The sequence below is a fragment of the Triticum aestivum genome, chromosome 1B (assembly GCF_018294505.1).
Source record: "Triticum aestivum cultivar Chinese Spring chromosome 1B, IWGSC CS RefSeq v2.1, whole genome shotgun sequence".
In the NCBI taxonomy this organism is placed as follows: domain Eukaryota; kingdom Viridiplantae; phylum Streptophyta; class Magnoliopsida; order Poales; family Poaceae; genus Triticum; species Triticum aestivum.
This window is the reverse complement of record NC_057795.1, coordinates 179,197,684-179,269,772: the sequence shown is the minus strand read 5'-3', so window position 1 is coordinate 179,269,772 and position 72,089 is coordinate 179,197,684.

Genomic DNA, 72,089 nt, shown 5'->3' with positions numbered 1-72,089 from the left:
AATGTTTCCCCCCTGACTGCTGGGACCCACCAGCTACATCTTCGCACGCAAGGAAGTGTGTCCGGGCAAAAAAATGATTCGCCCCCCTGACTGCTGGGACCCACCAGCTACATCTTCGCACGCAAGGAAGTGCGTGACAGTCGGGACCCACCTGGTCGAAGCGTACGTAGCATTGTCATTCTGGTCACGAACGTGTACGTACATACTGGTCGCTGTAGAGGCGCGCACGTGTCGTAGTAGAGGCGCGCACGTAGCGTGTACACGTACGTACAGCGGCCAGTGTGCAAGAAAGAAAATACGGCCACGTACGTACATATGGGAGGGGTCTCGAACGCCTACTCGCGCATACGTACGGCTAGGGCTCGTGTACATGGCTGGGTCGAAACAAAGAAACAGTGTCGTCATCGTGTTCATGGGGAGCCAACCAGCTGGGTCAGAACAAAATGTGTCGTCGTGTTTATCGGGAGGGCTTGGAAGGAACAGGCGATGGAAACGAGGCCTGACGTACCGCACAACGGAGGAAACGGCCTTGTGTTCGACCGGCCACGTTCGGAACGGGATCCTGTTCATCGGGAGGAGTTTGGCATACCGCAAAACAGAGGAAACGGACTTGTGTTGGACTTCCTACAGTCGAAACAGGGTCCTGTTGATCGGGAGGGGTGTGGTGTATCGCAAAACGGACGAAACGGACTTGTGTTGGAGCGCTACGGTCGAAACGGGGGTCCTGTTCATCGGGAGGGGTGTGGCGTACCGCAAAACGGGACTCCACGAGATACTGTTCACCTCCACCGTCGACCTCCTCCAGCCTCCACGGGCTACTGTTCATCCACCGTCGACCTCCTCCAGCCTCCACATGCGACTGTTCATCCACTGGCTCATGTTCATCCAGCCTCCACCGCGCGCTACTCCACCGGCTACTGTTCAACCACCCCTCTCCACGGGCTCCTGTTCAACCACCCCTCCACGGGCTACTGTTCATTCACCCCTCCACCTTCTACTGTTCATCCAGCCCTCCACGGGGTCATCCTATTCATCAAGCCCTCCACGGGGTCCTGTTCATCCAGCCCCAACCGGCTCGATCGATAGGGGTCCTGTTCATCCAGAGGCAACGCCACGGGGTCCTGTTCATCCACCCCCACCGCTCATTGTTCATCCAACCCCTCCCACCCCCACCCCCCACAATGCTCACTGTTCATCCAGAGGCAGCATCGATCAGCTTCAGTTAGCAGCAGTAGCGAAGGAATCGCTCGATCCGGTTCAGTTAATAGCCATCGATCGATCGCTCAGGTTCAGTAACGCGTAGCCTGCAGTGCAATCGCTCGGGGTCAGTATAGGCGAACGCCTCGCTCGGGTTCAGTTAGAGCCCAACGCCTCACACACACGCGCATACGTGTACGAGAGAAACGTGCATCGCTCGGCCCCCAACCACCCACCGTAACTGGGAACTCCCCGAAATTTTCCTCGCCCTTGCTTCTACCATGATTTTTTCCGTCATGGACGGCCCAAAGAATGTCATGCAGCTGTGTCTCCGGCCCGCCCAGGACGAAAATCCCATTTTCTGTCATGATTTTTTGTCATAGAAATAGGAGCCCACCACATCTATGATGATACTGGGTTTTGTCACAATTATCGTCATAGAAGTGTCATAAGTATGACAGAAAAAAATTCGTTCAGCCCAAAATGTCACGGATGTGTCTTTTTTTTGTAGTGTAGGAAGTGAAGAGATGACCGATAGATTCATCATCAAGAAGATCCTAAGAGCCTTGGATGGAAAATATGATACCGTGTGCACATTGATCCAAATGATGCCCAATTACAAAGATCTCAAGCCTACGGAAGTCATTGGAAGAATTGTTGCTCATGAGATGTCACTCAAGGATAAGGATGAGCTTCACAACAAGTCAAGTTGTGCTTACAAAGCCTCAGGTGATGCTCCTACATCATCAAGTGAGAAACAAACCTTCAATGAGGAATTGAGCTTAATGGTGAAGAATTTCAACATGTTCTACAAGAGTAGAGGCAAGGAAAGAAGTTCCTAGTCAAGGTCCTACAATGACAAAAGATCTTCGAGTCGTGAATGTAATTGCTACAATTGTGGAAGACCCGGACACTATTCCAATGAGTGTACGACTCCCTACAAAAGAAGAGAAGATTCTCCCAAAAGAAGAAGTAGAAGAGATGAATCACCACCAAGAGATAGAAGGAGTAGAGATGATCGTTATGAATGAAGAGCCTCTCGGAGAAGCAAGGATTTGGAAAGGAAGGACAAATCATCAAAGTGCTACACAAAACTAAGACATCAAGCTCATGTTGGTGAATGGGTATCCGACTCCGACTCTGACCATCACTCTGAAAGAAGTTATCACTCTGACTCTGAATATACTCAAGATGAAGGTGTTGCCGGTCTAGCACTTGTGTCAACCAACTCCTATGACATATTTGAATCACCAAATGAAGGAATTGGAAGATGCTTCATGGATAAAGGCCCAAAGGTATCACACCCCGAGTATGTTGATTTCAATAGTGATGAAGATGACTTGCTAGAAGATGATGATTTACTTGTTGATAACTCTAGTTATGAGAACTATGATGAACTTGTTATTAATCATGCTAATCAAGATAAAACGAATGATGATGATAAGAAGGAGATTGAGCATCTAACTAAAGAACTAAACACTCTTAAGTTAGCTCATGAAACTACCTTGGAAGATCATCGAGAACTTTTAAAGACTCATGAGAAGCTACGCTTTGAAAAGCTCAACCTTCAGCAAGAGCATGGGTTCTTAAAAGCAATCAATGATGATCTTCGCAAGAAAAGCTCTTCTTACATTGCCAAGCATTTACTCTTCTCTACTTACATGCCACAAGTTAAACCTAGCAACAAGAACAAGAAAGATTCTTCTTCTAGTAGTAACAATAATCATGCTAAATCCAATATTGTTGCTTCTAGTAGTTATCTTGATTCCACTAATGAGTCTCTTAGCCAAGTCACACTTGAGCAAGAAAATAGCTTATCGGGGGGGGGGGGGAATTATAGAGAAAGGTGTTTACAAGAGCCTTGCCGGAAGTAAGCAATTTGAGGAAATTGTACGCAAGTAAGGAAGGCGCCAGAAGAGTCAAGGTGTTGGTTTTGAACGAAAGTTCAATGCCAATGGAGTTGAGTGGGAAGAAGATCAATACTCCAAGACGAAGTTTGTTCCTCAACAAGAGAAGTATGATCCTCCTTCCTTCCAAGGGACACAAGCTCAAGATGATCTTCCACCACAAGACCACAAGCAAAAAGGCAAGGATAAGCTTCAAGAGGAGGTTGATGCATTTGAAGAAGCTCCCAAGGCCTTGGCCAAGTGGGTTCCCAAGACTACATCAAGTTCTACTTCATCAAGTACGACTACAACTCCAAATGCGCCATCACCTTCAGCTCAGCAGACCAGCTCAAGTGCGCGGTGACTGTCACCCTCCCGATGCTCTGTTCACCCATCATCAGCAATGTTCAAGTCACCAAGACCCTCATCGACGGTGGCGCAGGACTCAATGTCCTGTCCGTCGAGACGTTCGATAGCCTCCAAGTGCCTTACAATCAGCTACAGCCTACCAAGCCCTTCTCAGGAGTGACTGATGGCTCCACCACCCCGATAGGGCAGATCCGCCTTCCGGTCAACTTCGGCCAGCGCGACAACTACCGCACCGAGCTCATCGACTTCGATGTCGCCCACATTCGCCTGCCATACAATGCCATCCTCGGGTACCCAGCCTTGGCCAAGTTCATGGCGGTGACTCACCACGGCTACAACATTCTCAAGATGCCCGGTGATGTCTACTACACAACCTTCTTCTTGTAGACGTTGTTGGGCCTGCAAGTGCACAGGTTTGTAGGACAGTAGCAAATTTCCCTCAAGTGGATGACCTAAGGTTTATCAACCCGTAGGAGACGTAGGATGAAGATGGTCTCTCTCAAACAACCCTGCAACCAAATAACAAAAAGTCTCTTGTGTCCCCAACCTACCCAATACAATGGTAAATTGTATAGGTGCACTAGTTCGGCGAAGAGATGGTGATACAAGTGCAAAATAGATAGTAGATATAGGTTTTTGTAATCTGAAATAATAAAAACAGCAAGGTAGCGAGCGGTAAAAGTGAGCGTAAACGGTATTGCAATGATAGGAAACAAGGCCTAGGGTTCATACTTTCACTAGTGTAAGTTCTCTCAACAAAAATAACATAGATAGAACATATGACAAGCCCTCAACATGCAACAAAGAGTCACTCCGAAGCTACTAATAGCGGAGAACAAACGTAGAGATTATGGTCGGGTACGAAACCACCACAAAGCTATTCTTTCGGATCGATCTATAAAAGAGTTCGTACTAGAATAACACCTTAAGATACAAATCAACCAAAACCCTAATGTCACCTAGATACTCCATTGTCACCTCAAGTATCCGTGGGCATGATTATACGATATGCATCACACAATCTCAGATTCATCCAACCAACATAAAAGTACTTCAAAGAGTGCCCCAAAGTTTCTACCGGAGAGTCAAGAACGTATGCCAACCCCTATGCATAGGTTCCCAAGTGTCACGAAACCCGCAAGTTGATCACCAAAACATACATCAAGTGGATCAATAGAATAACCCATTGTCACCACGGTTATCCCACGCAAGACATACATCAAGTGTTCATAAAAGACTCAATCCGATAAGATAACTTCAAAGGGGAAACTCAATTCATCACAAGAGAGTAGAGGGGGAGAAACATCATAAGAACCAACTACAATAGCAAAGCTCGGGATACATCAAGATCGTGCCATAGAGGAACACGAGAGAGAACATGAGAGAGAGATCAAAACACATAGCTACTGGTACATACCCTCAGCCCCGAGGGTGAACTACTCCCTCCTCGTCATGGATAGCGTCGGGATGATGAAGATGGCCTCCGGTGATGGGATCCCCCTCCGGCAGGGTGCCGGAACTGGGTCCCGATTGGATTTCGGTGGCTACAGAGGCTTGCGGCGGCGGAACTCCCGATCTATCTTCTGTTCTAGAAGTTTTAGGGTACGTAGGTATATATGGGTGCAGGGGGTACGTCGGTGGACCTCCGGGGTGCTCACGAGGTAGGGGGGCACGCCCAGGGGGAGGGGCGCGCCCCCCACCCTCGTGGGCAGCCCGGGAATCCCCTGACGTGCACTCCAAGCCCAACAGATTGGTTTCCTTCAGAAATTAACTTCTCCAGTTGATTTCGTTCCACTTTGACTCCGTCTAATATTCCTTTTCCTCGAAACACTGAAATAGGCATAAAACAACAAATCTGGGCTGGGCCTCCGGTTAATAGGTTAGTCCCAAAAATAATATAAAAGTGGATAATAAAGCCCAATATTGCCTAAAAAAGTAAATAAAGTAGCATGGAGCAATCAAAAATTATAGATACGTTGGAGACGTATCACCCGGGAGCAGCGGCGTCATCACGATTGCTTGTGAATAAAATGATGCGGCGTGCTCACTCGAGCGTGCTTACCAAGCTACGGCGGTCGAGGATCCAGACAATGAAGGCACCATATACCCTCCTGAGGCCGTCCCCAAGAAGAAGAAGCAGCTACAGCGCCAAGGGCCTCAGGAGAGTGGCGTTACCACCTCAGGACCTTCGCCCATGGATGGGGCGCCTCCCTCATTTGCATAGGAAGGCGCGCCCGAAGCCTTCCTCAGGCTGGGCTCGGGGGCTCTCTCCTGTAGGGCCTCAGACCTAGCCAACATCACGAGGGAGGCGCTCGGGCACCATGTGGAGGCGTGCTTCGCCGCACATTTCCCTCAAGCGGGCACGAGGCGTGAGGTGCCTTGTGCACAGGAGTTCATCACCAAGACCACCTAGGAGCTTCAAACACCAAGGGCCATGCGCGGCGACCGCCGCCCACCTGGTGCAGCTCCACATCCAGGCGAGGATGGTGGTTTGCGCGTCTGCGTCGACATCCCAGGGCTCAATAGGGCCGCATCTCAGGAGCGTTACTGGCCATCACGTGCCGGTTGGTGTGAGGGCCCCCCTCATAGCTACGTTCGCATGCCTTACGGCCTACCGAGCGTGGGTGTCACCTAACAACGGCCCATGCAGGGCGCCTGGGTGGCTTGCGAGGCCAGACAGCAGGCGGTCCTAGGGGAGGAGGAGCCAGAACCTCCAGGATCTCCTGGGAACCAGCCGCTGGACGACATCTAAGGAGCAACTTCATCAGCACGTATCTTCAGCTCCTTCGACATCTCTTCAGCGACTATGATAGGTGATTGTTTCCAATTTGTTCAGCTGGGAGCGCCCCTTGGGCTGCATTATTCCCAGGTCGCACGAGCTTGTCCCTGCGACATGTATCCTTTTGCGTCTTTAACTTTCTCTGCTGGGGGGCGCCCCTCGGGCTGCATCATCCCTAGGCCGCTTGGGTCCGACCCAGTGGCACGTATCGTTCTTGCATTTACCTAAGCTAGTTCGCTTCCCATGCATAAGCTATCTATGGTTATCACCTGTTTGCTTGTCACCCATCATGACCGCCCGCGTCACTGGTCTGCCCCGTGCTCCTCCCGCAATGGGAGCTACTCACACTGGCACAACGCTTGTGCTCAGGTTCGTCCTTGCAACACCGACAAATCTGAGCTGTCGAGCTCTGACTCGCGGCACGCCTCGTGCACGTCACCTCACCACGCCCTCAGTGCCTTCATCTTCTTGTAGAGTGACTAGCAACAGACCGGCAATCGTAGTGGCAATCTGCATCCCTCCTCGTGCTAACCTGCAGGAACCTCCTGAGGGCAACAGCGGGCGGTACCGTGGGCTCCCTCGTCTCCCATGCGATTCTCTTGTGCGTTAAAAGGGGGGCCCTGAGCATCGTGACTCAGGGTCTCTTACTAGCTTTTCAGCCCTCACCCCCTGGCCTTGACCACGGCATCGCGACCTGGCATACCAGCGGTGGCTGAGCTTGCTCGAGGGCCGGGACCTGAGGACGTAGAGCACCTAGAAGAGCATGGAGAAGTGAGGAAGGCTCACACGGGCCCAGCCTATCCACACTACGGCCGTCAACGCACGAGTCTGGCACAGCGCAAGGAACCGACTCCGGACCGCCAAGATAAGTTTCACACCGGGATCAACCGAGCGCTACGGCATAGGAATCTCACTTGTCGTAGCCTTGTTGTGGCGACGTCGTCTCCCTTTCCTACCTCTTGGTGGCTGCTTGCGTGCTAAAGGGGACTTCTTGAGCATGGCCCCTCAGGAGCTCTTACTGGACCTCGGGCCGCTCACCTCCTGGCCTTGACTACGGCATCGCGACCTGGCATACCAGCGACCGCTGGAGCCTGCCTGAGGACCGGGACCTGTCAGCGTAGAGCACCAAGCTGCCACGGGATTGGAAAGGGGAGACCGAGCCGAAATAGGACATGCGCTTGTAAATTTTCATAATAAGGATGATATCAACAAAAGACATTGCAGACCCTTTACACGCCCCCGCGGGGTCCATCTCGATTCCTCGCAGAGAACAAAAGAAGGGATTTTCTAGGAGCCTAGTCTACACGTGCCAGCACGGTCGACGCCATCATCAACAGTGGGCCATGAGGGCCGGCGCCAACCCCACCCAGATCAGTGACGGCGACGGCCAGGCGTCGCGGCCTTGCTTCGGGCACGGCAAGAGCTCGGGGCACGTAGGTGCTGTCGCCCGTCTCTGGGGTCACGTAGGGCTCAGGAGAGTCGCTGGACTCCCAAGCATCGCTACCACTTCTGGAGGAGCTGCTGGGAAGCCAACGGCATGCTCAGCGAGGTCCGTTGCGCCATCCCGACGGCCCCTCCTGGACAACACTCCAGGAGGCAGCCTTCCTCGTCGAAGACTTTGAAGAGCATCGTGGAGGCGCCATCGTACTCAAAATGGATGGCGAGGGAGCCTTCCGCACGGCAGACTCGAGCAACCTCGCCCCAGCCACGGGTCATGAAGATCTTGCTTGGGGAGACGGCTTCAACCTCCACTCCAGTTGTCGGGGCATCGCCATCAGCGTGCTACAGCCAAAGCTCAAGGGGGCCCCTCGGCGGAGAAGGACTGCGGAAGGCGAATCCAAGTGCGCGGAGGCATCACCACCCACATCACGAGCTCGCGCGAGGAGTCCGCGACGTGGGCTCCTGGGGTGACGACGTGCGTCGCCACGGCGTGGCAACCACGGCCATGGCGTGGGTGGTGCTGCTCGCCACCTCTCCCTCCGGAGCCCTCGGCTTGGGCGTACAGGGGCAGCGGATATCCGGGAGGTGGCCGCTCGCACCAAGGCCTCGACACCTCCGGTCTCACGACTACGTCGCGGCGGTGGGCCAGCCTCTTCTTCGGCAGAAGCGGACCGGGGTTGTCGCGTGAGGTTTTTCCCTTCTCTGCGGCCGAGAACCTCCGTATCGGCGCCATGAGTGTTGCTACTACCAATGAAGCAAGGGAGAAGAAGCGAGGGGAGCAAGAGGAGATGAGCGACGGGGGTTCCGCCCCCCTTCCTCATTTATAGTGGGATAAGGCCAACCGGCAATCCCCACGATCACAGGTAATGATAATTTTTCTCTGCATGCAGCAGGGACTCGTCAAGTCGGGCAGTTGCCGAGGCAGCATGGGGAAGCGGAGACGCCCACGTCCAATCAGTCGCCACGCGTCAAGCGAGGCGCAGGCTATTGGGGCCCGCGGTGCTCCGCACTTGCCCCTTGGCTTCGCCTCGAGGCCAAGTCCGAGCGCGCCTTGGGCCCGAGGGCTACTGCAGGTGTTCTAGGAACGGGGGTCCCAGACTTGCCTACCTGTGGCCCATGGCGTGGCTCCACCAGCGGCCCTGTATGGCCCATCTTCACCAGCAACACTCAAGACCCTCGCGAGGGGCCAAGCCTCGCGAGGCGGACGATGCAAGACGTCCTCGAGGGCGGCCTCACCAGGCTGGCTCGCGAGGGCGGAGAGATCAAGGCAAGGGACACCTCGCAAGGTTCCTGTGATGCAAGGCATGACAATCAAGGCCAGGTGGGCGCCAGGAGGGCGCCAGCGCGCACAATGTCCTCGTTTCCTCTTTGGTGCTAAAGAGGCAAGTGCAGGCGAGGAGTCCCGAGGCATCAAGCAAAGGTTTCCATATCGGTGCAACGAGACCAAGACCCGCATGACGGTAGGACGGAGGTCACCTGGAGCCCAAGACGGCGTCACCACCAGAGCCTTTGGCAGGCGAAGACTACTTTTGTTAGGATAGCTTGTACTAGTTGTTCCCCTTCAAACTTGGCCGTTGTGGGATCCCTTCCCGCTCACTATTTGGGAAGAGGACCAAGGCCTCTATAAATAGGACTAGCGACCACCGTAGAAGGGGACATCGGGGAGAGGATCCATTCCAGCCTCACATTCGCAAGTTCATCGAGCACAAGAACACCTCTCCTTAGGGGGCAGTTCTTCTGATGTACTAGTTCTTGCTTAGCCCAAGAGTCCATCCACCACCACACACTGGAGTAGGGTATTACACCACATCGGTGGCCCGAACCAGTATAAATCTCATGTCCCTTTGTTCCTCGAGTTTGTCGAGTTAGGCCTTGAGATCAGGGCGAGCGAGCTAGTGAGGGAGAGAGAGATCTTTGTGCACACCCCAGTGTTCAAACCTCAAGGATCTTGCCGGAACCCGTAATCCGACAGACCCGTAGATCTGTGGTCAACTACTCACATGCATCATTGGAAGGGCAGCAAGGATGACGTAGAAGCCCTCCGTGATCGATTCCTTCTCCGACAGAGTACCGAAAAAGGCCTCCAGATGGGATCGCAGAAGAACAGAAACTTCCGGCGGAGGAAAAAGTGTTTTTGGGTGGTTCTCTGTGGGTTTTCCAATATTAGAGAATTAATATAGTTGGAATTAGGTCAGACGGAGCCACGAGTGGCCAACGAGCCATCATGGTGCCCCCCGGGGCGAGCCCTGTTGCCTTGACGTGTCCTCGCTTACCGTCAGGTCACCTCCCAAAGCTTCTAGGGTCTCTTTTGTTTGAAAAACTCATAAAACAGTTTCATAGTGTTTGGACTCCATTTGGTACTAATTTTCTGGAAAACAAAAAATAGGCAAAAAAACAGCAACTGGCACTAAGCACTAGGTTAGTAGGTTAGTCCCAAAAAATGATATAAAATAGCATATAAATGCATATAAAACATCCAAGATTGATACTATAGTAGCATGGAACAAAAAAAATTATAGATACGTTGGAGACATATCAAGCATGCCTACGCTTAACTTCTGCTCGTCCTCAAGTAGGTTGATACGTCTCCGTCGTATCTACTTTTCCAAACAATTTTGCCCTTGTTTTGGACTCTAACTTGCATGATTTGAATGAAACTAACCTGGACTGACGTTGTTTTCAGCAGAACTGCCATGGTGTTATTTTTGTGCAGAAATAAAAGTTCTCGGAATGACCTGAAAATCCACGGAGCAACTTTTCAGAATTAATAAAAAATACTGGCGAAAGAAATAGCGTCAGGGGGCCCACACCCTGTCCACAAGGGTGGGGGCGCGCCCCCTCCCCCTGGGCGCTCCCCCTGCCTTGTGGGCCCCCTGGGCGTCCACCGACCTCAACTCCAACTCCATATATATTTGCTTTCATGGAGAAAAAATCAGAGAGAAAGTTTCATCGCGTTTTACGATACGGAGCTGCCGCCAAGCCCTAATCTCTCTCGGGAGGGCTAATTTGTAGTCCGTTCGGGGCTCCGGAGAGGGGGATTCGTTGTCGTCGTCATTATCAACCATCCTCCATCACCAATTTCATGATGCTCACCGACGTGCATGAGTAATTCCATCATAGGCTTGCTGCACGGTAATGGGTTGGATGAGATTTACCATGTAATCAAGTTAGTTTTGTTAGGTTTTGATCCCTATTATCCACTATGTTCTGAGATTGATGTTGCTATGACTTTGCTATGCTTAATGCATGTCACTAGGGCCCGAGTGCCATGATTTCAGATCTAAACCTATTATGTTTTCATGAATATATGTGAGTTCTTGATCCTATCTTGCAAGTATATAGTCACCTATTATGTGTTATGATCCGAGAACCCCGAAGTGACAATAATCGGGATACTTCTCGATGATGACCGTAATTTGAGGAGTTCATGTATTCACTATGTGTTAATGCTTAGGTCAAGTACTCTATTAAAAGGAGGCCTTAATATCCCTTAGTTTCCATTAGGACCCCGCTGCCACGGGAGGGTAGGACAAAAGATGTCATGCAAGTTCTTTTCCATAAGCATGTATGACTATATTCGGAATACATGCCTACATTACATTGATGAACTGGAGCTAGTTCTGTGTCACCCTATGTTATAACTATTACATGAGGAATCGCATCCGACATAATTAGCCATCATTGATCCATTGCCTACGAGCTTTTCACATAATGTGCTTTGCTTATTTACTTTTCCGTTGCTGCTGTTACAATTACTACAAAACTGCTACTGTTACTTTTGCCACTGTTACCATTACTTCCATACTACTTTGCTACTAAATACTTTGCTGCAGATATTAAGTTATCCAGGTGTGGTTGAATTGACAACTCAATTGCTAATACTTGAGAATATTCTTTGGCTCCCCTTGTGTCGAATCAATAAATTTGGGTTGAATACTCTACCCTCGAAAACTGTTGCAATCCCCTATACTTGTTGGTTATCAAGACTATTTTCTGGTGCCGTTGCCGGGGAGCATAGCTCTATTCTTTGAGTCACTTGGGATTTATAACTACTGGTCACTATGAGGAACTTGAAAGACGAAAGAACTAAGATTTTTCCCTCAACTACGAGGGGAGGTAAGGAACTGCCATCTAGCTCTGCACTAGATTCTCCTTCTGTTATGAGTAAGCTTGCGACACCTAAACCTGCTTCTGCTATTAATTCTGATATGTTGCATGTTATTGATGATGCCACTTCTGCTATGCATGATACTTATGATGAAACTACTTCTGTGCTTGATACTACGGTGCCATTAGGTGAATTTCTTGATGAACAACTTGCTATGGTTAGAGAGAATGAAATTATTGAAACTGATATTATTGAAGATAATGATGATGAAGGTTCTCCCCCTAAGTATGAATTGCCTATTGTTCATGAGGGTTATGTTATGGATGAAGAAACTGCTAGAGATTTTCTTGCTTGCAATGATAGATCTGATATTAAGAAGTTATTAGCTAAACTGAAACAGAAAACTTTGAATGCTAGAATGAAATATGACCCTGCTTTTGCTACTTCACCTATCTTTGTTACTGATAAGGATTATGAATTCTCTGTCGATCCTGAGATAATTACTTTGGTTGAATCTGATCCTTTTTATGGCAATGAATCTGAAACTGTTGTGGCACATCTAACTAAGTTAAATGATATAGCCACCCTGTTCACTAATGATGAGAAATCTCGCTACTACTATATCCTTAAGATATTTCCATTCTCATTAAAGGGTGATGCTAAAACTTGGTTTAATTCTCTTGATCCTGGTTGTGTGCGTAGTCCCAGGATATGATTTATTACTTCTCTGCTAAATATTTCTCTGCTCATAAGAAACAAGCTGCCTTAAGGGAAATATATAATTTTGTGGAAATTGAAGAAGAGAGTCTCCAACAAGCTTGGGGGAGGCTTCTCCAATTACTTAATGCTTTGCCTGATCATCCTCTTAAGAAAAATGAAATACTTGATATCTTTTATAATGGACTAACCGATGCTTCCAAGGACCACTTGGATAGTTGTGTTGGTTGTGTTTTCAGGGAAAGAACAGTCGATCAAGCTGAATTACTATTGAATAATATGTTGACTAATGAAAATAATTGGACTCTTCCTGAGCCAATTCCTAAGCTAACTCCTGAGCCAACTCCTAAACCAACTCCGAAGAAGAGGGGTGTTCTATTTCTCAGTCCTGAAGATATGTAAGAGGCAAAGGAATCTATGAAAGAAAAAGGTATTAAAGCTGAAGATGTTAAGAATTTACCTCCTATTAAAGAAATACATGGTATTAATTTACCAGCTATTGAAGAAACACATGGTCTTGATATACTGACACGGGTAGTAAAGGTAAATTCTCTCTATAGATATGATAAAGTTGAAATCCCGTCTACTAAGTTTCCTAACCATTGTTTGGATGAATTTGATGACTTTATGGCTAGACAAAGAAAATTTCAATCCTTATGTTGGTAGAGAATTAAAGAGTAATTATTACATGATTGGACGCTTGAGTGATTATATGGCTAGAGTTAAAGGTGAACTTAAACTCATTAGTAAATATGCTTCTATGGTTACCAGTCAAGCAGAACAAGTAGTTAAAGCTCAAAGTGATTTGCTCGTTGAATTAAATAATAAACATGATTTTGCTGTTAGAGTGGCTACTAGAACGGGTAAAATGACTCAAGAACCTTTGTATCCTGAAGGCCACCCTAAGAGAATTGAGCAAGATTCCCAGAGAAATAATTTGGATGCACCTAGTCCTTCTAAAAAGAAGAAAAAGAAAAATGATAGGACTTTGCATGCTTCTAGTGAACCTGTTGTAGACACACCTGAGAATCCCAATGATATTTCTATTTCTGATGCTAAAACACAATCTGGTGATGAACATGAACCTAGTAATAATGTTAATGATAATGTTCATGTTGATGCTCAACCTAGCAATGATAATGATGTAGAGATTGAACCAGCTATTGATCTTGATAACCCACAATCAAAGAATCAACGTTATGATAAGAGAGACTTTGTTGCTAGGAAGCACGGTAAAGAAAGAGAACCATGGGTTCAGAAACCCATGCCTTTTCCTACTAAGCCATCCAAGAAAAAGGATGATGAGGATTTTGAGCGCTTTGCTGAAATGATTAGACCTATGTTCTTACGTATGCGCTTAACTGGTATGCTTAAAGTGAACCCTTATGCTAAGTACATGAAAGATATTATTACAAACAAAAAAAGATACTGGAAGCGGAAATTTCCACCATGCTTGCTAATTACACTTTTAAAGGTGGAATACCTAAGAAACTTGGAGATCTAGGAGTACCAACTATACCATGCTCCATTAAAAGAAACTATGTTAAAACTGCTTTATGCGATCTTGGAGCCGGTGTTAGTGTTATGCCTCTCTCTTTATATCGTAGACTTGAATTAAATAAGTAGACACCTGCTGAGATATGTTTGCAAATGGCCGATAAATCAACTGCTATACCTGTCAGTATTTGTGAGGATGCGCCTGTTGTTGTTGCAAACATCACTATCTTAACGGACTTTGTTATTCTTGATATTCCCGAGGATGATAGTATGTCGTTTATCCTTGGTAGACCCTTTTTGAATAGTGCAGGGGTTGTTATTGATTGCAACAAAGGCAATGTCACTTTTCATGTTAATGGTAATGAGCATACGATACACTTTTCGTGGAAACAACCTCAAGTTCAAAGCATCAATTCTATTGGACAAATTCCAACTATCATTATTGGAGGTTTTGAATTTCCTCTTCCTACTGTCAAGAAGAAATATGATAGTCTTATTATTGGGGATGTGTATATCCCCGTTGAGGTAACCTAGTGTTATTCTAAATTTCTCCGGTTCCATGTTATTCGGAATGAGTTTGTTAACAAGACTTGATCAACCTTGTTAGTGGATTCCTTTTGATGAGCATGAGATGGATGAAACTAGAAGGCACAACTTATGTACCCTCCGTTTACTTTCTATTATTTAGATTAAATAAAGTAAAAATAGTATTTTATGTCTGTTTTCTGAATTATCCATGCAATAAAAAAAATACCCAAAAATAAAAGTTCTCCAAATGCCCTGCCAATTTAGTATGATTTTTTCTGGAATATTTGATAATATTTGGCACTGAGAACACATCAGGGGGAGCTGGCACCTGGCCACGAGGGTCCAGGGCGCGCCCACCCCTATAGGGCGCGCCTCCCTGCCTCGTGGGCCCACGATGGCCCCCCTCCACTTATTCCTGCACCCACACACTCCATCTTCCTCCCAAAAAAATCACCATCCAGCTCAAGCATGAGTTCTAGCTCATTTTGCTGCGATTTTCAATCTCCTTGCTCAAAGCTCCATTCATAAAACTGCTTTGGGGGATTTTCCTTGGTATGTGACTCCTCCAATGGTCCAATTAGATTTTGTTCTAGTGCTTTATTCATTGCAAATTTTGGCTACCTACGTGACCCTGTTCTTGAGCTTGCATGTCAAATTTATGAGGTCCCAAGTAATTCTAATGCATGATATAGGCTCTAGGCACATGTGGGAGTAGTTGCTATCAATCTTGTTTAGTTTGGTTCACTTTTATTTTGAGTTACTAAAAATTTCAGAATTTTTTAGAGGAAGAAATATGTCTAGGAAAATTTACCAAGGTGGTTCTTCAATAAAGAAAGGACCCAGGCTCGCAATGCGTGAGCTGGACGATGAACCACCAAGGGAAGCTGACGTGCGGCCTTGTGAATGGCCGTTAGAAGAGTTTATGGTTAATGCTGGCATGAAGGATGAATTTGATGCATATGTGCGTAATGCCGATCTTGATGACTTCATGCAAGATAAGTGTCCTCAGTACTACTATTTGACTGATTCATTCGTGAGAAGGTTTAAATTTACATCCTCGCATAATTCTCAAACTGTCCTGTTTGATATTTATGATAAATCATATACCATGGACCTAGAAGATTTCACTACTGCTTGTAAACTCCCTCAGTGGGGAAGTGTTAATGGACCCCGTAAATCTGAATATAAAGACTTTCCTGCTAGTATCACTGTGGGAGAATCTAGAGAAATAGCACAAGCTACCATAGGGAGCATTCGTCAGAAGAGTTTATGGTTAATGCTGGCATGAAGGATGAATTTGATGCATATGTGCGTAATGCCGATCTTGATGACTTCATGCAAGATAAGTGTCCTCAGTACTACTATTTGACTGATTCATTCGTGAGAAGGTTTAGATTTACATCCTTGCATAATTCTCAAACTGTCCTGTTTGATATTTATGCTAAATCATATACCATGGACCTAGAAGATTTCACTACTGCTTGTAAACTCCCTCAGTGGGGAAGTGTTAATGGACCCCGTAAATCTGAATATAAAGACTTTCCTGCTAGTATCACCGTGGGAGAATCTAGAGAAACAGCACAAGCTACCATAGGGAGCATTCATTTTCCTGGTATACATTATTTTGCTCTCTTCATTGGTAGATGCATTAACGGTAAAGATGAAGCATGTCACATGTGTGTTCCTGATCTTTGTGTTCTCAAGAGTGCTGTATTAGGTGATAAACAATACAACTTGGGGGCAATTGTTGCACGTAGATTGCATAATAATGGTTTAGTTGGAGATTTGTTTGGAGGGATTTATGTGACCCGTGTGGCTAATTATCTTTGGATACCTCCACATGAAGATGATAGGGAGTTGCCTCCCGCTTATTTAGATTATAATGCTATGGTCAGTCATCATTTTCTTGAGAGGAATGAGCAACAGTATCAACTAATCTTTGACAGACGTCGCGCTGTCCATGATACTCTCCCTCCTCCTGCCCTTTTTGATTATCAGGCAAAAAGAAGATATGTTATAACCAGGGAGGAGGCAACCGAGTACGAGAGGAGAACGGAGGCAGCTCGCCGCCATGCTGCAGCCCAGGAGGCATTGGCTGCTGCATCTCAGTACGACCCCAGTTACAACTTCGGATATCAGCCAAGCTACCCATGGCCATAGACCAACTTAGGCCAAAAGCCTAAGCCTGGGGGAGTATGTATTTCTCACCGACATTACATTCATGTTCACACACTTATTCTAGTCGTCGGTGTTCATACTTTTTCATTGTATTATCTATGCTAGTTTAATTTCTTTTTGTAGCTTTCTTCTTGTGTGTTTGATAAACCTTAAGAAAAACCAAAAAATTAGTTATTTTAATTTCCATGCTTGTAGTAGTAATTAAATGAAAACCCCAAAAGATTTCTCATTCTTCTTTTTCTTGTTGGGAGCTTTCCCATGTAAATAGTTTTATTTCTTTTCTTTCCTTTGGGGGTCGAGAGAAGACCATAATGAAAATGTTTAGTGGCTCTCATATGCATGATTGTTTATTTAACCAAGAGCCCATATTACCTTGTCTTCTCCCTTGAATTGAATGCTTGCAGATTCTAGCTTAGTCCAATGCTCGTGCACTATTATTATTATACACACCATTCGGTCGTGTAAGTGAAAGGCAATAATGATGATATATGATGGACTGATTGAGATGAGAGAAGCTGTTATGAACTCGACCTCTCTTGTTTTTGTAAATATGATTAGTTCATCATTCCTGATTCAGCCTATTATGAATAACCATGTTTGCAATGACAATTAGAGATTCTAGTTGCTTATGCCATGCTTAATTAGCTAGGAGTTTATAATGGTTTACCTTGTGTGCCAACATGCTATTAAAATGGTTGTGATATGGTGTGATAGGGTGGTATCCTCCTTTGAATGATTCGAGTGACTCGACTTGGCACATGTTCACACATGTAGTTGAAACAAAATCAACATAGCCTTCATGATATTTATGTTCATGGTGGATTATATCCTACTCATGCTTGCACCTAGTGTTGATTAATTTTAATGCATGTTCATGACTGTTGTCGCTCTCTCAGTTGGTCGCTTCCTAGTCTTTTCCTAACCTTCACTTGTACTAAGCGGGAATACTGCTTGTGCATCCGAACTCCATAAACCTCAAAGTTATTCCATATGAGTCCACCATACCTTCCTATATATGGTATTTACCTGCCGTTCCAAGTAAATTTGTATGTGCCAAACTCCAAACCTTCAAGTGAAATTCTGTTTCGTATGCTCGAGTAGCTCATGTATCAACTAGGGCTATCTGTATCTTCCATGCTAGGTGGGTTATTCTCAAGAGGAGTGGACTCCGCTCCTCATTCACGAGAAAATGGCTGGTAACCGAGATGCCCAGTCCTATGATCAAAAGATCAAATCAAATCAAAATAATTAAACAAAACTCCCCCAGGATTGTTGCTAGTTGGAGGCACTCATTGTTTTGGGCAAGCCATGGATTGATGCTTGTTGGTGGTGGGGGAGTATAAACTTCACCATTCTGTTTGGGAACCGCCTATAATGTGTGTAGCATAGAAGATATCGAGATATCAGGGTTGTTATGTTGACAGTGAAACTATACCGCTCAAAATGTTATTCATCTCTATTTCAAAACCGAGCTCTGGCACCTCTGCAAAACCCTGCTTCCCTCTGCGAAGGGCCTATCTATTTACTTTTATGTTGAGTCATCACCCTCTCATTAAAAAGCACCCGCTGGAGAGCACCGCTGTCATTTGCATGCATTACTATTAGTTTATATTGGGTATGACTATGACTGGATCTCTTTTACCATGAATTACAATGTTTAGTCAGTCCTTGATCTTTAAAGGTGCTCTGCATTTATGTTTTGCAGTCTCAGAAAGGGCTAGCGAGATACCATCTTGTTATATCATATTGTGATTGTTTTCAGAAAGTGTTATCATCCGAGATTTATTATTATTGTTCGCTAGTTGATTATGCCATTGACATGAGTAAACATGAGACCTAAGTGTTATTGTGAATATGGTTAGTTCATAATATTTGCTCAAAACTTGAATGCTGGCTTTACATATTTACAACAACAAGAGCAAACAAAGTTTGTAAAAGTTTCTGTTTATCACTTTCAGTTTGTCAACTGAATTGCTTGAGGACAAGCAAATGTTTAAGCTTGGGGGAGTTGATACATCTCCGTTGTATCTACTTTTCCAAACACTTTTGCCCTTGTTTTGGACTCTAACTTGCATAATTTGAATGGAACTAACCCGGACTCACGCTGTTCTCAGCAGAACTTCCATGGTGTTATTTTTCTGCAGAAATAAAAGTTCTCGGAATGACCTGAAAATCAATGCAGCAACTTTTCAGAATTAATAAAAAATGCTGGCGAAAGAAATAGCGCCAGGGGGCCCACACCCTATCCATGAGGGTGGGGGGCGCACCCCCTCCCCCTGGGCGCGCCCCCTACCTCGTGGCCCCCCTGGACGTCCACCGAACTCAACTCCAACTCCATATATTTGCTTTCATGAAGAGAAAAATCAGAGAGAAAGTTTCATCGCGTTTTACGATACGGAGCCGCCGCCAAGCCCTAATATCTCTCGGGAGGGCTGATCTGGAGTCCGTTTGGGGCTCCGGAGAGGGGGATTCGTCGTTGTCATCATCATCAACCATCCTCCATCTCCAATTTCCTGATGCCCACCGCCGTGCGTGAGTAATTCCATCGTAGGCTTGCTGGACGGTGATGGGTTGGATGAGATTTACCATGTAATCAAGTTAGTTTTGTTAGGGTTTGATCCCTAGTATCCACTATGTTCTGAGATTGATGTTGCTATGACATTGCTATGCTTAATGCTTGTAACTAGGGCCCGAGTGCCATGATTTCAGATTTGAACCTATTATGTTTTCATGAATATATGTGAGTTCTTGATCCTATCTTGCAAGTCTATAGTCACCTATTATGTGTTATGACAGACAACCCCGAAGTGAAAATAATTAGGATACTTCTTGGTGATGACCGTAGTTTGAGGAGTTCATGTATTCAGTATGTGTTAATGCTTTGGTCCGGTACTCTACTAAAAGGAGGCCTTAATATCCCTTAGTTTCCACTAGGATCCCGCTGCCACGGGAGGGTAGGACAAAAGATGTCATGCAAGTTCTTTTCCATAGGCATGTATGACTATATTCGGAATACATGCCTACATTACATTAATGAACTGGAGGTAGTTATGTGTCACCCTATGTTATAACTATTACTTGAGGAATCGCATCCAACATAATTATCCATCACTGATCCATTGCCTACGAGCTTTTCACATATTGTGCTTTGCTTATTTACTTTATCGTTGCTGCTGTTACAATTACTACAAAACTGCTACTGTTACTTTTCCCACTGTTACCGTTACTTCCATACTACTTTGCTACTAAATACTTTGCTGCAGATACTAAGTTATCCAGGTGTGGTTGAATTGACAACTCAACTGCTAATACTTGAGAATATTCTTTGGCTCCCCTTGTGTCGAATCAATAAATTTGGGTTGAATACTCTACCCTCGAAAACTGTTGCGATCCCCTATACTTGTGGGTTATCATAGGTAAATGATAAAATCAAAATTATTGATGCGGAATGCTACCTAACATGTTCACCATGTAATCTTTCTTTTAGGGAACATTAAGATCTAAATGATTCAAAGCAATAGTCTATAATTTGATATAAAGACATCTATACTCAGGCATACCAACAAACAGTCATGCCTTTCAAAATAAATATGCTAAAGAATGCTATCCCTACAAAATCATATAATCTAGTCATGCTCCATCTTCTTAACACAAACTATTAATCATGTACACCCCCGATGAAAAGCCGGGAAATTGGTTCATACTTTTAAACACGCTTTAGCTTTTCCAACTCCCACGCAATACATGAGCGCGAGCCATGGACATAGCACTATGGGTGGAATAGAATGCAGTGATAGAGATCAATAAGGGGAAGTCAAAAAGAAAGATAGTCTCACATCGGCGGGGCTAATCAATGGGCTATGGGGATGCCCGTCAATTGATGTCTATGCGAGGAGTAGGGATTGCCATACAACGAATGCACTAAGAGCTATAAGTGTGTGAAATCTCAACATGAAAAGTAAGTGGGTGTGCATCCAACTTTCTTGCTCATAAAGACCTTGGGTATTTGAGGAAGCCCATAATCGGAATATACAAGCGAAGTTCTATAATGAAAAATTCCCACTAGTATATGAAAGTGACAACATAGGAGACTCTCTATATGGAAAACATGGTGCTACTTTGAAGCACAAGTGTGGAAAATGATAGTAACATTGCCTCTTCTCTCTTTTTCTCTCATTTTTTGTTGGGTCTTTTTGACCTCTCTTTTTTCTTTATTTTTTATTTTTCGTCCGGTTCCTTGTCCCGACTTGTGTGGAAATCATTCCCATCATCCTTTCCTCCCTGGGACAATGCTCTAATAATGATCTTCACACTTTTATTTACTTACAACTCGATACTAGAGCAATATGCTCTATATGAATGTCTCTGGCAGTATACCAGGATGTGCAATGCTAGCGTAGTATGATAATGATGAACGGTGGTTGAGTCACAAACATTATGTCAACTATATGATCATGCAAAGCAATATGACAATGAAGGTGTATGTCGTAATAACGGAATGGTGGAAGTTGCATGACAATATATCTCGGAATGGCTATGGAAATGCCATGATAGGTACGTATGGTGGCTATTTTGAGGAATATATAAGGAGGCTTATGTGTGATAGAGCGTATCATATCACGGGGTTTGGATGCATCGGCAAAGTTTGCACTGACTCATGAGGTAAGAAAGGGCAGTGCACGGTACTAAAGAGGCTAGCAGATGGCAGAAAGGTCAGAGTGTGTATAATCCATGGACTCACATTAGTAATAAAGAACTCACATATTTATTGAGAAAGCCTATTTTCCCTTGAAGCAAAGTACTACTACACATGCCCTTAGGGGGATAGATTGGTAGGAAAAGACCATCGCTCGTCCCTGACCGCCACTCATAAGGAAGACACTCAATCATAAATCATGCTCCAATTTCATAGCATAACTAGAGACTATACGTGCATGCTTTGGAAATCACAAACCTTAACATCCATATTCTTACTAAACCACAATCCTTCACTAGTACCACCACATATTACCATGTCAATATCACAAAACTATTGAAAGGAATCTAACTTATCATATTCAGTGATCTACGGGAAAGTTTTCATTATATCCCTCTTGAATACATATCGTATTAGAACCAATTTCATAACACGTGCATATTCCCATTACTATTTGTTAGATTCTCAAAAAGATATAAGTGAAGAATGAGAGTGCAACTATTTATTTAAAATATAACCATCGTCGTGCTATAAAAGAAATAAGTGAAGCACTAGACCAACTGCCTAGCTCAAATATATAAGTGAAGCAGATAGAGTATTCTAACAAATCGCGAATAAATGTGTGTCCCTCTCAAAAGGTGTGTGCAGCAAACAATGATTGTGACAAACCAAAAAGCAAACAAAGCAAAGACTACCGTAATACCATATGCTCCAAGCAAAACTCATATCATGTGATGAATATAGCTCCAAGTTGTATACCGATGGATTGTAGATGAAAGAGGGGATGCCATCCGAGGCATCCCCAAGCTTAGATGCTTGGGTCTCCTTGAATATTACCTTGGGGTTCCTTGGACATACCAAAGCTTAGGGCCTTGCCGCTCCTTTATTCCTTCATCCATTGTGATCTCACCCAAAACTTGAAAACTTCGGCACACAAAACTCAACAAAAACCTCATGAGATCTATTAGTATAATAAGCAAATCATAAACTTTAGGTACTGTTATGAACCCATTCATATTTTATTATTGCATAGCTACTGTATTCTAACTTCGCCATGACATATATCACCCGATATAATCCATAGCATCATTAAAACAAGCAAACTATGCAACAAAAACAGAATATATCTAAAACAGAATAGTCTATAATGATATGAACAAACAGTATACTTCTGTAACTCCAAAAAATCTGAAAAATAAGGACAATATGAGAAATTTGTATATCAATAATCTGTAAAATGTTCAAAATTTTATCATGTTCCAGTAACTCATAGAAATTCCAACACTTGGCGCAAAAGTTTCTGTTCTTCACATAATCAAGTCAACTATCAATCAAATCATCCCAAAGGATTTACTTGGCACAAAAACTAATTAAAACATAGAAACACAATCATAATAGTAGCATAATTGTGTGAACACTCAAAAACTAAAAAAGAAAACAAGAAAAATAAGATAACTATTGGGTTGCCAACAAGCGCTATTGTACGCCCCTAGCTAGGCGTAATGCATAGTTTCAAGTATTGTCATCCTTAGTTTTTATCCCATAGGTGGCCCTCATAATTAATTCATATGGTGGCTTAATTCGCTTTCTAGGGAAGTGTTCCATTCCTTTCTTTAATGGAAATTGGAACCTCATTTTTCCTTCTTTCATATCAATAATAGCTCCTATGGTTCGTAGGAAAGGCCTGCCAAGTATTATAGGCCAAGACAGATTACATTCAATATCAAGCACAATGAAATCCATGGCCACATAATTTCTATTAGCAAGAATAAGCACATCATTTATTCTACCCAATAGTTTCTTAATGGTTGAATCCGCTAAGTTCAAATTAAGGGAACATTCATCCATATCAACAAGGCCTAGCGCATCAAATAAAGATTTTGGTATAGTAGAAATGCTAGCACCTAAATCACATACAACATTACATTCATAATCTTTAATCTTTAATTTAATAGTAGGTTCCCATTCATCATGTAATTTTCTTGGTATTGAAACCTCCAACTCTAGCGTTTCTTCATAAGCTTTCATCATTGCTTCCACAATATGTTTAGTAAAATCTTTAATTTGTTCATAGGCATTGGGTGAATTTATCATGGATCGAAACAACGAAATACATTCAATTAAAGTCCTTGCAGTCCAAAGTAATGGGCACATCACTAGTTAAAGCTTTGACCTCTTCAAACCCAGTTTTATTATTTTTATCATTAAGATCATGACACTCCGAACAATTGGATGCCTTATAGCTAAAGTTGACTCATCTCTAGTCACTTTCTCATCAAGTTTTATATTACTGAACAAAGATCAATGGGTGAGATAGCAATCATTTTAATATCTTCATCATGATTACGGTAAAACCGAGTGGAATTGTCTTTTCTAGGAATTCTCCCTTAGCTCTCAACCTAGCGGTTCTCTCTTTACTCTCATTAATGGAGACATAGATAGCTTTAATAGACTCATTAATATCATGCTTAGGTGGAAATTTTTTAGATTTAAGAGTTTCCACATCGTGAATAATTCAATACATGTTTCTAGCCATATCATCAACTTTATTTAATTTTTCTTCTACCATGGCACCAAAATCTTTTGAGAAATAATGAATTATTTAATAATGCTCTAGAAATATGTAGGTATCCTATTATTATTATAAGAATTTTCATAGGAATTACCATAATTATTAGAGGAATTTCCGGGATACGCTTTGGGATATAGAGCGCCGCAAGATTGAACCCATCACGAAGCACCTCTCCCACTAAAGATAAATCAATCTATTGGAGAGAAATACAAAGCTATAACAATCACGCATAATAAAGTTTAGAAAATACACTATTACTTCTCATAAATATTCAGACCATAAACCCACAATTCATCGGATCCCAACAAACACACCACAAAAGAAGATTGCATTGGATAGAACTCCAAGAACATCGAGGAGAACATTGTATTGAAGATTAAAGAGAGAGAAGAAGCCATCTGGCTACTAGATATGGACCCATAGATCTGTGGTGAACTACTCACGCATCATCGGAAGGCAGCAAGGATGCTATGGAAGCCCTCTGTACTCGATCCCCCCTCCGGCAGAGTATCGGAAAAGGCCTCCAGCTGGGATCGCGAAAGCACATAAACTTGTGGCGGTGGAAAAAGTGTTTTTGGGTGGCCCTCTGTTGGTTTCCCAATATTAGATAATTTATAGAGTTGGAATTAGGTCAGGCGGAGCCACGAGGAGCCCACAAGGCATCAGAGCGCCCCGTGCTACTTGTGTGTTGCGTTGGGATTTCCTCAAAGAGGAGAGGATGAAGCATTACAGTAGAGATAAGTATTTCCCTCAGTTAAGGACCAAGGTTATTAATCCAGTAGGAGAACCACACAAAACCTTGTTAACAGCACTTGCACACACAAAAAAGCAAATATTTGCACCCAACGCAAATAAGGGGGTTGTCAGTCCCCTCAGCAGTTATTTGCTAGGATCAAATCTCGTAATGGTAGGAAAATAAATAAATTCCAAAATAAAATGGTTATAAATAAAATTGCATCAAGGTATTTGTGGATTTTATATATGATAAAAATAGACCCAAGGGCCATTGTTTTTACTAGTGACATCTCTCTCGAGCGCATAAAGTATGGTGTGTGAACAAATTACTGTTGGGCAATTGATAGAAAAGCGCATAATTATGGCGATATTCAAGGCAATGATCATGTATATAGGCATCACGTCCGAGACAAGTAGACTGACTCCTGCCTACATCTAATGGCATTACTCACCCATTGATCTCTATCCAGCATGCATCTAGGGTATTAAGTTAATGACAATAGAGTAACACCTTAAGCAAGATGACATTATGTAGACAAAGTAAACCCAATCAACATGAATAAACCCTAGCTTTTTATCCTTAATGGCAAAAATATAAATATGTGTCATGTCCTTTTCTGTCACTAGGATTGAGCACAGTGATACGTCTCCAATGTATCTATATTTTATGAAGTATACATGCCATGTTTATTATAGTTTTGTATGATTTTGGTGCACTTTTATATGATTTTTATGGACTACATATTGACCTAGTGCCCAGTGCCAGTTATTGTTTTCTACTTGTTTTTGGTTTTCCGGAAAATCCATATCAAATGAAGTCCAAATGCAGCGTAATTTTTTGATGATTTTTTGGAACAAAAGAGACCCACGAAGCTTCGTGAGAGGGCCAGAAGAGCCACATGGTGGCCACTACCCATCGGGGTACTCCAGGGGCCAAAGGGGTGGGCTGGTGGGCAGTGGGCACCTCGTGGCCCATATTCACGTGATTCCAATGCCAAAAATTCTTATAAATACATAAACCCCCAAAAATAACCCTAGAACTTTGACTCCGCCGCCGCAAGCTTCTGTACCTCGAAGATCCAATCTAGAGCCCTTTTCCGGCACTCTGCCGGAGGGGCAAATCATCACCGGAGGCCATCTTCATCATCCCGGCGGTCTCCATATCGATAAGGGATTAGTTCACCCTCGGGGCAGAGAGTTTGTACTAGTAGCTATGTGTTTGATCTCTCTCTCTCTCTCTCTCTCTCTCTCTCTCGTGTTCTTGATTTGGCACGATCTTATTGCATCGCGAGCTTTGTTAATATAGTTGGATCATATGGTGTTTCTCCCTCTCTATCTTGTTGCGATGAATTGAGTTTTTACCTTTGAGGTTTCACATTTATCGGACTAAATACTTTCATGGATTTGAGAACACTTGATATATGTCTTGCATATGAATACGCGTGGTGACAATGGGGTATTAAATTGATTCCCTTGATGTATGTTTTGGCACTCAACTCACGGATTTCCGAGGTGACATTGGGGTAATCATGCATAGGGGTTGATGCACGTTGTCGTCCTTGTTTCTCCGGTAGAAATCTTGGGGCACTCTTTGAGGTTCATTATGTTGCATTGAACATTATGAATCTGAAGTTGTTTGATGCATATCGTATAATCAATGAATGCATACTTGTGGTGACGTTGGAGTATCTTGGTGACATTAGAGTTGGGTTGATGTGTATCATATGGTGCTATTTTAGTACGAACTCTTGGGCTGTTTGTGACACTTATAGGAATCGCTCGATAGATCGATCGAAAAGGTTAACTTTGAGGTGTTTTCTTACCCTACAAAAAATTTCGTCTTATGTTCTCTGCTAGATAAGAACTTTGGAGTGATTCTTTATTGCACAATGAGGGATCGCCATATGATCTAATTATGTTAGCACTGTTGGGAGATTGCACTAGTGAAAGTATGAACCCTAGGCCCTATTTTCAAGCAACGCAATTCCATTTGTGCCCACTTTTGTTACTTGCTACCTTGCTGTTTTTTATTGTTCCTATTACAAAAATCAATATCTACTATTATTACTAAACTTGTATCACCATCTCTTAGCCGAACTAGTGCACCTATACAATTTACCATTGTATTTGGTGTGTTGGGGACACAAGAGACTCTTTGTTATTTGGTTGCAATGTTTTTTGAGAGAGACCATCTTCATACTACGCCTCCCATGGATTGATAAACCTTAGGTCATCCACTTGAGGGAAAATTGCTACTGTCCTACAAAACTCCGCGCTTGGAGGCCCAACATGAGTCTACAAGAATAAGGTTGCGTAGTAGACTTCAGGCTCTTTTCTGGCTCTGTTGCCGGGGAGGTGAGTGCTTGAAGGTATATCTTTAGATGTTGCAATTGAATCTTTTAATTTCTTGTTTATCACTAGTTTTGTTTATAAAAGAAAACTAAAAATGGAATTGAGGTTGCCTCATATTATTCATCTTTATCATGTCTTTCTTGAAAATGATGGATTAGAAAATTGTGCTCAATTGATAGAAGAAGAATTAAATAGAAAGTTTGGCATAAAATATTGGAATGATGAGCATGATTGCAATGTTGTTAGTACGAATTATATGAATATCCAAAATACTAACGATGATTGCATTAGTCATGATAAAAATAATTGTTATAAGCATGTCAATTTTTGTGGAGTGCATAAAGTTTGTGAAGACGTGCCTTATAGGGATGATATATTTTGTAAGAAGCATAAACATGATAGAACCAATTTTTTGCTCCAACTGATAGATGAATTTGCTAGAAAATTATGTTCTCTTTGTCCTATTACTTGTGAAATTTGCAATAAAGTTGGTCGCCTTAATTTCAAATGCATGTTTTTTCATAATTGAATCGTGTCCAAATATAGCAATGACTTGATCACCCTTGAACTTTGTAATGAACTTTGTTTATTTTTGGGGTGGGAAGAATTGTCACATAAAAATAGTTGGTTTGAAGCATTCATATTCACAGACCATGCTGAAACTATTTTGAAAGAAATCTATATGTTTTGTATGGTAAATTGCAATGAAAATGCTTATATTGCCAACTATAGAAATATGGGAATACCAATAGTGTATAAAAGGAATACTAATGAAAGGGTAAAGATTTCCACTTTCCCTCCTATTGTCTATCATGATGAAATAGGTGATGCTGAGGAGCTCCCTATTCAACCAATCTCATCAATAAGAAGCTCAAAAAAATTGATTAGACCCACACATGATGTGGTGAAGAAGAAGAAAAGAAGAACATGTAGATGTAAAAGGTATCCCTCCCAAATTATGTTGCTCCTATTATTGTTATGCCTCATGAGAATGAATCAAAAATAATTGTGGAAGATGATGCACTTTATGATGATATTGCTTCTTTGTCTTATGGCACAATGTCTGAAGGAACTATTGAGCATGACTTTTTTATGTCAACTACTAGTTGTGATAATTATGATTGGGAAAATATTGATACTTCTTATAATCTTGAAAATCTTTTTGGCACCAACTTAGGAAATAATGATGATAGTAATTGTTATACTATGGAAAGCCACGAGCTTGGGGATGCTTTTTGTATGAGAATGGCATGTTTGAGAATTTATTTGCTGCAATTAATGTTTGTCCCAAGCTTGGGGATGTTATGCTTCATGAAGATGATCTTTTTATCCCCCCTACTTTGAATGGTAAAATTTGTTATGATGATTGCAATATTTATGAACGTGGATTTGGTAGAGTGTCAACTTTAGATAATAATTATCCCACTATTTTGGAGGGTGTTTGATACGTCTCCAACGTATCTATAATTTTTGATTGTTCTATGCTATTATATTACCCGTTTTGGATGTTTATGGGCTTTACTTTACACTTTTATATCATTTTTGGGACTAACCAACTAACCAGAGGCCCAACCTGAATTGCCGTTTTTTTTGCCTATTTCAGTGTTTCGAAGAAAAGGAATATCAAACGGAGTCCAAATGGGATGAAACCTTCGGGAGCGATCTTTTCGGAACAAATGCAAACCTGGAGACTTGGAGTGGATGTCAAGCAACAACCGAGGCGGCCACGAGGGTGCCCGGCGCGCCCACACCCTTGTGGGCCCCTTGAGCGTCCACCGACCTACTTCTTCCTCCTATATATACTCCCGTACCCTGAAACCTTCAGAACAGACCAAGAAAACCTAATTCCACTGCCTCAACCTTCTGTATCCGTGAGATCGCATCTCAGAGCCTTCGCCGGCGCTCCGCTGGAGGGGGAATCGGCCACGGAGGGCCTCTACATCATCTCCAAGGCCTCTCCTATGAGTTGTGAGTAGTTTACCACAGACCTTCGGGTCCATAGTTATTAGCTAGATGGCTTCTTCTCTCTCTTTGATTCACAATACAAAGTTCTCCTTGATCTTCTTGGAGATCTATTCGATGTAACTCTTTTTGTGGTGTGTTTGTCGAGATCCGATGAATTGTGGGTTTATGATCAAGTTTATGTATGAGAAATATTTGAATGTCCTCTGAATTCTTTTATGTGTGATTAAGTTATCTTTGCAAGTCTTTTCGAATTATTAGTTTGGTTTGGCCTACTAGATTGATCTTTCTTGCAATGGGAGAAGTGCTTAGCTTTGGGTTCAATCTTGCGGTGTCCTTTCCTAGTGATAGCAGGGGCAGCAATGCACGTATTGCATTGTTGCCATCGAGGATAAAAAGATGGGGTTTATATCATATTGCATGAGTTTATCCCTCTACATCATGTCATCTTTCTTAATGTGTTACTCTGTTCTTTATGAACTTAGTACTCTAGATGCACGCAAGAGTCGGTCTACTTATCACAGACGTGATGCCTATATACATGATCATGCCTAGATAATCTCATAACTATGCGCTTTTCTATCAATTTCTCGACAGTAATTTGTTCACCGACCATAATACTTATGCTATCTTCAGAGAATCCACTAGTGAAACCTATGGCCCCCGGGTCTATCTTTTATCATATAAGTTTTCATCTATCTTTTATTTGCATCTTTTACTTTTCTATCTATATCATAAAAATACCAAAAATATTTATCTTATCATATTATCTCTATCAGATCTGACTTTCGCAAGCGGTCGTGAAGGGATTGACAACCCCTTTATTGCGTTGGTTGCGAGGTTCTTGTTTGTTTGTGTAGGTGAGTGGGACTTTTGAGGAGCCTCCTACTGGATTGATACCTTGGTTCTCAAAAACTGAGGGAAATACTTACACTACTTTGCTGCATCACCCTTTCCTCTTCAAGGAAAACCAATGCAAGCTCAAGATGTAGCAAGAAGGATTTCTGGCGCCGTTGCCGGGGAGGTCTTCGCTCAAGTGAAGACATACCAAGCACCCATCACAAACTCATCTCCCTCGCATTACATTATTTGCCATTTGCCTCTCGTTTTCCTCTCCCCCACTTCACCCATGCCGTTTTATTCGCCATCTCTTTCCCAATCTCCTCTCTCCCTCGCTTGCCTTTTTGTTTGCTTGTGTGTTGGATTGCTTGCCGCGATAGCGCAAGATAATACCAAATTGTATGAATTTTCCTATACCAATAATAATGATTTCCTTAGCACTCCGATTGCTCCTCTTAATGATGTTGAATCTTGTGAAATCAATGCTGCTTTGCTGAATCTTGTTATGAAAGATCAATTCTCCGGCCTTCCTAGTGAAGATGCCGCTACCCATCTAAACAACTTTGTTGATTTGTGTGATATGCAAAATAAGAAAGATACAGATAACGATATTGTTAAATTGAATTTATTTCCATTTTCACTTAGAGATCATGCTAAAACTTGGTTTTCGTCTTTGCCTAAGAATAGCATTGATTCATGGAATAAGTGCAAAGATGCTTTTATCTCTAAGTCTTTTCCTCCCACTAAGATCATCTCTCTTAGGAACGATATTATGAATTTTAAACAACTTGATCATGAGCATGTTGCCCAATCTTGGGAAAGAATGAAATTAATGATTCGCAATTGCCCTACTCATGGTTTGAACTTTTGGATGATCATACAAATTTTTTATACCGGATTGAATTTTTCTTCTAGAAATCTTTTATAATCGGCCGTGGGAGGCACTTTTATAGAAATCACCTTAGGAGAAGCTACTAAACTCCTTGATAACATTATCCCTAATTATTCTCAATGGCACTACTTAGATCTATCCTCGCTTTTATGCCTAGCTAGGGGTGTTAAATGATAGCGCTTGTTGGGGGGCAACCCAATTTTATTTTTGTTTCCTGCTTTTTTGCTCTGTTTAGTAATAAATTTTTCATCTAGCTTCTGTTTAGATGTGTTTTCATGTTTTAATTAGTGTTGTGCCAAGTAGAACCTATAGGACAACCTACGATGATAGTTAATTTGATTCTGCTGAAAAACAGAAACTTTTGCACGCACGAAAATAATTTTAGTAATTCACAGAAACGTTATTTTGCATTGATTCTTTTTCTGTGGATCAATAGATAAATTTCCCAGGACTTCCTATTTGGTAGGATTTTTAGAGTTCCAGAAGAATTCGAGAGTTACCGATTTCTACAGATTGTTCTGTTTTTGACAGATTCTGTTTTTCTTGTGTTGTTTGCTTATTTTGATGCATCTATGGCTAGTATCAAGGGGTATGAACCATAGAGAAGCTGGAATACAGTAGGTTTAACACCAATATAAATAAAGAATGAGTTCATTACAGTACCTTATGTGGTGGTTTTTCTTTCTTGCACTAACGGAGCTTATGAGATTTCCTGTTGAGTTTTGTGTTGTGAAGTTTTCAAGTTTTGGGTAAAGATTTGATGGACCATGGAATGAGGAGTGGCAAGAGCCTAAGCTTGGAGATGCCTGTGGAACCCCAAGATATTCAAGGATAACCAAAAGCCTAAGCTTGGGGATGCCCCAGAAGGCATCCCCTCTTTCGTCTTCATCTATCGGTAACTTTATTTGGAGCTATATTTTTATTCGCCACATGATATGTGTTTTGCTTGGAGCGTCTTGTATGATATTAGTATTTGCTTTTTAGATTACTACAATCATCCTTGATGTACACACCTTTTGGGAGAAACCCATATGATTTACAATTTATTAGAATACTCTATGTGCTTCACTTATATCTTTTGAGCTAGATAGTTTTGCTCTAGTGCTTCACTTATATCTTTTAGAGCATGGCGGTGGCTTAATTTTGTAGAAATTGTTGATCTCTCATGCTTCACTTATATTATTTTGAGAGTCTTTTAGAACAGGATGGTATTTGCTATGGTTATAAAATTGGTCCTAGAATGATGGGCATCCAAGTTGGGTATAATAAAAACTATAATAGAAAGTGAATTGGATGCTATGATCAATTTGATACTTGATAATTGTTTTCAGATATGAGGATGGTGATATTAGAGTCATGCTAGTTGGGTAATTGTGAATTTAAAGAATGCTTGTGTTAAATTTTGTGATTCCCGTAGCATGCATGTATGGTGAACCATTTTGTGATGAATTTGGACCACAATTTTATTTATTTATTGTCTTCCTTATGATTGGCGGTCGGGGATGAGTGATGGTATTTTCCTACCAATCTATCCCCCTAGGAGCATGCGTGTAGTGCTTTGTTTTCAAATGCTTGTAGATTTTTTCAATAATTATATGAGTTCTTTCTAACTAATGTTGAGTCCATGGATTATACGCACTCTCATCCTTCCACCATTGCTAGCATCTCTTGTGCCGCGCAACTTTCGCCGGTACCATACACCCACCATATACCTTCCTCAAAACAGGCACCATACCTACCTATTATGGCATTTCCATAGCCATTCCGAGATATATTGCCATGCAACTTTCCACCGTTCCGTTTATTATGACACGCATCATCATTGTCATATTGCTCTTGCATGATCATGTAGTTGACATCGTATTTGTGGCAAAGCCACCTTCATAATTCCATACATGTCACTCTTGATTCATTGCATATCCCGGTACACCGCCGAAGGCATTCATATAGAGTCATATTTTGTTCTAAGTATCGAGTTGTAATCTTGAGATGTAAGTAAATAAAAGTGTGATGATCTTCATTATTAGAGCATTGTCCCAAGTGAGGAAAGGACGATGGAGACTATGATTACCCCACAGGTCGGTATGAGACTTCGGACTTAAAAAAAAAGAAAGGCCAAATAAAAAAAGGCTAAATAAAAAATAAAAAATGAGAGAAAAAGAGAGAAGGGTGTCGGGGGGATGAACCCCGCGTAGGCAACAGAATCTGGATCCTTTTCAAAAACAACGGGGCCGGCATCGCCCCTCAAACCGGCGTGCGCTTGGATGGGTCGCTCGACCCGGCCAAGCCCCGCAACCCGGCCGATCTCTCCGACCCGGCAAGACGCGTCGATTCGGCCTCAACAACTAGCACAAGACAGCCGAACCCGGCACAACCAAAGCTTCCTCGACCAGCCAGCTCCTCTCGTGGCGTGCTCCGCAATCCAGCCACGGGCCAACTCCCGTCCCATCCAGGCCGTACGATGGGACAAGTCTTCAATCATCGATGACCAAGGCAATAGTGCCCCGCCCACGCCACTGGTCAGCCGGAGCGTGGCAATAGTGCCCCTCACCTACCCGCTGACCAGGGCTGGCGTGGCTACAGTGCCCCCGTCCTCACCGCTGACGACAACAAGCGGCGACCTAACGGGGAGCCACTGTACACGAATCGACTCGGCCACACCCTGACGATCGACAAGACGGCGCACAGTCCCCCTAGGCACGCGAGGCCTGCACCTAGGAGAAGCTGGCGAACCGCAGGCCCTCAGGGGGTCCCAGCCCGGGTCCCTGGACGCTGACAACCCGGACCCACCGACTTGTAACATTACCATTGTACCCTTGGGGGGTTGGTCTATAAAACCCCCAGGAGCCCCCACGTGAGGGGGATTGAGAGGAAAAAGCCGGCAAGCGTAGAACTAGCCACCGAGAGAGCAACACCAGAGAGAAGGAGCAGCCTAAGCCTTGGCCAGCTTCCTTCCTCCCCCATACAGCTCTAGGAGCAACATTGTACTATCAAGCCTCAAACTACACTGAGCAGGACTAGGGGTGTTATCTCTCCGGAGAGCCCCGAACCTGGGTATGTCGGGCGTCCCGCGCCCGCTCATACCAACCTCGCCTCTGGAGCCCACCAGCACCCTCGAGCCTCCTCCTCTCTTTAGCCATCCCTTGGCATCTGCCGTGCGCCCACCACGACAATTGGAGCCTACCGTGGGGCAGCTCGAGGAGCTGGCCGGGAGCATGCTTCAGACGGGGCCCTTCTCCTACTCCGACGAGTCCATCGCGCTGGCGGACGACATCGTCGACGCGCTCACTGCCTCCTTCATCGCGATGCGCATCTCCGATGCGTTCACGGCCGACGAGTACCCCAGCGAGTTGCTCAGCTACTCTGACTCCCCCCTCTCCCTCGGCGGCGGCATTTCCACCGGGGCGATGGACGTCCATGTGGAGGTCTTCGTCACCGGCGATGGTGCCTCCTCCTCGTCGAGCAAGACAAGGAAGGCTGCCGAAGCCAGGTCCGCAGCAGAACGGACCAAGCCATCTGATCTATTGCGCATCACGATGCAGAGCCTCTGCATCCCCATCGGCACCGACGTCGTCGCCACCAACATCGCTGAGGCCCGAACCCAGCTCGAGGAAAGGCGCCAGCAGATGCTGGACCTGTCCGAGACGCTCGCCACCACCCAGCGTCACCTGGATGCCGCTCAGCTAGAGCGCAATGCTGCCTACAGATTCACGCCCGCCGCGGCCGAGCCAAGCCGGGTCGCTGATGTGCATGCCCGGGGAGGAGCGATCGGCCGGGCTCTCGGCACCGTCCCGATCGTCTACGAGGCCCCATCGAAGAACATGCACGCTGCCCAGGCAGCCGCAGTCGGCCTGGACCAGCTCGCGGGTGAGGAGCTGAAGGAGCGCATCGGGCAGATGTGCGAACTCCTCAACGCGGCCAACGCCCAACAGGACCGCCTCAACCAGCTCGCCAAGCCGGCGGGATCCACCTCCGCCCGCCATGGCGGACCCGGTGAACTTCTGCACACAGCTTCCTCGCCACCCGGCGAGGCGCACTCCGGCTGAGCCCGGACTCGGCGTGACCCGGCCGCCCAGTCGTCGGCGGATTGGGCGACGAGCCTGCCCCAGAGATCCAGCACGGACCCAGCCAGCATGGCCGGTGTCCGACTCCAACCGACCCGGCCCCCTGTGGCCTGGCCGCCAGTCGACTCGGCCCGCGCGTGATCGACGGCGCCGATGCTTGCCACCGCCTCATTCAGCTCGCTCGCTCCCTCGAGGTGGAGGAGAGTGGCGCTATCGGGCCGGCATGCTTCGGCCCACGCACCCGGGAAGAGCCCTTTCTCAACGGGTTCATGCTCCCCCGCGACACCCCCAAGTACAACGGGACCGTGAAGCCAGAACACTGGCTCATCGACTACACCACGGCCATTGGCATCACCGGTGCCGATCGTCGTCTCGCCGTGTGCTACGCACCGCTCATGCTCCAGGGGTCGGCCCGCACGTGGTTGCACAGTCTGCCAATGGGCAGCATCAACACGTGGGTTGATTTTGAGCAAGCCTTCATCCGCAACTTCACGGGGACCTACAAGCGACCCGGCAGCCCTAGCAAACTCGCCATATGCGTTCAAGGGCCTACGGAGACCGGTCGCGAGTACCTCGCATGCTGGACCGAGCTCCGGAACACCTGTGAGGGCGTTCATGAAGTCCAGGCGATCCAGTACTTCGTCAGCGGGTGCCGAGACGACACCCTCCTCAAGCACAAGCTCTTACGCTCCGAGCCGGCCACCATGGCCGCGCTCATGGTGACGGCGGACAAATACGCCAATGCCGACTCCGCCATGAAGATCCAGGTGGCGCTGGATGAAGCCGGCAAGGCAAAGCCGGTTCCCCCTCCGAAGTTGGCCAGCGAAAGCAGCCGACAGCAGCATCACCAGAACAACAAGCGCAAGGCCGACCAGCCGGCATAGCGCCACGACAACCGACTCGTCGCGGCCACCGAGCCCGCGGCGGACCGGCGGCAAAGCGTTGGCAGACCGGCAAGATGGCGTGGCAACCCGCCATGAGTTTCGAAGAGATGCTCGCCGCCTCCTGCAAGCACCATAGCGGCGCAAGACCCTCCACGCACACGCTTCGGTAGTGTGCCATCACCAAGCGCATCATGAGGGGCGACGTCCCGCCTCTTCCGGCTCCGGCTCCAGGCACGGGACAGCCGCCTCCAGCTGGTGGCGTGATGTGCGACGACGCCTACCCGGACCAGAACGCGGCCTACGTCACCTTCACCACCTCGGCGATGACAAGCGCAGCGAGTGCCTCCTTCGGCAGGAGGTGAACACCGTCGTCCCGGCCAAGCCGGAGTTCATGCACTGGTCGGATCGCCCGATCACCTGGACCCGGGAGGATCACCCGGCGGTCATGCCGAGTCCGGGTGGTTACGCCATCATCCTCAGCCCCACCATCGTCGCGTGGCGCACGTGCAAGTTCTCTCGAGTCCTCATCGACGGCGGCAGCAGCATCAACATCCTCTACCGCGACACGATGACCAAGCTCGGCCTCAAGGCCGAGGACCTGGAGCCGACCCGGACGATCTTCCACGGCATCATGCCCGGCCTCTCCTGCTCTCCCATTGGCCTAGTCCAGCATGATGTTCTGTTCGGTGACAGCAGCCACTTCCGACGTGAACCAATCTGGTTTGAGGTGGTGGACCTGTCCAACGCGTACCAAGTTCATGGCGGTTCCCCATTATGCGTATCTGAAGATGAAGATGTCGGGTCCCAAGGGCCTCATCACCATCACCGGTGATTACCGCAAGTCCCTGGAGTGTGCCCAAGACAGCGCCAAGTTGGTCGAGGCGCTGGTCATTGCCGAGGAGCGGTGCTAGCTCGACCGGATCGTCGACCTGGCAGGCGAGGCCTCCGTTGCGTCGATCCCGACCAAGGACCCGGCCGACGAGCACGCCTTCAAACCCTCCAAGGAGACCAAGAAAGTGAAGTTGAACGTGGAAGACCCCAGCTGCAGCAAGTACGTTGTCGTAGGCGCCCGCCTCGACAGCAAATAGGAAGGCGAGCTCGTTGACTTCCTCCGTGAGAATCGGGATATCTTTGCATGGACCCCCAAGGACATGCCGGGTATCCCGAGGAAGTACGCCGAGCACAAACTTCACGTCCGCAAGGATGCCAAGCCTGTCCGTCAGCCCCTACGACGTTTTTCTGAAGAGAAGAGAAGAACCATTGGTAAAGAGGTCACCAAGCTTTTGGCGGCCGGCTTCATAATGGAAGTGTTTCACCCCGAGTGGATGGCCAATCCAGTCCTCGTCCTAAAGAAGAACAAGACCTGGTGCATGTGTATTGACTACACCAGCCTCAACAAGGCCTGTCCCAAGGATCCGTTCGCTCTCCCGCGGATCGACCAAGTCATCAACTCGACCGCCGGGTGCGAGCTCCTGTCCTTCCTGGACGCTTACTCCGGCAACCACCAGATCAAGCTGGATTTTGCCGACGCCCTGAATGCGTCCTTCATCACGCCCTTTGGGATGTATTGCTACATCACCATGTTGTCTGTCTTGAAGAACGCTGGCGACACCTTCTAGCGCTGCATGCAGAAATGCCTGCTGCCGCAACTCGGCCGCAATATCCATGTTTACGTGGACGACATCATGGTAAAGACCAAGCAGCACCTCAAGCTCCTCGATGACTTGAAGGGGACATTCGCCAACCTCCGTGAATACAAGGTCAAGCTTAACCCGGAAAAGTGCATCTTCGGCGTCCCGGCTGGAAAGCTACTCGACTTCCTCGTCTCGGAACGCGGCATTGATGTGAACCCGGAGAAGATCAAGGCCATCGAGCGCATGTGCAAGCCAGCTCGGCTGCGCGATGTCCAGAAGTTCACCGGATGCTTGGCCTCGGTCAGCCGGTTTCTAAGCCGGCTGGGCGAGAGGGCACTACCATGTACCAGCTAATGAAGAAGATGAACCCGTTCGAATGGAATGACAAGGCAGACGAGGCCTTCCAAGACCTCAAGCACATGCTCTCCACCGCACCAGTCCTAGCCGCGCCGACCGACAAGGAGCCGATGTTGCTCTACATAGTCGCGACCTTGCGGGCGGTCAACACAGTGCTGGTGGTCGAGCGACCAGAGAAGGGCAAAGCCCAAGCCGTCTAGTGCCCAGTCTACTACCCGAGCGAGGTGCTCTCCATCTCCAAGCAGAACTACCCGCACTACCAGAAGATGTGTTACGGCGTGTACTTTACCGCCAAGAAGCTGAAGCAGTACTTCCAAGAGCACGTCGTCACCGTGGTCAGCACGGCGCCTATCGGAGAAATCATCGGGTGCCGGGATGCCTCTGGCCGGGTCGCCAAGTGGGTGATTCAGCTAGCCGGCCACACCATCCTCTACGAGCCCCGCACCATGATCAAGTCTCAAGCCTTGGCTGACTTCCTCGTCGACTGGACCGAGACCCAGTACTTGTCGCCGCCTCCCGACTTGATGCATTGGCGCATGCATTTCAACGGATCCAAGATGCGACTCGGCCTGGGGGCCGGCATCATATTGTCGTTCCCGAAGGGCGACCGGCTCCGCTACGCGCTCCAGATCCACTTCGCCGCCTCCAACAACGTCGCCGAGTACGAAGCCCTTGTGCACGGCCTCTGGCTCGCCAAGGAATTGGGCATCTGACGCATCCTGTGCTACGGCGACTCGGACGTGGTGGTGCAGCAGTGCTCCGGCGAGTGGGACACCCGCTCCAACATGGAAAGATACCGCTTCCTCGTCCAGAAGCTGTCTGGATCCTTCGAGGGCTGCGAGTTCCTCCATGTCCCGTGTGCGGAGAATGAAGCAGCCGACACGCTCGCCAAGATCGCCTCGACCCGACAGTCCATCCCGTCCAGCGTCTCCCTCGAGCACCTGCGCAAGCCGCCCGTCAAGCCACCACCGGACTCCGAGTCCTTCCACGTTCCAGACGACTCGGCCGCACCTCAACCCGGCCCGGGGGCTGCTCAGATCGACCCCGCCACCATCATCCCGGACCCGGCCGTCGCCATCCCCGACCCGGGGGCTGCCGACTCGGGACCCACCCTGGTGGCCGTCTTCGCCGTGGTTACGGCTCCGTCTTGGCCCCTCCCAATATCAGAGTTCCTGGAGAACGGGGTTGTCCCCATGGACGAGACCGAAGCCCGGCAAGTGCAACACCGGGCGTCTGCCTACAGCATCATCAACAACGAGCTCGTCAAGCGCAGCTCCACCGGCGTGTTCCAGCGCTGCGTTGAGCTGGAACAGGGCATCGACATCCTCCTCGACATACACCAGGGCGAGTGCGGGTACCAGGTCGCGTCGCGATCCCTGGTGGCCAAGGCGTTCCGCCATGGTTTCTACTGGCCCACGGCCGTGCAAGATGCTGAGTCGCTCGTTCTCAAGTGTGAGGGGTGCCAGCGCTTCAGCAAACGCAGCCACCAGCCGGTGTTAGCACTCCGCACCATTCTGATCGCCTGGCCCTTCGCGGTCTGGGTCTCGACATGGTGGGACCCTTCAAAACCGGTCGAGGTGGCATGACGCACCTACTAGTGGCAGTGGACAAGTTCACCAAGTGGATTGAGGCACGTCCAATCAAGAAACTGGACGGGCCAAGCCGTTCGGTTCATCAAGGAAATAACGGTGCGCTACGGCATGCCAAACAGCATCATCACGGACAACGGCACCAACTTCGCCAAGGGCGCGCTCGAGCAATACTGCTCCGTCTCTGTCATCCGCCTCGACCTGGCCTCCGTTGCACATCCGCAGTCCAATGGGCAGGTCGAGCGGTCCAACGGACTCATCCTGTCTGGCGTCAAGCCATGACTCGTCGAGCCACTCATCCGCTCACCCGGCAGCTGGCTCGACGAGTTGCCGACCGTTCTTTGGAGTCTCCGCATGATGCCAAATCGGTCGATCGGGTTCACCACGTTCTTCCTCGTCTATGGAGCCGAAGCCGTCATCTCAACCGACGTCGAGTTCGACTCGCCGCGCATCGTGATGTACACCGAAGTCGAAGCCAGAGAAGCCCGCAAAGATGGCATCGACCTGCTCGAAGAAGCACACCTCCTAGCGCTCAGCTGTTCGGCCATCTACCAGCAAGGCATGAGGCACTACCACAGCATGAAGATCAAGCCCCTCGCATTCCGCGAGGGCGACCTCGTCCTCCGACTCATCCAAGAGCAGGCAGGCCAGCACAAGCTGTCCCTTCCATGGGAAGGCCCATTCATCACGAGCAGGGCCTTGCGCGATCGCAACGCCTACTACCTCATCGACGCACGCAAGTCAAAGAAGCGCAAGAAAACACTGCCGGCGAAGAAACGACCTAGCCGTGGAACGAGGAACTCCTCCGCCCGTTTTACAATTAGCCGCATGAGTGTATGTATCGTCGTCTTTTGTAAACGCATGAAACTATGGGGTTCCCGAATGAGACTCGGGGCCTGCCTTTTGCCGACCAATTTATTATGTCCCTACTTTCTTGCATCACTATGCCACTGAACCCGGTTACCGGTCCGACCCGCTCGACCCGGGGGCTCGGGGGCTGGCCGGCTCGATCGTCACCCCGCCGCCTTACTGGGTGAGTCCTGATACAGTTAGGATGCCGCGGTCCCCCACTTCTCCCTAAAGCCACAGATCCAGCTTTGGCTGTCGGCTGGCAAGCACAACGGGCCAGAGCTCCTTCACGCTTCATACACCAGGTCAAAGGCTGCCGGGTCGATCAACCCGGCCCGCCGCTCAGAAAATAAGCAGCAGCACGACCGGCTGCTCGCCAACCGGCTTCACCGAATTGCCGCCAGCCGACCTAGTGTGTGTTTCGCTCGCGCTCAACATTTTGAAGGGCCCAAGTCCCGCGTGCTCCTCTCAAAGAACCGAACTCCTTGTCACAAACCGGAGCCTCGGTCGTCTGACTCGCGGGGGGGGGGGAGGTTTGAGAAAGGAAAAGCGCAGGAAATCGGTCCAGAAAATGGAAGGCAAAAGCAAAAACACTCACGACATTTACACGCAAATATTTAAAAGGCCCGCGGCCTGAGTTCACTACACCCTACAACCCCCAGTGGGTGGGTGGACCTGCTACTTAAAAATTCTACTAAGTATATCTCAGGCATCTCCAGCGCCGCGCCGCGACGTCGACGGCTCTCCCCTGGCGGCCTCCGAATCTGGTGAGGCACCGGTGTTCTCCTCGGCACCCTCATCGCGGTAGACGCACGTCTACTCGGAGCTCCCCTCCGGATCATGGAGAAGTAGGCCGTAGTCGTCGCCATCCACGACCCTGTCGTCTTTCGTCTGCTCCGGGTGGAACTCGTCGTGAAAGGCGAACTCAGCAATTTGCTGGCCCGGGAGGCAATCCGGCCGGCTTGCTCCTGCAACAGCCGCTCCGAGCCGGCCCGCTGGCCCATCAGCGCGTCCAACTGCAGGTCCGGATGCCAAGATAGCGCGAACCGAAGCGCCATCTCAGCGCCGGCACGAGCGGCGGAGACATGCCACTCGTGAAGCTGGTCCGGCCCCATCTCCAACCAACGCGCCAGGCGCGTGAAGCTCCTCGGCTCGACGGAGTCCGGCCAAAGGGTCGCCATCATCACGGTGCCGGCCTGGGACAACCGCCCCATCTGCATCCCCAAGACCCGCAGGCGGGCCTCAGCGGCGGCGATGATCTCTGGGAAGGTCCACGCCACCCGCGGGTCCCTTCCGGATCCAACGACTTCGGTCGGGTCGCGCTGAAAGCGGATGACTTCCTCCGCCAGCCGTTGCATCTCCGGGAAGGCTCCTGCCACAGAAGGTGAAGCATATCAGAAGAAGGACAACAGGGATGAAAGGCTGGATCCCGACCCGGCAAAGTACAAGAAAAGCACTTATAGAAGAAGGACTCTTCCAGGTGCTGCGCTTCGAGGAACGTACTACGCCGCTCCCATTCAATGGCGCGGGCGCGCTCCTAGAGCGCCATCTCCAGATCGGCCGCCTTGGCAAGGGCCTCCTTCAACTCAGCGTCCTTGTCGTCGACCGCCTTCTCGACCGCCTCATGACGACGGGCCTCGTCCTGCCGGGCCCCCTGAGCCGTGGTGACCTGCCCCCGCAGGTGATCCACCTCGGCTGGAGCCGGCCCTTGTCGTTGACCAGCTGGTTGCGCTGCTGGTCCGCCTCAACTAGGGCCTGCAGCACCTCCACCACCTTGGCGGCTTCCGCCTTAAGAAGCTCCACCTCGGCCGTGAGGCGGCTCTTGTGACCTGCCAGCTGCTCATGCAGCTTATTGGCCTCGTCGAGAGACTGTCGAGCCGCGGCCGCCTCCGCCCTTGCCTACGCCGCCTCGACGCCAAGACGGCCGGTGTTGACAACAAGCCAGTCATAGTGATGACCGGCCCAGAGCAGACGAGTCCACCAGGACAGCACCTCGGCTACGAAAAAGAAGGATTCAGCGAACGAGAAAGCAAGAGTTAAGATTTGGCCCAACTGTTACATAGTTGGCCCGAATCTCGGGGGCTACATTCAGTGGGTGCGCTAGCGCGCGCCCACTAGAAAAGAGCACGAAGATAACTGCGGCGACACGAAGCTCCTCCTCCTTGGTGGCGACCTGCTCCTTGAGCTCCCGGTACTTGCCTAGGAGACGGTTGAAGGCGTCGACCGGGTAGGCGTCGAGTTGCTGAAGAAGGCAGAAATCAAAACAAGGATAACGCTCTAAATATTCGACCCAACTACTACGTAGTTGGCCCAAACCTCGGGGGCTACACCCATTGGGTGCGCTGGCGCGCCCCCACAAATAAGAAATTGCGAAAAAGAAAATGCTTACCAGAACGGCGCGCTCCAGGTCACGCGTACGCTCCACCTCGGCCTGGGTCTCAGGCCCGAAGACCACGGCGCCCCCGCTCCGCGCCGGCTGCGATGCAGCGGCCCGGCGTCCTTCCTGCCGAGGCACCAAGCCATGCTCCCCACTAGTGGCTCCCGACGCAGCCAGTACCTCCTCCGACGCCCTCTCCAGCGCCGTCGTCGACCCGGACGCCGGGACGCCCTGCATCGCCGCCTCCGGTCCGGACGCCGGGACGGCCTGCTGCGCCACCACCGGCCCAGCTGCCGGGGTGGCCTCCGGCACCGCCCCCCGCGGTGCCTTCTCCAACACCGGCGGTGCCTCCGGCACCGCCGCTCGCAGCGCCTCCTCCAAGACGGCGCCGCCTCCACCAACATCAGCCCCCGCTCGCTCGACAATGTCGACCCGCGGTGGGGTATCATCCTCCACCTCCACGACCTCCTGGTCGAGGATCACCACCTCAGCCCGGCCTTCACAAACACGCTCCCTCGCCGACGACGGCTCGAAGACCGTCACCGCCACCACCGTGCCCTCCGGCATCTCGCGCCAGGCCGGCTCCGCGCTGGCTTGCGCCCATGCTGCCGCCGCGTCGGTCCAAGCCCGGACCGACGCCGCCTCCAGCTCCGCCTCGGCCATGTTCCTGTCTCGTCAGGCCAAGCCCTCGGTGTCATTCAGGTCCAGGCTGAGGTCTGAGTCGGCCCGTCCCGCTGCCTCGACCTGGTCGACGAGGTCGGACCGGCTCCTGCGGAACGTGGTCCCTTCGGCGTCCGTGGCATCCGCCGCCACCCTTGCCAGTGTGATTAGCGACCTGAAGAAGAAGACAGAATGAGAAAAAAGAAACAAGGCTAGCTCGACAATGCGGATGCGTACGGGAGATGAAACTTACCACGACAGAACCAGAACCGGTGTTGGACTCCCATGCCCGGCGCCGCGCTACGTCTTGGTCGGCCTCCCGGGCGCCGCAGTGCGTTGGTTGCAAAGAGCAGGGCAAGAGCAAATGGTCAGGAGGGCGCGTGCGAGAATGATGTCCGTCGCCCCCTGCACCCTGCTTTATAACCCTCGGTTTTAATGTTGGGGAGTGGGATCGTCTGCACGCGCCCGTTCTACTACCCCCGCAATAAGTGTGCACGCACACACGTAGTAACTGCCCGAGGAAGAGCAACCGGCCCCCGGACGCAGCAATAAATCCATGCGCATGGGCCAAGGGCGCGCAGCGGGGGGCCCCAGCCCGTCGCCTAGTCCCGTCACACACGTGGCCTGTCAGGCCCCTCCGACTTCCGGGCACCACGTGGCGCCCGCGCGAAGCCTGAGGGATTGCCCCAAGATTCGACGGACTCCTCGGTTCCCGCCATGGCCGGGATGCCGCGATCCGGTTTCCGAGAAAACGGGCACACAGTGGGTGTTGCCGGACCCGGTGCCCGCGGAATCCGCCTTGCTTAAAGGGGAAAACTGCAAAGGCCCACTCATCCAAAGACGGTGGACCTTCACAGCTTCAGGGACTACTGTCGGGGGGATGAACTCTGGGCAGGCAACGGAACCCGGATCCTTTTCAAAAATAATGGGGCCGGCATCGCCCCTCAAACCGCCATGCGCTTGGCCGGGTCGCTCGACCCGGCCAAGCCCCGCAACCTGGCCGATCTCTCCGACCCGGCAAGACGCGTCGACTCGGCCTCAAAAACTAGCGCAAGACAGCCGAACCTGGCACAACCAAAGCTTCCTCGACAAGCCAGCTCCTCCCGTGGCTTGGTCCGCAATCCAGCCACGGGTCAGCTCCCATCCCATCCAGGCTGTACGATGGGACGAGTCTTCAATCATCGACGACCAAGGAAACAGTGCCCCGCCCATGCCACTGGTCAGCCGGAGCGTGGCAATAGTGCCCCTCACCTACCCGTTGACCAGAGCTGGCGTGGCTACAGTGCTCCCGCCCTCGCCGCTAACGACAGCAAGCCGCGACCTGACAGAGAGCCAATGTACACGTCTCGACTCGGCCACACCTTGATGATCGACAAGACGGCGCACAGTCCCCCTAGGCACGCGGGGCCCACACCTAGGGGAACCCGGCAAACCACAGGCCCTCAACAGGTCCCAGCCCGGGTCCCCGGACACCGACAACCTGGACCCACTGACTTGTAACATTACCATTGTAACCCTAGGGGGTTGGTCTATAAAAACCCCCAGGAGCCCCCATGTGAGGGGGATCGAGAGGAAAAAGCCGGCAAGCATAGAACTAGCCACCGAGACAGCAACACCAGAGAGAAGGAGTGGCCTAAGCCTTGGCTAGCTTCCTTCCTCCCCCATACAGCTCTAGGAGCAACATTGTACTATCAAGCCTCAAACTACACTCAGCAGGACTAGGGATGTTATCTCTCCGGAGAGCCCCGAACCTGGGTATGTCCGACGTCCCGCGTGCTCTCATACCAACCTCGCCTCTAGAGCCCACCAGTGCCCTCGTGCCTCCTCCTATCTTTAGCCATCCCTTGGCATCTGTCGTGCACCCACCACGACAAAGGGACAATGCTACTATCCTTTTTACCACACTTGTGCTTCAAAGTAGTACCATGATCTTCATGATAGAGAGTCTCCTATGTTGTCACTTTCATATACTAGTGGGATTTTTTATTATAGAACTTGGCTTGTATATTCCAATGATGGGCTTCCTCAAAATTCCCTAGGACTTCGTGAGCAAGCAAGTTGGATGCACACCCACTCAGTTTCTTTTGTTTAGCTTTCATACATTTATAGCTCTAGTGCATCCGTTGCATGGCAATCCCTACTCACTCATATTGATATCTATTAATGGGCATCTCCATAGCCTATTGATATGCCTAGTTGATGTGAGACTATCTTCTCCTTTTTGTCTTCTCCACAACCACCATTCTATTCCACATATAGTGCTATGTCCATGGCTCACGCTCATGTATTGTGTGAAAATTGAAAAAGTTTGAGATTACTAAAGTTTGAAACAATTGCTTGGCTTGTCATCGGGGTTGTGCATAATTAAATACTTTGTGTGATGAAGATAGAGCAACAGCAAGACTATATGATTTTGTAGGGATAACTTTCTTTAGCCATGTTATTTTGAGAAGACATGACTGCTTAGTTAGTGTGCTTGAAGTATTACTATTTCTTATGTCAATATGAACTTTTATTTTGAATCATTTGGATCTGAACATTCATGTCACAATAAAGAAAATTACATTGAGAATTACGCTAGGTAGCATTCCACATCAAAAATTCTGTTTTTATCATTTACCTACTCGAGGACGATCAGGAGTTAAGCTTGGGGATACTTGATACGTCTCCAACGTATCTTTAATTTTTGATTCTTCCATGCTATTATATTACCCGTTTTGGATGTTTATGGGCTTTAGTTTACACTTTTATATCATTTTTGGGACTAACCTACTAACCGAAAGCCCAGCCTGAATTGCTGTTTTTTTGCCTATTTCAGTGTTTCGAAGAAAAGGAATATCAAACGGAGTCCAAACGGGATGAAACCTTCGGGAGCAATCTTTTCGGAACAGATGCAAACCTAGAGACTTGGAGTGGACGTCAAGCAACAACCGAGGCATCCACGAGGGTGCCCGGCGTGCCTCCCACCCTCGTGGGCCCCTCGAGCGTCCACCGACCTACTTCTTCCTCCTATATATACTCCCGTACCCTAAAACCTTCAGAACAGACCACGAAAACCTAATTCCACCACCGCAACCTTCTGTATCCATGAGATACCATCTTGGAGCCTTCGTCGGCGCTCCGCCGGAGGGGGAATCGACCACGAAGGGCCTCTACATCATCTCCAAGGCCTCTCCTATGAGTTGTGAGTAGTTTACCACAGACATTTGGGTCCATAGTTATTAGCTAGATGGATTCTTCTCTCTCTTTGATTCTCAATACAAAGTTCTCCTCGATTTTCTTGGAAATCTATTCGATGTAACTCTTTTTGCGGTGTGTCTGTCGAGATCCGATGAATTGTGGGTTTATGATCAAGTTTATCTATGAGAAATATTTGAATCTCCTCTAAATTGATCTTTGCAATTCTCTTTGAATTATCAGTTTGGTTTGGCCTACTAGATTGATCTTTCTTGCAATGGGAGAAGTGCTTAGCTTTGGGTTCAATCTTGTAGTGTCCTTTCCCAGTGACAGCAGGGGCAACAAGGCACGTATTGTATTGTTTCCATCAAGGATAAAAAGATGGGGTTTATATCATATTGCACGAGTTTATCCCTCTACATCATGTCATCTTTCTTAATGCGTTACTCTGTTCTTTATGAACTTAATACTCTAGATCCAGGTAGAAGTTGGTCGATGTGTGGAGTAATAGTAGTAGATGCAGGTAGGAGTCGGTCTACTTATCACAGACATGATGCCTATATACATGATCATGCCTAGATAATCTCATAACTATGCGCTGTTCTATAAATTGCTCGACAGTAATTTGTTCACCCACCGTAATACTTATGTTATCTTGAGAGAAGCCACTAGTGAAGCCTATGGCCCCTGGGTCTATCTTTTATCATATAAGTTTTCATCTATCTTTTATTTGCATCTTTTACTTTTCCATCTATATCATAAAAATACCAAAAATATCTATCTTATCATATTATCTCTATCAGATCTGACTTTTGCAAGTGGCCGTGAAGGGATTGACAACCCCTTTATTGCGTTGGTTGCAAGGTTCTTGTTTGTTTGTGTAGGTGCGTGGGACTTTTGAGGAGCCTCCTACTGGATTGATAGCTTGGTTCTCAAAAACTGAGGGAAATACTTACGCTACTTTGCTGCATCACCCTTTCCTCTTCAAGGAAAACTAACGCAAGCTCAAGACGTAGCAGTGTTGAATCTTATTATAATGATAAAAGTGGATTTGGAGAGGTCATGACTTTATTTACTAATGATTCCACTATTCCGAAAGAGATTCAATTGACTATGATGAGAACAAAGTTGCTACTTATGATGATTATTGTGATGATACTTATGTTATAAAAAGTAGTGATGATTATATTTATAAAACTTATCATAATTATTATTACCCTTTTACCAAACATCACTCTTTTAATGTGGAAACAATTTATAGTATTTGAGTTTCATATGATATCCCCACTATTATGAATGAGAATAAATTTGCTTATGAGGAGAGTAATAAAAAAATCTATGCTTGTAGATCATGAAAGGCATGCCTTATGTGATAGTTATATTGTTGAATTCATTCATGATGCTACTGAAAATTATTATGAGAGAAGAACATATGCATTTACATATCTCAATAATATCAAGTTTCCTATCTATGTGTTGAAAATCTTAAAGTTTTGCTAGTTTTGCCTTCCTATGCTAGTTGATTCTTGCTCCCATAAATTGTTTGCTCACAAAATCTCTATGCATATGAAGTATATTAGGCTTAAATTTTCTTGAAATGTGATTAATGATGCTCCCTTTATGTTTCAATTATTTACTTTTATGTGAGCATCATTAAAATCATCATGCCTAGCTAAAAAGGTGTTAAAGAAAAACGCTTGTGGGGAGACAACCCAACATTTATACCTTCTGTTTTTTTGTGTTTAAATGATTAATATACTGTAGTAATCATGTCTTATAGCTTTTGTTTCAATAAAGTGCAAGTAAAGCCTTTGGGATAGTGTGGATGATAGTTGACTTGATTCTGTGCAAAAACGGAAACTTTTTCTTCCAGTAACAAAATTGTTTAAATTCACTGGAACATGATAAAATTCTGATTTTTTTTACAGATGATTGATATACAAATTTCTTACGTTGTACTATTTTTTACAATTATTGGAGTAACAGAAGTATGATCATTCTTCAGATCATTATAGAGTGCTTTGTTTTTGACAGATTCTGTTTTCAATGCATAGTTTGCTTGTTTTCTAGTTTCTATGGCTTATATTGCTCAATATAAATTGTGGAAATGATAAGGTACAATAGGAATTGTGTGAGAAGAATTATGAATATTGTATTTTGCAGTATCAAAGTGAATGATTTGTTTTATGATACTAACCTATCTCACGAAGTTTCGTTAAGTTTTGTGTGATTGAAGTTTTCAAGTTTTGGGTGAGATATCGATATGAGGAGAATAAGGAGTAGAAAGAACCTAAGCTTGGGGATGCCCAAGGCACCCCAAGGTAATATTTTAGTACTCCCAAGCAACTAAGCTTGGGGATGCCCCGGAAGGCATCCCCTCTTTCGTCTCCAACATTATCGGTGACCTCACTTGGAGCTATATTTTTATTCCTCACAAGATATGTGTTTTGCGTGGAGCATCCTGATACGTCTCCAACGTATCTATAATTTTTGATTGTTCCATGCTATTATATTACCCCTTTTGGATGTTTATGGGCTTTATTTTACACATTTATATCATTTTTGGGACTAACCTACTAACCGGAGGCCCAGCCCATGTTGCTATTTTTTTCCTATTTCAGTATTTCGAAGAAAAGGAATATCAAACAGAGTCAAAACGGGATGAAACCTTCGGGAGCGTGATTTTTGGAACGAACGTGATCCAGAGGACTTGGAGTGCAAGTCAAGAAGCAGCCGAGGCGGCCACGAGAGGGTAGGGCGCACCCACCCATACAGGGCGTGCCCCCTATCTCGTGGGCCCCTCGGGCAGCCACCGGCGTACTTCTTCCTCCTATATAAGCCTACGTACCCCGAAAACATCCATGGAGCCAACGAAACACAATTTCCACCGCCGTAACCTTCTGTATCCGCGAGATCCCATCTTGGAGCCTTCGCCGATGCTCTGTTGGAGGGGGAATCGACCATGGAGGGCTTCTACATCAACACCATAGCCCCTCCGATGAGTTGTAAGGAGTTTACCATAGACCTTCGGGTCCATAGTTATTAGCTAGATGGCTTCTTCTCTCTTTTTGGATCTCAATACAATGTTCTCCCCCTCTCTTGTGGAGATCAATTCGATGTAAACTCTTTTTGCGGTGTGTTTGTCGAGATCCGATGAATTGTGGGTTTATGATCAAGTTTATCTATGAGAAATATTTGAATCTCCTCTGAATTCTTTTATGTATGATTGAGTTATCTTCTCAATTATCTTCAAATTATTAGTTTGGTTTGGCCTACTAGATTGATCTTTCTTGCCATGGGAGAAGTGCTTAGCTTTGGGTTGAACCTTGCGGTGTCCTTACCCAGTGACAGAAAGGGTTGCAAGGCACGTATTGTATTGTTTCCATCGAGGATAAAAAGATGGGTTTTATATCATATTGCATGAGTTTATCCCTCTACATCATGTCATCTTGCTTAATGTGTTACTCTATTCTTTATGAACTTAATACTCTAGATGCAGGCAGTAGTCGGTCGATGTGTGGAGTAATAGTAGTAGATGCAGGCAGGAGTCGGTCTACTTGTTGCGGACGTGATGCCTATATACATGATCATGCCTAGATAATCTCATAATTATTCGCTTTTCTATCAATTGCTCGACAGTAATTTGTTCACCCACCGTAATACTTATGCTATCTTGAGAGAAGCCTCTAATGAAACCTATGGCCGCCGGGTCTATCTTTTATCATATTTGCTTTCAATCTACTTTTATTTGCATCTTTACTTTTTGCATCTATATTATAAAATACCAAAAATATATTTATCTTATCATACTATCTCTATCAGATCTCACTTTCGCAAGTGGCAGTGAAGGGATTGACAACCCCTTTATTGCGTTGGTTGCGAGTTCTTTCTTTGTTTGTGTAGGTGCGTGGGACTTTTGAGGAGCCTCCTACTGGATTGATACCTTGGTTCTCAAAAATGGAGGGAAATACTTACGCTACTATTGCTGCATCACCCTTTCCTCTTCAAGGAAAACCAACGCAAGCTCAAGACGTAGCAATAGGATTTCTAGCGCGGTTGCCGGGGAGGTCTTCGCTCAAGTCAAGACATACCAAGTACCCATTACAAACCCATCTCCCTCGCATTTACATTATTTGCCATTTGCCTCTCATTTTCCTCTCCCCCACTTCACCCTTGCCGTCTTATTTGCCCTCTCTTTCCCAATCTCCTCCGCTCTTTTTTGCTTGCCTTTAAATAGTATTGAACCCACTATCTCGGATTTCAAGGAATTTGATTATGATAATTGTTCTTTAGAAGGTTGTATTTCCTTGTTGCAATCCGTTGTTAATTCTCCTCATGCTTATAGTCAAAATAAAGCTTTTACCAAACATATTGTTGATGCCTTGATGCAATCTTATGATAAAAAACTTAATTTGGAAGTTTCTAGACCTAGAAAACTTAATGATGAGTGGGAACCTACTATAAAGATTAGAATTAAAGATCATGAGTGTTTTGCTTTGTGTGATTTGGGTGCTAGTGTTTCCACGATTCCGAAAACTTTATGTGATATTCTAGGTTTCCATGATCTTGATGGTTGCTCTTTAAATTTGCGCCTGGCGGATTCGACCATTAAAAAGCCAATGGGAAGGATCAATGATTTTCTCATTGTTGCAAATAGAAATTTGGTGCCCATAGATTTTATCGTTCTTGATATAGATTGCAATCTTTCTTGCCCTATTATTCTTGGTAGACCTTTCCTTAGAATGATTGGCGCAATTATTGATATGAAGGAAGGGAATATTAGATTTCAATTTCCATTAAAAAGGCGTGGAGAACTTTCCAAGAAAGAAAGTCAAATTACCTTATGAATCTATCATGCGAGCTACTTATGAATTTAGTGCCAAAGATGGCAATACTTAGATCTATCTTCGCTTTTATGCCTAGCTAGGGGCGTTAAACGATAGCGCTAGTTGGGAGGCAACCCAATTTTATTTTGTGTTTTTTGTTTTTGTTCCTGTTTAGTAATAAATCTTGCATATACCTTCTGTTTAGATGTGTTTTTATCTTTTAATTAGTGTTTGTGCCAAGTAGAACCTATAGGATAACCTACGATGATAGTTGATTTGATTCTGCTGAAAAACAGAAACTTTGCGCGCACGAATTTAGTTTTGTTAAATCACAGAAACGTGCTTTTGCATTGATTCTTTTTTCTACTGATCAATAGACAAATTTTCCAGGACTTCCTATTTTGGTAGGATTGTTATAGTTCCAGAAGTTTGCGTTAGTTACAGATTGCTACAGACTGTTCTGTTTTTGCCAGGTTCTGTTTTTCGTGTGTTGTTTGCTTATTTTGATGCATCTATGGCTAGTAAAATAGTTTATAAACCATAGAGAAGTTGGAATACAGTAGGTTTAACACCTAAATAAATAAAGAATGAATTAATTACAGTACCTTATGTGGTGGTTTTGTTTTCTTTCACTAACGGAGCATATAAGATTTCTTGTTGAGTTTTGTGTTGTGAAGTTTTCAAGTTTTGGGTAAAGCTTTTATGGACTATGGAATAATGAGTGGCAAGAGCCTAAGCTTGGGGATGCCCATGGTACCCCAAGATATTCAAGGATATCCAAAAGCCTAAGCTTGGGGATGCCCCAGGAAGGCATCCCCTCTTTCGTCTTCGTTCATTGGTAACTTTACTTGGAGCTATATTTTTATTCGCCACATGATATGTGTTTTGCTTGGGGCATCGTGTATTATATTAGTATTTACTTTTTAGTTTACCACAGTCATCCTTGCTGTACACACCTTTTGGGAGAAGCCTACTTGATTAGAATTTGCTAGAATACTCTATGTGCTTCACTTATATCTTTTGAGCTTGATAGTTTTTGCTCTACTGCTTCACTCATATCTTTTAGAGCACGGTGGTGACTTATTTTTGTAGAAATTGCTAGTCTCTCATGATTCACTTATATTATTTTGAGAGTATTTTAGAACAGCATGATATTTGCTATGGTTATAAAATTGGTCCTAGAATGGTAGGCATCCAAGTTGGGTATAATAAAAACTATCATAGGAAGTGAATTGGATGCTATGATCAATTTGATACTTTATAATTGTTTTGAGATATGGAGGTAGTGATATTAAAGTCATGATAGTTGGGTGATTATGAATTTAAAGAATGCTTGTGTTGAAGTTAGCAAGTCCCGTAGCATGCACGTATGGTTAAAGTTGTGTAACAAATTTGAAACATGAAGCGTACCTAGCTTGTGCATCCTTATGAGTGGCGGTCGGGGACGAGCGATGGTCTTTTCCTACCAATCTATCCCCTAGGAGCATGCGTGTAGTGCTTGATTTTTGATTACTTATAAATTTTTGCAATAAGTATATGAGTTCTTTTGACTAATGTTGAGTCCATGGATTATACGCACTTTTACCTTTCCGCCATTGCTAGCCTCTTCGATACCGTGCATTGCCCTTTCTCACCTTGAGAGTTGGTGCAAACTTCACCGGTGCATCCAAACCCCATGATACGATATGCTCTATCACACATAATCCTGCTTATATCTTCCTCAAAACAGCCACCATACCTACCTATTATGGCATTTCCATAGCCATTCTGAGATATATTTTCATGCAACTTTCCACCGTTCCGTTTATCATCATCATGACATACTTTACTTTTGTCATATTGCCATTGCATGATCATGTAGTTGACATCGTATTTGTGGCAAAGCCACCATGCATAATTTTCATACATGTCACTCTTGATTCATTGCACCATCTCGGTACACCGCCAGAGGCATTCATATAGAGTCATACTTGTTCTAGTTTCGAGTTGTAATTCATATGTTGTAATCAATAGCAGTGTGGTGATCATCATTATTAGAGCATTGACCAAAAAGAAAAAAAAAGAAAAAAATAAAGGCCAAAAAAAAATAAAGGCCAAATAAAAAAAGAAAAGAAAAAAAAGAAAAAGAAAATAAATAAAAATGGCAATGTTACTATCTCTTTTTTCCACACTTGTGCTTCAAAGTAGCACCTTGTTCTTCATGTAGTGAGTCTCATATACTATGCTCCAAAGTAGCACCATGTTTTTCATATAGTGAGTCTCATAGGTTGTCTTTTTCATACTAGTGGGAACTTTTCATTATAGAACTTGGCTTGTATATTCCTACAATGGGCTTCGTGAGCAAGCAAGTTGGATGCACACCCACTAGTTTTCTTTTGTTGAGCATTCATTTATAGCTCTAGTGCATCCGTTGCATGGCAATCCCTACTCCTCATATTGATATCAATTGATGGGCATCTCCATAGCCCGTTGATTATCCTCGTCAATGTGAGACTTTCTCCTTTTTTGTCTTCTCCACACAATCCCAATCATCATATTCTGTTCCACCCATAGTGCTATATCCATGGCTCATGCTCATGTATTGCGTGAAGGTTGAAAAAGTTTGAGATTATTTAAGTATGAAACAATTGCTTGGCTTGTCATCGGGGGTATAGAAGTTGGGAACATCTTTGTGTGACGAAGATGAAGCATAGCCTAACTATATGATTTTGTAGGGATGAACTTTCTTTTGCCATGTTATTTTGAGAAGATATGATTACTTTGATTAGTATGCTTGAAGTGTTACTATTTCTTTTATCAATATGAACTTTTATTTTGAATCATTTGGATCTGAACATTCATGCCACAATAAAGAAAATTACATTGAGAATTATGCTAGGTAGCATTCCACATCAAAAATTCTGTTTTTATCATTTACCTACTCGAGGACGAGCAGGAATTAAGCTTGGGGATGCTTGATACGTCTCCAACATATCTATAATTTTTAATTGTTCCATGCTATTATATTACCCATTTTGGATGTTTATGGGCTTTATTTTACACATTTATATCATTTTTGGGACTAACCTACCAACTGGAGGCCCAGCCCGTATTGCTGTTTTTTTCCTATTTCAGTATTTCGAAGAAAAGGAATATCAAACGGAGTCCAAATGGAATGAAACCTTCGGGAGCGTAATTTTTGGAAAGAACGTGATCCAGAGGACTTGGAGTGCAAGTCAAGAAGCAGCCGAGGCGGCCACGAGAGGGTAGGGTGCGCCCACCCCTACATTGCACGCCCCCTATCTCGTGGGCCCCTCGGGCAGCCACCGACGTACTTCTTCCTCCTATATAAGCCTACGTGCCCCGAAAACATCCAGGGAGCCAACGAAACACAATTTCCACCGCTGTAACCTTCTGTATCCGCGAGTTCCCATCTTGGAGCCTTCGTCGGCGCTCTGACGGAGGAGGAATTGACCACGGAGGGCTTCTACATCAACACCATATCCCCTCCGATGAGTTGTAAGTAGTTTACCGCAGACCTTCAGGTCCATAGTTATTAGCTAGATGGCTTCTTCTCTATTTTTGGATGTCAATACAATGTTCTCCCCCTCTATTGTGGAGATCTATTCGATGTAAACTCTTTTTGTGGTGTGTTTGTCAAGATCCGATGAATTGTGGGTTTATGATCAAGTTTATCTAAGAGAAATATTTGAATCTCCTCTGAATTCTTTTATGTATGATTGAGTTATGTTTGCAAGTCTCTTCGAGTTATCGGTTTGGTTTGGCCTACTAGATTGATCTTTCTTGCCATGGGAGAAGTGCTTAGCTTTGGGTTCAATCTTGCGGTGTCCTTACCCAGTGACAGAAAGGGTTGCAAGGCACATATTGTATTGTTGCCATCGAGGATAAAAAGATGGGGTTTATATCATATTGCATGAGTTTATCCCTCTACATCATGTCATCTTGCTTAATGTGTTACTCTGTTCTTTATGAACTTAATACTCTAGATGCAAGAAGTAGTCGGTCGATGTGTGGAGTAATAGTAGTAGATGCAGGCAGGAGTCGGTCTACTTGTTGCGGACGTGATGCCTATATACATGATCGTGCCTAGATAATCTCATAATTATTCGCTTTTCTATCAATTACTCGACAGTAATTTGTTCACCCACCGTAATACTTATGCTATCTTGAGAGAAGCCTCTAGTGAAACCTATGGCCCCCGGGTCTATCTTTTATCATATTTGCTTTCAATCTACTTTTATTTGCATCTTTAATTTTTGCATCTATATTATAAAGTACCAAAAATATATTTATCTTATCATACTATCTCTATCAGATCTCACTTTCGCAAGTGGCCGTGAAGGGATTGACAACCCCTTTATTGCATTGGTTGCGAGTTCTTTGTTTATTTGTGTAGGTGCGTGGGACTTTTGAGGAGCCTCCTACTTGATTGATACCTTGGTTCTCAAAAACTGAAGGAAATACTTATGCTACTATTGCTGCATCACCCTTTCCTCTTCAAGGAAAACCAACGCAAGCTCAAGACGTAGCACATCCTTTTCCTTTGTTGAGATCTTATTTATTTTATTTATAATAATGTTTTTATCATTTAATTCAATAAAAATGTCAAGTATATCCTTTACCATGCTTATTTTGCAAGTCTAATGTTGATGTTTGAAAACAGAAAGTTTTCTATCATTGTCTGAATTCCTCTGGAAAGTTAGAATGTGATAAAATCTTGAAATTTTTACACAATAAGACATCAAAAACGTTCTAAAGTGTGGTAAGTTTTCAGAATTTTTTGAGTTAAAGAAGTATGAATCTTCTTGCATTCTTTACAGACCGTCATGTTCAGACAGATTGTTGTTATGTTTGCATAAGCTTGCTTGTTTAATGATTCTATTTGAGGATAGGAGTATTAAATATGTAGAAACATTTGGTATGCAATGTTAAATAATAATTTTAGTGATTCGCTACAGTAGACACTGATAAGGTTATTGCATTGATTTATACTAACTTATCTCACGAGTTCTTGTTGAGTTTTGTGTGGATGAAGTTTTTGAGATTTAGGGAAACCGTGATATAAAGGAAATTAAGGAGACACATAAGCTCCATATTGGGGATGCCCAAGGCATACCAAGATAATATTCCAAGAAGTATCAAGCAGCTAAGCTTGGGGATGCCCCGGTAGGCATCCCACCTTTCTTCATTAACAATTATCGGTTGGTATCAGTTGAGCCTAAGTTTTTGCTTCTTCACATGATGTGTGCTATTGTTGGAATGCCATTTTATTTTGTTTTGCTTGCTGTTTTAATAAAATACTTAGATTTGAAAGTTTTTAAATGAGAGAGAGTCCTCAAATATCTACCCATTTACTTCACTACTCGCTTGATCTTCATTTTATCTTTTTGGAGTAGTTTGTCATTAATCCCGTTCTTCACTTATATCCTAAGAGTAAATTGATGAATGAGTTGAATATCATAAAGTTGAAATTATATGTGCTTCATATGCTTGTATCATACCTAGTAGTAGCTTCACATTGGGTTTAGAATGTGAAATCTATTGAAGCTTGGCAGTCACAATATTGGTCATACAAGCAATTCATCAATGATTAGTATAAGGAGGAGAACTTTCACATATAAATATATTATCTTGGACATCTTCTATGATTGGGAATACCCATCAATTATTTTCAAACTTGAGCAAATTAGTTGAAGTTGGACAAGGAAGACAACATAATGAGTTATGGTTGTGTATATTTGCATAGAAGTTATATTATTATGGATCCTCCAACATGTGGTGTTTGCTTAGGATCTTTTGATAGCCAAAAATTTGCACTAAGTAGAGATACTACTTGTGCATCCGAAAACCCTTAAACCCAGTTTCTTGCCATGAGTGTCCACCATATCTACCTATGGATTAAATAAGATCCTTCAAGTAAGTTGTCATTGGTGCAAAAAGCAATAAAAATTGCTCCAAAAATATAAGTGATCTTTTATTACAAGGGAAAATAAGCATTGTACGAATTTGTGATGGCAAAGAAATAAAAGCGCCAGACTGCATAATAAAGGTTTCTATGTTAAGGGAAATATAACTTGACATTCCATTGCATTAAGAGTTTGCGCGTCCAAAAATAAAAAGCGCATGACAACCTCTACTTCCCTCTACGAAGGGCCTATATTTTACTTTATGTATTTAATTTTATGCAAGAGTAAATAGTATTACTTCCCATTTCAACCTCAATTATTATCTAATTGGCAAGCATCATGTTGTGGGGAAAGATCTAGGCACATATGGCTAGTCAAATATATTTGATCATGAATTATTATTATTGACAATTATCTATATAATAAATGAGTTGGGAGGCAAAACATCAAGCCCATATCTTTCTCTGTGTTCAACGGATGCCGTTTGTTCTAAAAATATGCTTTGAGTACTAGAAATCATAGAAGACTACATGAGGATTGAGTATGTGGAGCTCTTACTTAGACTTTATTGAGAATAAGTTGAATTGCAATTATTTGGTGACTAAGAACATAGGTTGTTAAGTTTCAAGACAATGCACTTTTTGAACCATAACATGTGAATCGGTGGCTACTTTATCACGATTGGTTTTATGAGAAAGAGATGCTATTATGATGCTAGGAAAAGATTGAAATTATCATTGATCAAACTTATGCACTAAGTTAGCATTCACACTTCATCGATTATTTCTTTTATCATTTACCTACTCGAGGACGAGTAGGAATTAAGCTTGGAGATGCTGATATGTCTCCAACGTATCTATAATATGAAGTATTCATGCCATGTTTATTATATTTTTGCATGATTTTGGTGCACTTTTATATGGATTTTATATGGTTTTTATGGACTAACATATTGACCTAGTGCCCAGTGCCAGTTGCTGTTTTATGCTTGTTTTTGGTTTTCCATAAAATCCATATCAAATGAAGTCCAAATGCACCAAAACTTTTTGACGTTTTTTTGGAACAAAAGAGACCCCCAAAGCTTCATGGGAGGGCCAGAAGAGCCATGAGGTGGCCACTACCCATCATGGCATGCTAGGGGCCAAAGTGGTGGGCTACTGGTTAGTGGGCACCTCGTGGCCCATCTTCGCGTGATTCGAACGCCAAAATTCTTATAAATACAGATAGGGCCAGAAATAATCCTAGAACTTCGACTCTGCTGCCACAAGCCTCTCTACCTCCACAATCCAATCTAGAGCCCTTTTCTGGCACTCAACCGAAGGGGGAAATCATCACCGGAGGCCATCTTCATCATCCCAACAGTCTCCATGATGAGGAGGGAGTAGTTCACCCTCGGGGCTGAGGGTTTGCACTAGTAGCTATGTTATTGATCTCTCTCTCTCTCTCGTGTTCTTGATTTGGCACGATCTTAATGTATCGCGAGTCTTTGTCAATATAGTTCAATTATATGGTGTTTCTCACTCTCTATCTTGTTGCGATGAACTGAGTTTTAACCTTTGAGGTTTCACTTTTACCGGATTGAATACTTCTATGGATTTGAGAACACTTCATGCATGTCTTGCATATGAATACCCATGGTGACAATGGGGTATTAAATTGATATACTTGATGTATGTTTTGGCACTCAACTCGCGGATTCCTGAGGTGACATTGGGGTAATCTATGCATAGGGGTTGATGCATGTTTTCGTCCTTGTTTCTCCGGTAGAAATCTTGCGCCACTCTTTGAGGTTCTTTGTGTTGGATTGAATATTAGGAATCTGAAGTTGTTTGATGCTTATCGTATAATCAACACACGGATACTTATGGTGACGTTGTAGTATCTAGGTGACATTAGAGTTGGTTGATGTGTATCATATGGTGTTATTTTAGTACAAACTCTTGGGCTGTTTGTGACACTTATAGGAATAGCTCGATAGATCGGTCGGAAAGGATAACTTTGAGGTGGTTCCATACCCTACAAACAATTTCTTATGTTCTTCGCTAGACAAGAACTTTGGAGTGATTCTTTATTGCACATTGAGGGATTTCCATATGATTTAATTATGTTAGCATTGTTACTACAAAAAAACACTTTCATGATGATACGTGTTTGTCACAGTAGGTCACATTTGTTGTCATGCATGTACATCCCTGACAATTTTATGACAGAATCAAGATAGTCATACCTGTGCTGTCGTAGAACTGTTCCATGACAATACCAAAATTATCATCACGGAAGTGTCCACTTCCATGACGATAAATGCCGCGTCATGGAAGTGCTTTCGTCAAGGGTGACTGATAACCCACAAGTGTAGGGGATCGCAATAGCTTTCGAGGGTAGAGTATTCAACCCAAATTTATTGATTCGACACAAGGGGAGCCAAAGAATATTCTTAAGTATTAGAAGTTGAGTTGTCAATTCAACCACACGTGGATAACTTAGTATCTGCAGCAAAGTATTTAGTAGCAAGTAGTATGATAGTAATGGTAACAGTGACAAAAGTAAAGATAGCAGTTTTGTAGTAATTGTAATAGTAGCAACGGAAAAGTAAATAAGCGAAGCACAATATGTGAAAAGCTCATAGGCATTGGATCAGTGATGGATAAATATGTCGGATGCGATTCCTCGTGTAATAGCTATAACATAGGGTGACACGGAACTAGCTCCAGTTCATCAATGTAATGTAGGCATGTATTCCGAATATAGTCATACGTGCTTATGGAAAAGAACTTGCATGACATCTTTTGTCCTACCCTCCCGTGGCAGCGGCGTCCTAGTGGAAACTAAGGGATATTAAGGCCTCCTTTTAATAGAGTACCGGACCAAAGCATTAATACATAGTGAATACATGAACTCCTCAAACTACGGTCATCACCGAGAAGTATCCCGATTATTGTCACTTCGGGGTTATTGAATCATAACACATAATAGGTGACTATAGATTTGCAAGATAGGATCAAGAACTCACATATATTCATGAAAACATAATAGGTTCATATCTGAAATCATGGCAATCGGGCCCTAGTGATAAGCATTAAGCATAGCAAAGTCATAGCAACATCAATCTCAAAACATAGTGGATACTAGGGATCAAACCCTAACAAAACTAACTTGATTACATGGTAAATCTCATCCAACCCATCACCGTCCAGCAAGCCTATGATGGAATTACTCACGCACGCCAGTGAGCATCATGAAATTGGTGATGGAGGATGGTTGATGATGATGACGGTGACGAATCCCCCTCTCCGGAGCCCCGAACGGACTCCAGATTAGCCCTCCCGAAAAAGATTAGGGCTTGGCGGCGGCTCCGTATCGTAAAACGTGATGAAACTTTCTCTTTGATTGTTTTCTCCGCGAAACGGAATATATGGGGTTGGAGTTGAGGTTGGTAGAGCATCAGGAGGCCTACGAGATAGGGGGTGCGCCCAGGGGGGAGGGCGCGCCCCCCACCCTCATGGACAGGGTGTGGGCCCCTGGCCTTGATTATTTCGCCAGTATTTTTTATATTTTCCAAAAGTTATCTCCGTGGATTTTCAGGTCATTCCGAGAACTTTTGTTTTCTGCACAATAAACAACACAATGGCAGTTCTGCTAAAAACAGCGTCAGTCCGGGTTAGTTTTGTTCAAATCATGCAAGTTAGAGTCCAAAACAAGGGCAAAAGTGTTTGGAAAAGTAGATACGTTGGAGACATATCAAGTCCCCAATCTTAAATCTTTGCTTGTCCTCAAGCAATTTAGTTGATAAACTGAAAGTGATAAAGAAAAACTTTTACAAACTCTATTTGCTCTTGTTGTTGTAAATATGTAAAGCCAACATTCAAGTTTTCAGCAAAGATTATGAACTAACCATATTCACAATAACACCTAGGTCTCATATTTACTCATGTCAATAGCATAATCAGCTAACGAGCAATAATAATAAAACTCGGATGACAATACTTTCTCAAAACAATCATAATATGATATAACAAGATGGTATCTCGCTAGCCCTTTCTGAGACTGCAAAACATAAATGCAGAGCACCTTTAAAGACCAAGGACTGACTAAACATTGTAATTCATGGTAAAAGAGATCCAGTCAAGTCATACCCAATATAAACTAATAGTAATACATGCAAATAACAGTGTGCTCTCCAGCGGGTCCTTTTTAATAAGAAGGTGATGACTCAACATAAAAGTAAATAGATAGGCCTTTCGTAGAGGGAATCAGGGATTTGTAGAGGTGCCAGAGCTCGATTTTAAAATAGAGATGAATAACATTTTGAGCGGCATACTTTCACTGTCAACACAACAACTATGAGATGGCAATATCTTCCATGCTACATACATTATAGGCGGTTCCCAAACAGAATGAAGTTTATACTCCCCCACCACCAACAAGCATCAATCCATGGCTTGCTCGAAACAACGAGTGCCTCCAACTAACAACAGCCCTGGGGGAGTTTTGTTTAATTATTTTGATTTGTTTTGACCTTTTTGATCATGGGACTGGGCATCCCGGTTACCAGCCATTTTCTCGTGAATGAGGAGCGGAGCCCACTCCTCTTGAGAATAACCTACCTAGCATGGAGGATACAGACAACCCTAGTTGAAACATGAGCTGCTCGAGCATACAAAACATAATTTCATTTGAAGGTTTGGAGTATGGCACATACAAATTTACTTGGAACAGCAGGTAGATACCGCATATAGGAAGGTATGGTGGACTCATATGGAATAACTTTGGGGTTGATGGAGTTTCGATGCACAAGCAGTATTCCCGCTTAGTACAGGTGAAGGCTAGCAAAAGACTGGGAAGCGACCAACTAAGAGAGCGACAACAGTCATGAACATGCATTGAAATTAATTTACACCATGTACAAGCATGAGTAGTATATAATCCACCATGAACATAAATATCGTGAAGGCTACGTTGATTTGTTTCAACTACATGCGTGAACATGTGCCAAGTAGAGTCACTCAATTTATTCAAAGGAGGATACCATCCCATCATACCACATCATAATCATTTTAATAGCATCTTGGCACACAAGGTAGACCATTATAACTCATAGCTAAGTAATCATGGCACAAGCAACTATAATATCTAAATGTCATTGCAAACATGTTTACTCATAATAGGCTAAATCAGGAACGATGTACTCATCATATTTACAAGAACAAAAGAGGTCGAGTTCATACCAGCTTCTCTAATCTCAATCAGTCCATCATATATTGTCATTATTGCCTTTCACTTGCACGACCGAACGGTGTGTATAATAATAATAGTGCACGTGCAATGGACTAAGCTGGAATCTGCAAGCATTCAACTCAAGAGAGAATACAAAGTAATATGGGCTCTAAGTTAAATCAACAAGCATGCATATGAGAGCCACTAAACATTTTCATAAGGTCTTCTACTCTCAACCCCCAAAGGAAGGAAAAGAAATAAAACTATTTAAACGGGAAAGCTCCCAACAAGTAAAAGAAGAACGAGAAATCTTTTTGGGTTTTCATTTTAATTACCACTACAAGCATGGAAAGTAAACTAACTATTTTTTTGGTTTTTCTTAAGGTTTATCAAACACACAAGAAGAAAGCTAGAAAAAGAAATTAAACTAGCATGGATAATACAATGAAAGAGTATGAGCACCGACGACTAGAATAGTGTGTGAACATGAATGTAAAGTCGGTGAGAAATACGTACTCCCCCAAGCTTAGGCTTTTGGCCTAAGTTGGTCTAATGCCAAGGACCGCGGCTACTCTCCCCGGTGTATTGAGGAGTGTCATCAGGATACCACTGACTAGCGATCTCCTCCGGATCCCACTGATAAGATGATGGACGATAAGGGTCCAGTGGAGGTTCCGGATCAGGCTCTGGAGTGGATGCCTGTCCTCGATGGGCGTACACCGCTTCTGGCGAGACAAGATAATTAACTGTAGTCAAATCAAACAACAGAGGACCAGTCAGGATAATAATCTCATTGTGTTTCTTATTAAATCTCAAGTTATACAAGACCCTCTTATCATCATTGTGGATAATAAACTCATGTGCTACCATCCTCCTGTAATCTAAAAGGGAAAGAGGCAACTTTGTCTCCTCCTTCTCATAGTGCCTAATAGGTATCTCAAAATGTTTAGCAAGTCGTGCAGCATAGATACCTCCAAAGATGGGGCCTTTTATACGGTTCAGGCTTAGACGTTTAGCAATAACGACACCCATTGAGGGAGTCCTGGACTAGGGGGTGTCCGGATAGCCGAACTATCATCATCGGCCGGACTCCAAGACTATGAAGATACAAGATTGAAGACTTCGTCCCGTGTCCGGATGGTACTTTCCTTGGCGTGGAAGGCAAGCTTGGCAATACGGATATGTAGATCTCCTACCATTGTAACCGACTCTGTGTAACCCTAGCCCTCTCCGGTGTCTATATAAACCGGAGGGTTTTAGTCCATAGGACGAACAACAATCATACCATAGGCTAGCTTCTACGGTTTAGCCTCCTTGATCTCGTGGTAGATCTACTCTTGTACTAACCATATCATCAATATCAATCAAGCAGGAGTAGGGTTTTACCTCCATCGAGAGGGCCCGAACCTGGGTAAAAACATCGTGTCCCTTGTCTCCTGTTACCATCCGCCTAGACACACAGTTCGGGACCCCCTACCCGAGATCAGCCGGTTTTGACACCGACATTGGTGCTTTCATTGAGAGTTCCTCTGTGTCGTCGCCCATAGGCCCGATGGCTCCTTCGATCATCAACAACGACGCGGTCCAGGGTGAAACTTTTCTCCCCGGACAGATCTTTGTATTCGGCGGCTTTGCACTGCGGGCCAATTCGCTTGGCCATCTGGAGCAAATCGAAAGCTACGCCCTTGGTCATCAGGTCAGATTTGGAAGTTTGAACTATACGGCCAACATCCGCGGATACTTGATCTTCGACGGATTCGAGCCACAGCCGAGTGCGCCGCACTGTCATGATGGGCATGATTTAGCTCTGCTGCCGGACAGTGCCCTGGAGGCCGCACAAGAGTCCGCTCCGACCCTTAACTCGGAGCCGACTGCGTCGATCGAGGATGGGTGGCTAGACACCGCCTTGGGGGCTGCTACCTCTACGGCGATGGAGCCGAATACTGACCCTGTCCCTTGCGAAGCTCATGACTCTGAGGTGCCGGACTCCTCGCCGAACTCTGAACCTCCCGCGCCCCTACCAATCGAATCCGATTGGACGCCGATCATGGAGTTCACCGCTGCGGACATCTTTCAGCACTCGCCTTTTGGCGACATCTTAAATTCGCTAAAGTATCTCTCGTTACCAGGAGAGCCCTGGCCGGATTACGGTCAGGACGGTTGGGATGCGAATGACGAAGAAATTCAAAGCCCACCCACCACCCACTTCGTAGCCACTGTCGATGACTTAACCGACATGATAGATTTCGACTCCGAAGATATCGATGCTATGGACGACGATGCCGGAGACGATCAAGAACCAGTGCCCACGGGGCACTGGAAAGCCACCTCAACTCATGATATATATATGGTGGATACACCTAAAGGAAGCAATAACGAGGAACAACGGGACGCTGCGAAGGATAATTCCCCCGAAAAACAGCCGAAGCGGCAACGCAAGCGCCGCCCAAAGTCCCGCCTTGACAACGACAGCACCCATACAGACCCAGCCATAGAGCAGGGCAAACCAGTGGACGACGAACATGCCCCCAAGCAACCATCCGAACAGGATGAATTGGATAGGCAACCCATCCCCGACGAAAACAACAGTCTGAATGATCTCACGCCGGACAGATCGTTGGAGCAGAAGAACCTCCACAAAAGGCTCATCGCCACTGCACGAAGTCTGAAGAAGCAGAAGCGGAAGCTCAAAACAGCGGAAGACGTACTCAGAATGAGATGGAGCAAAGTACAAGACTAAGCGCCGGCGATGGTGGACATCCTAAAGGATGGGAATGGCAATGGAACAGCGGAGGATGACCCCTCCAAGAAACAGCCTAAGCGCCAGCGTCAGCGGCGCCGCTCTAAATCCCGCCACAGCAGGAATGAAGATTCCGGCACCGGAGATAATAACACCCCGGATAGTGCCGAAGACAACCCCCTCCACCAAGAATCAGCACAGGAGGATGGAGAAGCCAGCCCTCATGAGAGAACGGCAGACAAAGAGGTAGAGGACGATAATTACATGCCTCCCTCCGAAGACGAGGCAAGCCTCGACAACGACAAATTTGTCGTGCCTGAGGATCATGTCGAACAAGAGCATTTTAAACGCAGGCTTATGGCCACGGCAAGCAGCCTCAAGAGAAAGCAGGAACAGCTTAGAGCTGACCAAGATTTGCTAGCCGACAGATGGACCGAAGTCCTTGCGACCAAAGAGTATGAACTCGAGCGCCCCTCCAAAAGCTACCCAAAACGCAAGCTGCTACCCCGATTAGAAGAGGAAGCACATAAACCTACATCACCAGCGCACAATACGGCCGACCGGCCACCTCGTGGCCGCGACAGAGAGGCCTCTAGGCCCTCCATTAAAGCCATACCCTGTTCTTAACCACATAATTCTGGACACGGTTCTTAACGCCGATGACCTAAGCCGATGACCTAAGCCACATAATTCAGCCACATAATTCACATAATTCAGCAGCCAGATGACCTAAGCCTCGTGGCCGCGACAGAGAGGCCTCTACGCCGATGACCTAAGCCACATAATTCAGCAGCCAGACGAATCGGCCAGACAATTCTGGACACGGTTCTTAACCAAGAAAAATCAAATCGTCGACTGTCCGGATGCAGAGGCCCTTGCAGCCTTCAAACATAGCATCTGCGATGAGTGGCTTGCCCGGCACCTAGGACAGGAAAAGCCGAAATCCATGGCAGGCCTCACATCACTCATGACCCGCTTCTGTGCGGGAGAGGACAGCTGGCTAGCCCGCAGTAACAACCTCACCAAAAATTCTGGTAGTCCGGATACCAAGGACAGCAATGGCAGGTCGCGTCGCAATAAGCACAAGCGCCACATTAACGGCGACAATACTGAAGATACGGCAGTCAACGCCGGATTCAGAGGCTCTAAACCCGATCAGCGGAAAAAGCCATTCAAAAGAACTACTCCGGGCCCGTCCAATTTGGACCGGATACTCGATCGCTCGTGCCAGATACACGGCACCCCCTGAAAAGCCACCTAATCACACCAACAGGGATTGTTGGGTGTTCAAGCAAGCAGGGAAGTTAATTGCTGAAAGCAATGAAAAGGGGCTGCATAGCGATGACGAGGAGGAGACACGACCGCCGAACAATAGAGGACAGAAGGGTTTCCCCCACAAGTGCGGATGGTGAACATGACATACGCAACCCACATACCCAAAAGGGAGTGTAAGCGTGCGCTCAGGGACGTATACGCAATGGAGCCAGTCACCCCAAAGTTCAATCCATGGTCCTCCTGCCCGATCACTTTTGATCGAAGGGACCACCCCACCAGTATCCGTCATGGTGGATTCGCTGCATTGGTTCTAGACCCAATCGTCGACGGATTTCACCTCACTAGAGTCCTTATGGACGGCGGTAGCAGCCTGAACCTACTTTATCAGGATACAGTGCGCAAGATGGGCATAGACCCCTCAAGAATTAAACCCACAAAAACGACCTTCAAAGGTCTCATACCAGGTGTAGAGGCCAATTGTACTGGCTCAGTCACACTTGAAGTGGTCTTCGGATCCCCGAATAACTTCCGAAGGGAGGAGTTAATCTTTGACATAGTCTCGTTCCGCAGCGGCTATCATGCACTGCTCGGACGAACCGCATTTGCAAAGTTCTATGCGGTGCCGCACTACAGATACCTCAAGCTCAAGATGCCAGGCCCTCGAGGAGTCATCACGGTCAACGGAAACACTGAACGCTCTCTCCGAACGGAGGAGCATACAGCGGCTCTCGCAGCGGAAGTGCAGAGCAGCCTCTTAAGGTAATTCTCGAGTCCGGCCGTTAAGCGACCGGACACCGTCAAGCGCGCCCGGAGCAACCTACAACAAGACCACCTGGCATGTTCCGAGCACGCGTAGCAATGCGGCCCCACCCCCAGCCCTCGCAAAATTGCAAGATCAGTACTACGCGTACATCACTACGCTCTGGAGATACCATGGGCATAGGGGGAGGGGCACGACCACGGCAGCCCCAGAGTGCGGCTCAACAACACCAGGGCTCCCAAATGCATCATCCTTGTTTTCTTTTTTTCTTCTTATCCTCAGGACTCCATTTCCCAGAAGCCCTGCCCGGCAGTAGACCTGCCGAACTCACGATGCAACAGCCAGGGAAGCAGAAAAGCTACGACGAGTATCCAGGTGGTCTCCATTACGAGCATTATACCTGTTTTATACACCATTCCGCAGCCTACCCCTGGAGGAGGACATGTTAAATAGTCCCATCCCTTGCTTATCGCACTATTTGTATCATTCTGCATTCATTGCAGTATTTTTCGAATAAACAATGCATCGCTTTCTGCCTATCATTGCATTCCCTTTTTATACATATGTTCACTCATGACATGTTGCATCCGTACGCTTTGGTACGGCTAAACACACCAGGGGCTTAAGTTGCCCAAATTATGGTGTGATAAGTTCGAACACTTTCACAAGTGCGGCACCCCGAACTTATAGCATTATATGCATCGGCTCCGAATCATGTCTTGGGTCAATAGTTGGGTTTGCCCGGCTCCCATGTTTTGGTACCTTACGTTCCGTCATATCGGCTAAGGTAGCGCTGGGAGAACCACTGCGATTGTGCCCCAGTTGAGCTGGGTGAGCACCTCAGTGGAGAAAGCTAAAACTGACCGTCATGATGGGGCGAAAGCCGGTCGCTGTTCGAGAGGTTTTTTCGAGTCCCTAAAGACTTATGCCGCTTAGAGCGAGGAACCGGCTTTGTCCGGCCTAGGCGTGGATAGCGCCCCGAATTCGGCCTTCCGAACACTAGGGGCTTCGCCGAAATTTAAAATTATAGAATTCTATGGCTAAGTGAGAGTGTTCAAGCATTATAAGTCCGGTTGCCTCGTTCGTTGTGTTGAGCGCCTCCCTAGATGGACCAAAAAATGGGAACAAGAGCGCTCAAGTTTATCCCGAACACCCCAGCACTCGTGGCATGGGGGCCGAAGCCAACGACTTGCCATCTCTCAGATTTGATAAATGGCCGCACATAAGGTAATATTTTAAATTAATAAGCGTTTCTTAGCGCATATTATTATGGCACTACTTAGATCTTTCCTCGCTTTTATGCCTAGCTAGGGGCGTTAAACAGTAGTGCTAGTAGGGAGGCAACACAATTTTATTTTAGTTCCTTGCTTTTTGCTTCTGTTTAGTAATAAATAGTTCATCTAGCTTCTGTTTAGATGCGTTTTCATGTTTTAATTAGTGTTTGTGCCAAGTAGAACCTATAGGATAACCTACGGTGATAGTTAATTTGATTCTGCTGAAAAACAGAAACTTTGCACGCACGAAAATAATTTTAGTAATTCACAGAGACGTAATTTTGTGTTGATTCTTTTTGATATAGATCAACAGACAAATTTCCCAGGACTTCCTATTTTGGTAGGAGTTTTAGAGTTCCATAAGTATTCGAAAGTTACAGATTGCTACAGACTGTTCTGTTTTTGAAAGATTCTGTTTTTCGTGTGTTGTTTGCTTATTTTGATGCATCTATGGCTAGTATCGGGGGGTATGAACCATAGAGAAGTTGGAATACAGTAGGTTTAACACCAATATAAAGAAATAATAAGTTCATTACAGTAACTTATGTGGTGGTTTTTCTTTCTTGCACTACCGAAGCTTATGAGATTTCCTATTGAGTTTTGTGTTGTGAAGTTTTCAAGTTTTGGGTAAAGATTTGATGGACTATGGAATAAGGAGTGGCAAGAGACTAAGCTTGGGGATGCCTGTGGAACCCCAAGATATTCAAGGATAACCAAAATCCTAAGCTTGGGGATTCCCCGGAAGGCATCCCCTCTTTCATCTTCGTCAATCGGTAACTTTACTTGGAGCCATGTTTTTATTCGCCACATGATATGTGTTTTCTTTGGAGCGTCATGTATGATATAAGTCTTTGATTTTTAGATATCCACAATCATCCTTTCTGTACAAACCATTTGGGAGAAACCCACATGAATTAGAATTTATTAGAATACTCTTTGTGCTTCACTTATATCTTTTGAGCTAGATAGTTTTGCTCTATGTGCTTCACTTATATTTTCTAGAGCACGGCGGTGGCTTTACTTTGAAGAAATTGTTGATCTCTCATGCTTCACTTATATTATTTTGAGAGTCTTTTAGAACAGCATGGTATTTGCTATGGTTATAAATTTGGTCCTAGAATGATGAGCATCCAAGTTGGGTATAATAAAAACTATCATAGAAAGTGCATTAAACACTATGATCAATTTGATGCTTGATAATTGTTTTGAGATATAAAGGTGGTAATGTTAGAGTCATACTAGTTGGGTAATTATGAAATTGAGAAATACTTGTGTTGAAGTTGGCAAGTCCCGTAACATGCACGTATGGTAAAAGTTGTGTGACAAATTTGTTACATGGGGTGCTCTTTTAATTGTCTTCCTTATGAGTGGAGGCCGGGATCGCGCGATGGTTAACTCCTACCAACACTTCCCCTAGGAGCATGCGTAGTAGTACTTTGCTTCGAGGGCAAGTAGACTTTTGCAATAAGTATATGAGTTCTTTATTACTAATGTGAGTCCATGGATATACGCACACTCACTCTTCCACTTTGCTAGCCTTTATTATGCCGTGCAAACTTCGCCGGTATCTTGCACCCATTGTTTACCTTACTCAAAACAGCCACCATACCTACCTATTATGGCATTTCCATAGCCATTACGAGATATATTGCCATGCAACTCTCCACCGTTCCGTTTATTATGACACACTCCATCTTTGTCATATTGCTCTTTGCATGGTCATGTAGTTGACATCGTATTTGTGGCAAGGCCACCTTCATAATTTTTCATACATGTCACTCTTGATTCATTGCATATCCCGGTACACCGCCGGAGGCATTCACATAGAGTCATACTTTGTTCTAAGTATTGAGTTGTAAATCAATAAAAGTGTGATGATCTTCATTATTAGAGCATTGTCCCGAGAGGAAAGGATGATGAAGACTATGATTCCTCCACAAGTCGGGATGAGACTTCGGACTGTATAAAAAAAGAGGCCAAAGAAGCCCACCAAATAAATAAAAAAGATGAGAGAAAAGAGAGAAGGGACAATGCTACTATCTCTTTTCCACACTTGTGCTTCAAAACAGCACCATGATCTTCATGATCGAGAGTCTCCTATGTTGTCACTTTCATATACTAGTGGGAATTTTTCATTATAGAACTTGGCTTGTATATTCCAATGATGGGCTTCCTCAAATTTCCCTAGGTCTCCGTGAGCAAGCAAGTTGGATGCACACCCACTTAGTTTCTTTTGTTGAGCTTTCATACATTTATAGCTCTAGTACATCCGTTGCATGGCAATCCCTACTCACTCACATTGATATCTATCAATGGGCATCTCCATGGCCCGTTGATACGCATAGTTGATGTGAGACTATCTTCTCCCTTTTTGTCCTCACAACTACCACCATATACCACATATAGTGCTATGTCCATGGCTTGCGCTCATGTATTGCATAAGAGTTGAAAAAGGTGTAGCGCGTTAAAAAGTATGAATCAATTGCTTGGCTCAAACCGGAGTTGTGCATGATGGGAGTATTTTGTGTGATGAAAATGAAGCATGGCCTAACTATATGATTTTGTAGGGATGAGCTTTCTTTGGCTATGCTATTTTGATAAGACATGATTATTTGTTAGTATGCTTCAAGTATTACTACTTCTATATTTTATAAGCTTTTATCTTGAATCATTTGGATCTGAACAATCATGCCACAATAAAGAAAATTACATTGAGAATTATGCTAGGTAGCATTCCACATCAAAATTTTTGCTTTTATCATTTACCTACTCGAGGACGAGCAGGAATTAAGCTTGGGGATGCTTGATACGTCTCCAACGTATCTATAATTTTGATTGTTCCATGCTATTATATTACCCGTTTTGGATGTTTATGGGCTTTACTTTACACTTCTATATCATTTTTGGGACTGACCTACTAACCGGAGGCCCAACCCGAATTGGTGTTTTTTGCCTATTTTGGTGTTTCGAAGGAAAGGAATATCAAACGGAGTCCAAACGGAATGAAACCTTCGAGAGCGATCTTTTTGGAACAAACGCAATCCAGGAGACTTGGAGTGGACGTCAAGCAGTGAACGAGGTGGTCACGAGGGTGCCCGGCGCCCCCTGGGGGTGGGTGCGCCCCCCACCCTCGTGGGCCCCTCGAGCGTCAACCGACCTACTTCTTCCTCCTATATATATACACGTACCCCGAAAACATCCAAGAGCACCACATAAAACTATTTCCACCGCCGCAACCTTCGGTATCTGCGAGATCCCATCTTGGCGCCTTCGTCGGTGCTCCGCCGGAGGGGGAACCGACCATAGAGGGACTCTACGTCATCTCCAAGGCGTCTCCGATGAGTTGTGAGTAGTTTACCAAAAACCTTCGTGTCCATAGTTATTAGCTAGATTGCTTCTTCTCTCTCTTTGAATCTCAATACAAAGTTCTCCTCGATCTTCTTGGAGATCTATTCGATGTAACTCTTTTTGCGGTGTGTTTGTCGAGATCCGATGAATTGTGGGTTTATGATCAAGTTTATCTATGAGAAATATTTGAATCTCCTCTAAATTCTTTTATGTGTGATTAAGTTATCTTTGCAAGTCTCTTCGAATTATCAGTTTGGTTTGGCCTACTAGATTGATCTTTCTTGCAATGGGAGAAGTGCTTAGCTTTGGGTTCAATCTTGTGGTGTCCTTTCCCAGTGACAGCAGGGGCAGCAAGGCACGTATTGTATTGTTGCCATCGAGGACAAAAAGATGGGGTTTATATCATA